The sequence below is a fragment of the Urtica dioica genome, chromosome 10 (genome assembly GCF_054948205.1).
Source record: "Urtica dioica subsp. dioica isolate 48M chromosome 10, U.dioica_male_clone48M_v1_H2, whole genome shotgun sequence".
Lineage (NCBI taxonomy): Eukaryota > Viridiplantae > Streptophyta > Magnoliopsida > Rosales > Urticaceae > Urtica > Urtica dioica.
In genome coordinates, this window is record NC_142765.1 from 5137714 (window position 1) to 5209802 (window position 72089).

General features: G+C 36.4%; 3 protein-coding genes across 4 annotated transcripts; all 3 read right to left on the reverse strand.

Moving 5' to 3' along the window:
• Window positions 1–18056: 18056 nt before the first annotated feature.
• Window positions 18057–23441, reverse strand: LOC149383218 (11-beta-hydroxysteroid dehydrogenase 1A-like). Its single transcript, XM_089629145.1, has 6 exons — window positions 23216–23441; window positions 20108–20300; window positions 19539–19624; window positions 19334–19465; window positions 19057–19221; window positions 18057–18477 (listed from the first exon to the last, which is right to left on the reverse strand). The coding sequence occupies exons 1-6, from the start codon at window positions 23402–23404 to the stop codon at window positions 18262–18264; spliced, it is 981 nt and encodes a 326-aa protein (XP_089485271.1). The 5' UTR covers window positions 23405–23441; the 3' UTR covers window positions 18057–18261.
• Window positions 23442–25585: 2144 nt separating this feature from the next.
• Window positions 25586–26405, reverse strand: LOC149383219 (uncharacterized). The gene has a single exon (XM_089629095.1). It carries the CDS (start codon window positions 26292–26294, stop codon window positions 25647–25649), a length of 648 nt encoding a protein of 215 aa, XP_089485221.1. The 5' UTR covers window positions 26295–26405; the 3' UTR covers window positions 25586–25646.
• Window positions 26406–56464: 30059 nt separating this feature from the next.
• Window positions 56465–57655, reverse strand: LOC149383220 (protein HVA22-like). 2 transcript variants are annotated; one of them, XM_089628943.1, is made up of 5 exons: window positions 57517–57655; window positions 57391–57417; window positions 57131–57253; window positions 56834–57030; window positions 56465–56726 (listed from the first exon to the last, which is right to left on the reverse strand). In XM_089628943.1, the coding sequence occupies exons 1-4, from the start codon at window positions 57561–57563 to the stop codon at window positions 56868–56870; spliced, it is 360 nt and encodes a 119-aa protein (XP_089485069.1). In that variant the 5' UTR covers window positions 57564–57655; the 3' UTR covers window positions 56465–56726; window positions 56834–56867. The 2 variants fall into 2 exon arrangements, with proteins under 2 accessions (XP_089485069.1, XP_089485070.1); XM_089628944.1 differs by having other exon boundaries at window positions 56465–56747.
• Between the last annotated feature and the right edge of the window lie 14434 nt (window positions 57656–72089).

The window sequence follows — 72089 nt, forward strand, 5'->3', positions numbered from 1 at the left end:
ACATGGTGTCCGGGTTCGAGGATTGCGACCCAGTAAGCGTGCCGATGGTCAGGCCGGAGGTGCAATTGCTGGGTCATCTGTTCCTCCTGAAAACCCCTCACTCTCCGCTATCAGAAAAGCCATGATCAAGAAATCCTCATTTACCATCACCGACATTACCGGAGAAGTCAGTTCCAGTAGCGTTTCTGAAGATAAAGGGGAGACTGATGTCACTCCCGAGGTAGAAACCCTTACCAGCGGGTCTCCTCTTGAAAAACCCCACAAAATGGTACAAGGTAATCCTGAAACTTTCATTCCCTCTGAAGAGAATCCTAGGGACATTGATGTTTTGGAATCCCTTCTTGGTGAGCAAGAACCCCCTTCTGTGGATGCGATTGGTGGAATTCTGGTGTTGAGTAAAGATGTGTTGAAGGATGTTCCAACATCCTCACCTCTGATGCATGAGGACGAGACTGATAGAGGTCAGGATGCTGGAAAAGATGTTCTTGCCTCGTTAATGGAAAAGGTCCAACAAGATGACGACATGTGCATTGCTACTCTGCTGTCCGAGAAAAGAAAGAGGAAGAGGAAGATGATGGAAGAAAGTATGACTACTGCTCCTGAACCGGAGAAAAAGAAGAAGAAAAATAATTTGGTAAAGATGGGATTGAACAAGAAGAAGTTGAAGGCAAAATCTTCTGAGAAGAATGTTCTTGATTTTGGAAGAATCTACTCTGCTGGAGATTGTGTCCCTTGCCTCCAGGAAATCTGTTGGAGGCCAAAAGTTTCCTAAGGGTGTTCTTCCTGCCCATCTGGACAAGTTCTCCTTCCACGAAGAAGATCGTATGAGGAAGTGGAGGTATGTGTTTCATATGACTGTGTTTCCTAAGAAAGAGCTTTCTAAAGAGGCTCTGAAGACTTATGTGACTATTGAGCTTCTGAACGGTGCACAGTTGCACAAGACTGTCATAGAAATTGGTTCTTACTATCCTAAGTTGGTGAAGGAGTTTGTTATGAACCTGTATGCTTCTATTGATCAACCGCATTATCCAGAGTTCAGAAAGGTTTATCTGCATGGGCACTGCTTTGATGTCTCTCTTTCTGTGTTCAATGACTTCTTGAGTCATGGGAATATTATTAATGCTGATCGTCTACCTTCCATGGATGTCGTTGGAAAGGCTCCGAGTAATCTATCTTTCCGTCACAAGATGGGTGAATGGAAACATGCTCGTGATATTGTCAGGCCTTTTGTCGCGACTTTTATCTCCACCGGTGAATCTTTGAAGGTTGATGTTCTTTCCGAGATTGTGCAGAGTGATATCCTCAAGGCTCTTATTCAGGAAGTCTCTGCTCTCAAAGAGATCCTTAAGACTTCTACTCGTTAGGAAGCTACTTGTGAGGGTCCTATTAAGGTGATGACCTCTCTTTCTTGTACTAATGGTGCTTCCACCTCACATCCGGCACAGACTGCTCAGCCTGCTCTAGAAGATGACGAGAATTATGTTGAAGATGAGGATGAGGAAGAAGATGTGGTCGATAGTGGTGAAGAGGAAGATAAAGATGACGATAATGAAGGTTCTGGCGGGACTTCTAATTTCTAGATTCTCTCTTTATTTGGTCTGAACTATCTGAATATTTGGTCACCTTTAGTTATTGATGCTCAGGTTGATACACTCCTTGGCTTCTCTTGGTGATCAGCCTCTGCTCTCCTCTTCGGTATGTTTTTTCAGACTATGTTGATTGTGGTTATTATCTGCTGTTTGCTTTAGTTCTCATCTCCTTATTCAGGCTGTTATTTTTCCTCCCTCTGTTTTGGTCGATCCTTGCCTTTGGTATTATTTTGAGGCAATCAGGGGGAGAGACGTCATGAGGTCATTTATTTTGACTATTTTCATCTAGTCATGACGCTTGTATGAGAACTGTTCATGGAAGTGCTTGCCTAAAAAATAGCCAAAGGGGGAGATTGTTGTTACGTTATATGTTGGCTTTATTTTTTAGTTCAAGTTGTTTGGAAAGATGTCGGTCTTCATGCTCCAGCTTCTGGTACGACATCATTCCTCCTGTGTGCAGACGGTATTTCGGGCAAGTTTCCAGTTTTGCGAGATTGCCTCGCTGTGTCTTTACTGCGTGATATTCTTGCGAGAATGGGTAAGGAAACCCTAGATACACTTCCAGGTATTGTATAGCTGCTATAAAAGCCCTGCGCTCCCCCCTTAGCAGCCTTGACGCTTTATCAAAACACTTAGAGCTTCTAGACGTGCAAGACCGGCGGATTGAGAGGCTTTGTGTATTGATAAGAGCGGTGTAATTCCTCAAACACTATTCCAGAAGATTGAGTGTTTGTGTGATTTGGGTTATGTGTTTACGTGATTGAAGACTCACGTGCGTTTGAAAACTGAAGTCATCCGAGCATAAGCATTTGCTCGAAGAGTGGAATTGACGAGGATCTCAAATTCAGGGGGAGTCCCTGGTCTAGGTATTCACTCGTGGTAATAGTCTCTAGGGCGTTGATTTTGTGTTGTAATCATATAAGACATTGCTTGTACTATTGACTACTATATAGTGAAATCTTTTCCACTGGCAGAGTGCCCCCAGACGTAGGTGATGTTGCACCGAACTGGGTAACCATATTGTGTGTCGTTTATTTGTCGCATGTTTTGTTGATTATCCATTATCTGTGTTCAAGCAAGTTGTCGGACACATTGTCAACACATTGTGTGCGACATCTTGCCTTTGTGACTAATCAGAATTTCAGATCTATAGTGTTTTCTTTAAATCCAAATTTGGTTATGACCTCATCAAACTTGAGATACCATTTTCGTGAAGCTTGCTTCAACCCATATATTGAACGTTTTAACCAACAAGCCATATGTTCCTTGCCTTTTACCACAAACCCTTCGGGTTGTTTCATAAAAATTTCTTCATGCAAGTTACCATTAAGAAATGATGTTTTCACGTTCATTTGGTGTAGCTCCAAATCATAATGAGCCACAAGAGCTAAAATAATTCTTAATGAATCTTTCTTTGAGACCGAAAAGAATGTATTATCAAAATGTACACCTTCTTGTTGTGTAAGCCCTTTAGCGACTAATCTTGCTTTAAATCTGTCTATGTTACCTTTAGAATCAGTTTTTGTTTTATAAACCCATTTACATCATACAGGTTTAACACCGATAGGTAACTTAGAAAGATCCCAAACTTCATTAACTTGCATAGATTTTATTTCGTCATTCATGGCTTCTAACCATTGAGATGATTTATCGCTCATAATCGCTTGTTTAAATGAGTTAGGATCTTCTCCATGACCTATATCGCATCCCTCCTCGGTAAGATAAATGATATAATCGTTAGGTATGGCTGATCTTCTCTCTCTTGGCGATCTACGTAAGGGTTCTTCTTGCAGAATATGAGCTTCATCAACATTCGGGATATCCGGAATATTGACTTCACCATTATTTTCTGGTTCATGAGGTACGTAATTTGTCAATTCTCGAATTATCGGAATTGGAACATAAATCCGATTTTCCTCGAGGTCCACAATTCTTTTTACATTACTCTCACTGACATTGCCGTTTTCAAAAAATACAGCATGTCTTGTCTCAAAAATTCTTGTGGTATGTAATGGCCAATAAAATCTAAAACATTTGGATCTCTCTAGATAACCAAGGAAATAACAACTAACAGTTCTGGAATCAAGTTTCTTTAGTTGAGGATTTTAGACTTTTGCTTCTGCTTGACAACCCCACGCACGCAAATATCCTAATAGCGCTTTTCTTCCAGTCCATAGTTCGTAAGGTGTTTTTGGAACAGATTTACTAGGGACCCGATTTAGAATATGTGTGGCTGTTTTTAAAAGCTTCACTCCATAAAAAATCTGGTAATGTGGTATTACATATCATACTCCGTACCATGTCCATTAATATACGGTTACGTCTTTCAGCGACTCCATTTTGCCGAGGATCCCTGGGCATAGAGTACTGATGAACAACACAATGTTCTTGTAGAAATAAAGCAAACGAACCTGGACTCTGACCGAGGTCAGTGTGTCTACCATAATACTCGCCGCCTCTATCAGATCGCACTACTTTAATTTTTAAGTTATACTGATTTTCAACTTCAGCTTTAAAAATTTTGAATTTATCTAGTGCTTCAGATGTTTCATTTATAAGATATACATAACCATAACGAGAATAATTGTCAATGAAAGTGATAAACGATTTATGCCCATTAATACCCGCAGTAGGAAACGGTCCACATATATCAGTATGAATAATTTCTAATAGTCCCCCACTTCTAGTGGCTCCTTTCTTATTTCCCTTAATAAATTTTCCTTTGACACATTCTACACAGTTATTAAAATCAGAAAAATCTAATGTCGGGACCATTTCATTTTTTATGAGACGTTGCATTCTATCTCTAAAAATATGACCCAATCGGTGATGCCATAAAATAGAAGAATTTCCAACATCACGATTTCTCTTTACCCCTCGTTTAGGATTAACACCAGTAACATTCATTGAGAATAGAGAATCACAACAGGAAGAATTCAAACACAATTTATATAGATTGTTACATAATAATCCAGAACCAATAAACTTAGAGTTTTGATATATTGTTTCCAAACTGAAATACAAAACCACACGCATCAAATCTAGAAACAGAAATTAAATTCCTTATTACACTAGGAATATAAACTACATCACACAAATCAAGAATAAAGCCACTCTTCAAAACTAAGCGAAGAGATCCAACAGCCTCGACTTCAGCCTCTAATCCATTAGCAACTTTAAGTTTCCTTTCTCCCTTTTGAAGCATCCTCACGGAATGGAATCCCTGCAATGAGTTCGTAATATGCACAGAAGCACCAGTGTCAACCCACCATGTGTTTAAAGGAACATCAACCAAAAAGGTTTCACAAATCATAAAACTTGAATCATTACCCTTTTTAGCGAGCCAATCTTTAAATTTCACGCAATATCCTTCCTCATGTGTCCACGCTTCTTACAATGGTGACACTTTGGAGCATGTACGGGTTTTGTACCAGATATTCCAGCCTTGTTAATATCAACAGTCGTGTCCGCTTTATTTTTACATTTACCTTTATCCTTATTTTTCCTCCATTTTGGACTTTGAATGGCAATATGTGCAAAGTCAGGATTCTCAGCTTTAATCATTTCTTCTTCTTCAACACACATGGCAATTAACTCACTCATTTTCCACTTTTCTTTCTGCCTATTATAGTTGATCTTAAAAAGACCAAACTGTGCAGGAAGAGAAGTCATAATAAAATGCACTAAAAAACCTTCAGAAATTGCCATGTCCATGCCATTTAACTTTGAAGCCATATCATTCATCATCATGATATGTTCACGTACACCGCCTGTCCCGTTATACTTGGAAGTGAGCATCTTCATTATGAGAGCACTTGCATTAGCCTTTGAAGTACTTTTACACTGTTCTTCAACTGATGCTAAATATTGCTTAGCCATGAAGGCATTATTTTCATCATCCTTCTCCGGAATGCCTCCTCTTATAGCAGTTGTAATAGTACTTTTCATAATCATGAAAGACATACGGTTTGATCGTTCCCATTTATCAAAAACATTTTTTTTCATCAGTAGTACTTGTAGCTATAATAGTAGGTTTGTCCATTCGTAATGCCTGGTCCATTTCCAGAACACCAAGACAAATCTCGATTTTCTCTTTCCAGGAGGAAAAGTTAGTTCCTTTTAATGGTATTATTCCATAGATTTGAGAGTGAATATTATTCAATGCTGCATTAGAATCAGAATAAAAGAAATTCTTACTATTATCAACTATAAATCCACATAAAATATAACATTAAATCAACTGTATAGATCTAGGGACTGCAAAAAAAAAAAAAAAAAAATTGAACTGAGATAAATAATAAAACGCCAAACAAATACTCCAGTTCTAATATATAACAGTTGTTCCATAAGAATTCAATTCATATCACCATTGGGCAGAAAACAATTGAATCAATGAAAGCATGAAATCATTTAATAAATTGTACTGACAATTAAAGTTGGTAAAATTGACAATAAATAATTTATTAAACGAAAAGTTAAATCCTTTTAAGTGCCGATTACATTTAAAACTACATGACAGTTATAATTTCAAAGTTGATAAAAAATTGTAACTGTTAATATAACCGTCACCTTTAAATTTTTTTTACAGGGTTTACGTAATTTACATAAGTATATATTCGATAACTTCCGTTGGGTTAGTTATTATTGTTGATTTTAATTGTAACTCCGACTCCGACGTAGCTTAGTGCTTAATCAATCGATGAACAATAACAATGGCAGAATAAAACGAAGAACAACAACAACACGTTGTTACCCTGGTTCGGTGTTAAAACCTACATCCAGCAATATCCACTAATCACCACAATCAAATCGACAACAATCGAGTTTTACAAACAAAGAACAAATCTGAGAATAAAACGAACTCTCTCAAGATAATCAACTCAATACAAGTTTGATTATCTTCCTCACAAGACTCTCATGTTTCCCAATTCTCTCTTGCTCTCTTCTGTTTCCCAAAACCCAACTGAAAATTAGATTCTCTCAGATTGTTCAGGTTTAGATCATATACAGCAATTAGACACATTACACGTGTACAGTTAGTTACATCAGCTCAAGAATTACAATAACACCACTTGGAAGCTTCCTGGCCTTGATTCTTGCCACTTGACCTCCAAGCCTTGATCTGGTGTGATTCCCTGCTCGTTAGCTTAATGTGCACGCCTCAAAACCTTTGACTTCATGCGCACGCAACTGATGATCTTCATGCCTTGACCTTCACTGACCTGAGTTAGCTGTAAACATTTACAATTATATATACACTTATAAAAACCTTATAAACATATATAGTCCATGATTTAATAAAAGCAACTAAATATTTTTAATGCAATATATAGGAAATTTGTTCTACAGGCTATGCACTTCAACTATTATTTTTCCTAGAAAATGAGCAACCGGTTTTGACAACAGAGCATCAATAATTACAGGTTCACAAGATCGGTCAAAAGGTTACAGATTTTTCAAAGAAAAGAATCCATATATATCAGTGAGAAAAAAAAAAGTTAAGTAAAGCATCTTATTTGAATTTATGATTGCTCTGACACTAAAATGTTAGATATCATGAAGACGTTAAGTGTTTTATAAACATAACAGAAGAAACACAGACCATGTCCAGAATCAATAAATTCAAAATAAAATAGGAAACCATTTAATGTAAAAGAACTTACGGTTTTGGAGTGACGACATTTTGAGCGGAAGCGTAAATATTGATCTTCAATCGATTTTCCTTAGACAAAATGATGGAGACCTTGGCGTTTTCCTTATACTTCAGTTATGGTTTTGTGGACAGTTTTATTTTCGTATAAAAAGGAAAGGTAGTAACTGTCCTAACATGAGAAAATGTCTATTTATAATAATTCTAAGATAACTGTTGGGACCAATATATTTAACAAATGGCAATCTGAATTTTTCCATCAAAAATTACTTGTGCCTTTTCATTAGTCATACCTCATCCTGTGCTTTCGGACGGGAGAAATACGGAAGGAAGGAATTCCGTGCCTCCATTGCGCCTCGTGGGAGTACCGCTTTCGTGAGCTGGCAGACGGAAGTGTTCCTTCCGAACAGGTGACGGATCTTGGCAGAGAACAGACAGAAGTATGGTGCCGATAAAGGTTTGGGTTTTTTTTTTTAATCTGGACCGTTGGATGTAAATCCAACGGCCCATATCTCCTCTGCCATGAACGATCCTGGTTCAGAGGTTGGAAGCTCGTCCTTCCGATAAGCTAAACCTCGGCTGACGAAAATCCGAGTTCCGTGAGCACGGAAGTACCGTCTTGAAGGCTCGGAAATTTTCCGGCCGTTTTGAGACGGAAAGGGTTGTCGTCAGACACGGGTCTTCCGATACCGTCCGATGCGCGGGTTGGGTCATACCTTTTCATTAGTGTTCTTTAATGACAATAACATAGGCCACATAATAAATAAAAATAACACGCCGTTCATTGCGTTGCCTCATCTTTGTCTCCTTTCATTACTTTGCCAAACAACGCTTCTCTCCTATCCGTCTCCGTTCATTGGTTTTCCAAACAGCGCCGCCGCTCCTCTTCATCTTTGGTCGTGGTCGCGCGATCTTCCCCTCTCGACCAAGGTTAGGGTGTTTTTTCAAAAAAAAAATTTAGAGTGGTGATAAACGTTGTCATAGTCCGCAGTCACCGTCGACTCCGCGCCTCGTCTTTCAACTATTCTCTGCCTCCTTGTCTTTCAGCTATGTTTTTTTTCAATTTTATATTCGGTCTGTAGTGGTGTTAAATGTTCAAGATTGTGTGTATTCTGATATGTGAATCACTCTCTGTGTAGAATTGGTTTGTACTGGTGAAATTTGTCCACATCAATGGATGATATCATCACAACAATAAGCTTTCTTTCTTTTTCATTGCATTGTAGAATTGGATTTCTAGAAGCCTATCAAACGCTTGATGTAATGCCCAAGAGAAACTGAACTGCAGAATAAGAAGAAAAAAAGCCTCAAAGCTTATATTGTTGACACGTAGGGGATAAAGCATATACTATGAGATTAGAGCTAATGTACCTGAAGAAGAATATTTGACCATCAACCATTTACAGCCTCAAAGCCAAATTACATACAAATAAAGACAAATTGAGTTATCATGTGTCAATTTCTCTTATCCTTATTTAAACCCCACAACCTCTGTAAAAATACAAGATCGACAACAAAGTTCAAGGGTAACAAATTCTTAAACTTTAACTCTACCATTTTTTTTTTTTTTTTTTGCCACTTAGAGGCAAAGAAGATCACGAATCCTAAGATTGTACTTTAGGCCATTCAAATCTACAACTTGCTATAGCTTTACATGTTTTCTTTTGCTGATTTATGCTATATCATACGTAACTTATAGAAGCACATCACGTTATGTAAAATATTAACATAAATAGTAATTAAATCATAATGATTGTCAAATAGTAATTAAATCATAATGATTGTTTACATATATGTCAACAAATTGTGCCTTCAACAAATTATGTCAATTGTTAACACTTATGTCAACAAATCTACCAACTTTCCAGTGTTGTCATTTGTTGATATATATATATCAAATCGTCAAACAAACTCATATTTCTTGTAAAAAAAAAAAAAAAAACTCAAATTTCTTGACACAAATACGACTAAAAGAAAAAAAAAAGAGGGTAAAAATGGATAAAAAAAATATTATTTCTCTTCGTTTTACTAGTATTTTTATCCAAATTATAGTTGTGGTGAAAAATGAACAAAAAAATGTTATGAGATGATAGTAATTATGGCGATTTCTCTAGTAAATACTTAAAACCAAATTAAATCTAGCAAATAATAAAGATAAGTGAGTCTTAACTTTTCTCTAGCAAATACTTAAAAGCCAATTAAACAACTTGATTAGTGGAGCAGAGGGCCGACCCAACACATATATACGGCTTAGGCAAAAAGATTAAATACGGAAACCATATTATAACTTAAGGTGTTGTAGATTTGTAGCCAAAACTAAATTATAAAATTGAGATGTAGTCAACGTTTGCAAACGTTAAGGAAAATAGACAATGACAATTATATTTGACTTAAATATCTTTATATTAAACATGTTATAATTAAGCAAAAAAATGTATAATTTAAAAATTTGAGGGAATTCTACAGTAGTAGATATGATTTTTTATCCAACACAATGAATCTATTTTTGAAGCTCTCCTCGCCACGAATCTGTAAGATTTTGAGTCACTCAATTTTCGAGTTCATATGAGAAAGATATGAACTTTTGAAGGTTTGACAAAAAAAACTGTATGAGAGAGAAAGAGTGCTGAATCACTGTAGGAAAAAAAATCTTGCTGGAATGACAAAAATAAAAAATTTAAATGGTTCATTCAAGTGCCTATTCAAGTGCCTCCTCTCTGTTTAGTTATTTTTTAATAAGTTTACAATCTCAAACATAATGTTTGGAATGGCCTAGTAAGCTACAAATTTCTATAACTTATCATACTAATTTTTTAAATACTCGAAATTATAAAATAAGGACATTGTTTATAAAAATCATAATAATTTTTAATTTTGTTTTGTTACGATATTTACTTTGTTTGTTTCTCAGGGGGAAAATATCGCTTGAATGTAAAGTGAATAAGAAAAAAAAAAACACCAAACTCAAGAAAATTCAATTAAATGTGGGATATTTTGGATATTGTAAGAAAAGATTTCGAAAATATGATTCCTTTCTTAACAAAAACTATCAAAAGTTGGTAACTACTAAATTTATAAAATAAAAACATAAAATTAATTAGCTAGAAAAGCAATTATTTTAATTACCCAATAAATACTTGTACATATAATTAAAAATTCGTCAGCAGGGTAAAACTAAATTACGTGAAAGGTATTCGTGTCTAGTTATATTTTTTTTTTTTTTAAAAACGTGGTCGGTACCACGGGGGGATTTCATTAAAGTTCTCACTTAAGTTTCGGAGGAATACCGTGGTTACATCAACATACAAGTTCTTTACTAACATATCGCATGGCGCATGGACCGCCACGTTACAAGAGCGGGGGATGAAAGAAACATCAAAGTTTGAAAACGCTAACCTTCTAACCTTAATATCTTCCAAAATCGTGCCGAGCTCCGTGGCCGGGGAGGACTTACTATTAATCGCCTGGACCACCGCGAGGCAATCGGAATGCACGGTGAGGCTGGAAACACCGAGCTCCACCGCCAAACGCAACCCTCCCACTAGTACAAAAAAACATCATTGAGTGCGACTTTTTTCGCACCTAAAAGTCGCACCCAAAAGTCTACCGCACCGGAAAACTATGTTTGTAGTAGTGTCCAAGCACCACGTATGCCTCCGCAAGAGAAGGGGAAAAGCCGGAATTACGCACCAATATCTCCGAGGCGATGACCTACCCCCTATGATCGCGAAGGACACATCTCATGCCGAATTTTCCCCTAGCCGAATCAAGAGCCGCATCCACACAAATATTCGCCGTACCAAGACTTGGGGGCTGCCACCGATCGACAGGCTGCGAGCAAGGCGGGGGACGAGGCGGGGGGATCTCGTTGGCAGCCCGGAAGTCCGTGAGAAACTTTCCCGCCCATTCCACCATTTCCTCCGCGTTCCACTCGGCATGGCCGGCCACGGTGTTGTTTCTAAGATTCCACATTTCCCAAACTAAAACCACAAAGAATTCCAAAAAACTAACCTCATAGTTCTCCATGATTTTGATGAAAATAGACGTGGCATCTTCTCCCCGGATATCTTTGACATAGTCGAGGAAATTAGTAAACTCCCAAACTTTACGAGCTTTCCGGTAGCCCCACAAACCATGCGTGATCGTTTCCGGGCCTCTGAAGCACCTCGGGAAGCGGTCTTTGTCGGTGATCTTCCGCCGATTAAGGTTCGCTAACACGGGAATCCACCCTTTGCACACCCGCCAAGTGAAAAGCTTGATTTTAGGTGGGAGGGAGAGCTTCCAAAGGGTTTTTCACCACTTAGCGGTAAACCCCGGGCCGGACGGGGAGACACGAGCTATGGATGTCATGGCCACACGATAGCCACTCTTGACCGAATATTCACCGTCGATGGAGTAGTGCCACCGTAGCTTGTCGGGGATCCCGTCGTCGCTCACCGGGATGGCAAAGATATCTCTCGCGTCCTCGTCATCAAACAAGGCTCGGACCAAGGCTTCATTCCACTCGCCACCGTTATGCTTCAACTCCGCCACTCTCATATTCTCCGGGATGAGATATTTATCGGAGAGCGCGGAGTTACGGGTCCGGGGAATCCAACGATCCCTCACCACAAATACCGATTCCCCGTCCCCGATTCTCCATCTCGAACCCCTCACAATAAGGTCTTTACCCCACATCAAGCTCCGCCAAATAGAAGATCCATTGGACTTGCAAGCGGCATCAAGATTGTTTCTGTCAAGGTAGTAACTCGCTCGAAAGACCCTCTCCTCGAGGCTGCCCTTATTTCGTTCAAGCCTCCACATGTGTTTAGCCACTAGAGCTTGGTTGAACCGCTCCAAATCCCGGAATCTCAACCCGCCATCCTCTTTGTGGACCGTCAACTCTTCCCACTTACACCAATGGATCTTCTTCTCATTCTCTTTGCTCCCCCACCAAAATTTGGCGATGATCTTGTGGATGTCTTTGATAAGCGTCTTAGGGAGCCGAAAGCAACTAGCCACGTACCCGGGGATAGTTTGAAGAACCGCTTTGACTAGTACCTCGCGTCCGGAATGAGAAAACCAAATCCCCCTCCAAGATCGGAGTTTCTCCCAAATAGATTTTATCCCCGCTTTTCATCCAAGCCATCCTATTTCTTTGCCGCAAATAGATTTTGTCCTTCTCAACGAGGCCATCGAGGATACGTTGCTCATGCCCAAGGTCCCTCCGACTACCTTCCTCACGTCTATCTCCGGCACGCTTCACGATGATCTTTTGTCTCTCAATCTTCATATTTAGCTCCGACTTCTTCCCCCGATTCCAACGATCAAGGCCTCTCTTACATCTCTTAAGGGACTCAAGAAGAGTAAGATGTTGGAATTGATCTAGGGTTTAAGAAAAAGTTTAACGCTTTGGTAAGCGGCAGAATTTTAAAAATTTTCTTTTTCAAGTAAAACGTTTTTACTAACCTAGACAAAGAGCAAGTACATATAAATAAAACTATTATGAGCATAGAAGTTTACTAACCTTTTTAGATGCTTGAACGTTGAGAAGCTTTTGGAAAAAGATTGCAACGTTCGTCTCCCCTCGCAGCACGTCTCTCTTCCTTCCTCGGCAACTCGAGCAACCACGAAAGTTTCTATCACTAAATCACTCGAGAGAAAAGGAATTAGTGTGTGGGCACTTTTAAACACTACGACTTAAGAACGAGTCTTGAAGTCGCAGAGCTAAAAACTAGGTCAAATGAGGACCTAGGTGCCAAAAAAAAAACCGAAAATTAACTAGAGAGAGAGAGGATCGGCCAAGTTCTAGAGAGAGAGTCTCTTAAATCTCTTAACCTTGGATGAATGAAATGTGAAGAATGCGGCTCCCATTTATAGGAGAGGTCTCACATTCAATAAGGTAGTTTTCTCTTCTATAGAATATCACATATTCATGAGCAAATATTGCCCATTTCCCCTTTGATTCACTCGGCCAAGGCTACCTTCTAGAAGGCTTGGATTTGTTTCCATTTTGTTCATTGCCTTGCCTTGACTCTACTTGGCCGATTACCCTCTTTCCTCTTTGAGGAAATTTGTTTCCTCTTTTTCTTTTGACAAGTATCTTGATGCATTTATGCACAAAATATTCTCTCTTTCTTTGGGTATGTTGGGCGCCTATGGCCTTCTAGAAAGAGCTTCTAGAAGCTTTTCCATTTGTTCATGATAACATGAAAAAGGCCAATTAAGAATTTTCAATAAAATTCTTATGAAATGAAATTAATCCACAAGGCCCAATGATCAAGTCATGGCCGAGTGTTATTGAGTCATCAAATGACCTTGTCAAAAAATTTATTGACATTCATTTCATCCTATGTCTCAAAAGACAAAAATACCCTTTTGACAATTCTCGTTCTTGTTTTGACTTAGCTTCCAGTTTAACTATTCCTACTCGATGTGATTCGTGACAATGACCTCATGGATCCAAATGAACAAAGCTTGAGCTAAACACTTGGACTCAAAAGTTCACAAAACCTTTTCCAAGTTTAGCTTAATGTCAACTGACTCCACTAAAGAGTTGACACTGAAAATCTCTCGGTTCAAATGAATTTATTTTCTACTCAAGAATTCAACCTAATTGTAATGAGTGGATCCACAGAATATTATCAGTGTTTACCCTTCATGAATATCATCAGCTAGTCGGGATTTACAAAATTACCATTTTACCCTTCTAGCTGTTATTTCCTCAACTCCTTTGTCGCTTGTGAATAAGTTTAGAAACAATGTATTGACGAGGAGCTAACAAGTCACATTGTTTCATCCAAAAGAGTCAAGACTCAATTTGGACACTGGCCAGTTCATTTATTCACACTCCAAGGAATAAAGCATGATGTGATATACATTGCATTTCAGCAATCTTGTACATGAATTCCATATCTATGAGATCTTCACAAAGTTACTCATGACATTCTCACAACTTAGTACTTCACCAATAGGCCTTGTTCGGAATCACATAGTGAGTCCGAACTCTGACTTTCTCAAATGAGAATACGTAAGGTGTGAAATGGCATGTCTCATTTCAGGATTAAGGTAAGCACGATGCAATTCATACGTAGTGACTTCGAGACATAAGAGGTTGAATGGTTTCTTCTTATCTTGTCTCTACAAGTGCACTGGTCAATTAGATACCTTCGGAAGATACGTAGAAGAACTATAGAGTCTCCAACTCTCAATGCCTCATAACCAGACATCATAGATTCTTCTAACAATCATACAGAGGTCAATAGTTCTTTGACCCTTAGATTGCGAATATATCATTTTAAGAAAACTACGAAGAGTTTGTTCATGCAAATCTACATTTGTCTCTTCGCAAGTTGTTAAGTTTGTTTATGGACTAAAAACTAATGTTTTATCATAAAGCTTCAAACAGACAAGGAAGAATGAATGAACGTTTCAACTTTTTATTAATGAATAAGCAATTACAAGCAAGAGTCTTCATGAGACTTTATTACATCAAATGTACAATATAAGGATTACAACTCTTCTTGTGGGCACTATTGACAACATAAGAGAGGTACTCGAGTCGTTACTACCCTCCCAAGCATCCCGGATTATGGCGCCGCACTCCTCCTCATCACACCAAGCTACTTCGAAAAAGAATCTCCTCGGTTTACGCACAAAAGCCCTCTTTTTCGCACCATCGGACGCAAGGAGGAGGGGCCGATGGTCCAAACTCCAATATTCAAGGTGGAAAACCTTCGCCAACGGAAAGGTAGTCGACCACTCCGAGTTTGCCAAGCATCTATCGATCCTCTCTTCAATGCTATCCGGGGAAGAGCTCTTACGCCACGTGAAATCAACCCCCTCAAATCCCAAATCTTCAAGCTCACAATCTTCCATGAGGTGACAGAAGGAATCAAGAAGATGAGGATCCCGAGTCCTTCCGTCACTAAGCTCATTGTTCTCAAGCACCTCGTTCATGTCTCCCCCAATAATCCAAGGCCTGATATGAGTTGCCAAAACCTTTCGGATAAGTTCCCATGTCCACTTCCGATTCCAAGCCACCGGATCACCGTAAATACCCAAGAACCTCCACCCATGATTCTCCTCATCTCGGACTCATCCCTCTATGTGAAATCTAGAGTAGGATCCAAGCGTCAAACGAATAGTATCTCTCCACAATAGCATGAGTCCACCGCTACGACCCACATGATCAACCACGAAGCAATTCTCAAAACTCAACAAAATACGAACTCGTTCTGCCGAACTACTCTTAAGTTTAGTTTCCGATAAGAAGATCATATCGGGCTTATACTTTTGAGAGTGCAACTGAAGAGTCCGCTTCGTCCCAGGGTTTCCCAACTCCCGGACGTTCCAGCATAGGGCGATCATTGCTCTCGACGGCCCTCGTGCACGCGGGGCGCCGCTTCAATCATCGATGAGTTCGTAGCCGAATCCGAGGACACAGAAACGACTGGGAATAGGGAGGTGTTCGAGGCTTCATGCGTAAGCTCCTGTTGCAGCCTCGGGCAGAGAACAAGAGCCCAACTCGTGCCGTATCCGGAAGCGTCGGCGTGCGAACCCGCCTCGATAGCCAGAACCAGATCGTCCCATCTCCTGGCTATCTTAGCTGTGTTGCCTTCGTCCCCGGACCCCGTGTTGTTGCCCTTGCCGGTAGCCGGACTGGTCATCTCTTCCGAGCCCGACCTAGAAGTAACATATATGGCTCTTTTCTTCCAGGAACCACGTACCTCAGATTTGTCGCATACCTTTGGCAGTTCCTCTTGTCTGCCTTTGTGGTAAGTTTGTGGTGGTTTGTTGAGCAGCGGCCCCGGAGAGGCGGAAGATATGGCAATCTCGGTCATCTCCTCCCCATTGGGTTTCTTTCCCAACGCGACTCTGCTTTGGACCGTCGCTCTGGCCACCGGCTCCAAGAACCATGTACCTCAGATTTGTCGCAGACCTTTGGCAATTCCTCCTGTCTGCCTTCGTGGTAAGTTTGTGGTGGTTTGTTGAGCAGCGGCCCCAGAGAGGCGGAAGATATGGCAATATCAGTCATCTCCTCCCTATTGGGTTTCTTTCCCAACGCGACTCTGCTCCGGACCGTCGCTCTGGCCACCGGCTCTTCTTCCTCGCGCGCCTCCACACTTTTCTCCAAGACCTCCTCCTTCACCAAATGCCGATCCACCCCAGTCGCAGTCCTCCTCGCGACAGAGTCCACAATCGGAGCAGGAGCTTGTTTGGTCTTCAAAATTGTCGCGGCTTTGACCTCGTCCGGGTGAGGGCACCAATCAGGGGACTTGGAATTAAGACCCGGCCTGGGAAAGGAGCCCAGTCGGCCCAACTGTTTTATTGGGTCCACTTCGCCAGTGGTAGGCTTTGGCCCATCAAAAAAATCCAGTTTCTCTCTAAACGACATACCCGTTTGTCGTTTCCCCAAGGTGCGTTTTTTCCTCGCGTGTTTGGCGCTCTCCTTCCCGAGGTGAAGTATGGCCGCTGGTTGGTTCTTGGGAGTCGCCAAAAACTCAGAGAAAGATGCCCCGCTGGACGAGGGAGGGTAATTGATGATGGGTGAATCATTGGCCAATGACGCCGCCTCGAAACCCAGCGGCTTCTTAGCGCGTGGATTTGTCGCGCGTGGAAGCCCAGACGCGTCTTGGAGGTCCATTGGCGTGGTGCTCTGCGTCGGACCTGTCGGGGGGTTAGGCGTCGGAGCAGGCTCAGGTGGATCGGCCTTAATCGTTTCAGCAGGTTTCTCCAAGTCTGGAGCCCCAGACCCCGGGGGAGGGTTCGCTTCCGGCCCGCCACCTGTATTCGCCACTCCCTGGCCATGGCCGTGGAAGTTCTATTTTGGCCGAGCGTCACCAGGTTCCTTCGTCAGCCCCCTCCATGTCTCTGTTTGTCGGCTGTAGTAGCAGGTATGTGAAAAACCGACACCGCCATGCGATTAGGAGGGATCCCAATCATGAAGCCGCCATATCCAAAGCCATTAGGGGGTTTTACCACCGGAGTGTTACCGACCTTGCAGTTGTCCCATTGGTGCCCAACAACACCACAATGGAAGCACAGCAGGGGAAGCCGTTCGTATTTCAGCTCGCAACAGAGTTTCTCCTTCGCAGCTCCGAGGTGAACCGAAATACCACGTCAGAGAGGTCTTGAAATATCGATCTGAATTCTGGCCCGAATGAAACTGTCCCGGATTCTACCCCTCCAATCCGTGTCAATCTTTATCACTTTCCCGATCTTGCCGCCAAGGATTTCTCCCATTTTCGCGGAGGTGGCAAGAAGAGGAATCCCATGAATTTGGGTCCAAAAAACCGCAGATGTGAACCGCTCGGACTTAGCCGTGTCCAACGCTGTCGGATCGGAGAGGCTCAGAAGGGCCTTGTCAAAGAGCCACGGTCCATTCTCAAGCACTTTCTTCTTCTCTGCTAAGCACCCAAAGCTGAATTTGAAGACCGAATCCTGTTGCTCAATAACTTCAAGCCCTTTCTTAATATTCCAAAGATTTCCCATAACGTTCTTCAATGCCCTCTTGTTGAAGGCTTTGTCGGTGAGAAGTTTTCCCAAGAGGATATAATCAGCAGTAGAACGCCCAACTTCGATGATATCTTCGTCAATGGAAACGGCCTCGTCCTCGTCCTCAGTAACGTTGAGGTTTTGCCATTCCTTACACAACTCTTCCATCCTTACAAAGAAAGGAAACCACAAGGGAAGCTCTAAAGTTTGGGAGGAACTTAGAGAGAAATTTTTTTTTCCAGAATTCCTGTGACGTTGAAGAGAAAAATTCTCTTAATTGAATTAGTTAAAAGGGTGGATTCTCTTAATTAAATTTTTTTTTTATTATTTATTTTGCTGCATATATTTATATGAAAACCCAACCTTATTATAATTTCTACACATACACACATTCATTCACCACATTCTACACTACACGTGGACACATTAACCTGTCTATATTATATTTATAGAAAAGATTAAGATCAATTAGTCGGTCTTGATCTGGTGATCGTGGATGGTAGATGGGTAGAGAAGGGTCTTAGCTCCGGGAACGACGTCGAAGATCTATTTGCTGAGCGCCTCCGTGGCCGGAGCTCCGGGGCGGCTCATGTAGAAGAGCCTGTAGCCCCACTCTAGAATCTCCGGGAACGCCATTTTCCATGCATACGTGGACTTGAACCAAGCCGGGTCCGTCACGTGCCTCTGTCCCCGAGCCACGCCGTTCACTATCGCCTTCGCACACGCTCGGACCGACCGTACCGGTACGGTGCTTATTTGGACCTGCATATATATATATATATATATATATATATATATATATATATATATATATATATATATATGCTAAATGTTATATATGTATTTTCGGTTGAGAATAATATTAAAACAAATTTTATTAAGGTCATGAAAAGAAATTTAGACAAAAATTAAATTATATTAGAAAGTGAATGAAAATTTTAGGACGTATATCCTTTGCCCTCGTGTCGTGTGCCATTCAACTTGTTTTTAGGACATAAAATTAAAAAAAAAAATTCCAAAAAAAAAAACTTCAATAGGTTTTTAGTATTTGTCTGTAGTTTTATACGTAAATGTCAAGAACTAAATAATAATTTAACTTAATTTGTTCACAAAAATAAAAATATTTAGTTAATTAATTTATTACAAAATATTAAGAGCTGTGAATTGCAAATTAAAAAAAAAAAAAAAAAAAACTATAAACTAATGATAGTAATATTAAGAACTCTATTGATTAATAAAATAGGGTAATATGAATATAAATTATAGTTTTTATTACATTAAAAAATTTAAGTTAGCAATGTGTATTATAATTTAGCACGGTTTATTATATAGATATCTTACATCTCTCAGATCGAGGTCGACTATGATATTGCCGTCACTATCGAGGAATTTTCCCTGAGTGACCTCTGATTCTATAAACCCAGGCGTCACAGTCGTGATATTTATCTCCGGTCCCAATTCCACTCTCAGTGTCTCGAACATCATCAACAACGCTGCTTTTGACGCCTGCAATAACATATCTCCATGCAAAATCAACACCTCATCACGTCAATAAAACTATATAACAAATATACATATATATATATATATATATATATATATAAATTAATAAACGTACGTTGTAGATGCTCATTCTTGGCGTTGGCAACCAGGAAGCAGACGAAGAAAGCACGACTATCTTCCCTCTGCTGTTTCGCAAGTGAGGAACTGCGAAATGTGTCGTATAAACCGAACCCCAGAAGTTTGTGTCCTATAAAGGAAAAACGACAACAAATGCCGTTTATCAGAATGTCGTTTTTTTCTATAATAATTTAGATACATACCATAATCGCTTTGAAAGCCGTGATGTTGGTTATGTCTTCGAACATAGAAACTGAAGTCATCCCGGCATTGTTCACAACATGGTCCACTGCCACGTTGACCCACATTCATTGATAAATCACGCTTATTTTAAATCGATCCCGACTATATTTGGAGCTTTTTTGAAATTTTGGGATGAAAAATGAAGATTGAAAATAAAATTTGAAGATACATAAAAAAAAAATTATAATGTTTGAAAGTGCACAAGAGAAAAAAAAAATGAGAAGAAAAACAACTAGGATGGGTTTTACATGTACAAAGTTGAATATATTTTCATTTTCTATTCGATCTAAAAAAACGATATCTTAATAGATTTTACTCCTATTTTTTCTTTCAAATTTTCAATTAAAAAAATACACGAAATATAATAGAGATCCTAGTTTTTTTTTTCCTATCTAAATTTTCAAACATATATAAAGGCCTAATAAGCCTCGGAAAATTAAGATTTATCGCACCCCGGACTTTTCAAATCCCACCAAAACTATTCCGTTCACCAAAATATTAACACAAATTTAATTAATTAATTACTTACACCTTCCAAAGTGATCGATGGTGTGGTCAACGATTCTCTTACAGTCGTCAACCTTTGAGACATCGGCGACAATCATAACCACGTCCGGTGAACCAAGAAAAGCGGCGTTCTCCGCCACTTCTCTCAACATTTCCTCTCTCCTCGCCACAATAGCCAAACACGAGCCTCTACTCGCGTATTCATAAGCCAAATTCTGCATTAAATTTTTTAATCTTCTAGATAAATAATCCATCCGTTGAAACTAATACAATTACATTTTCAAAAAAAAAAAAAAAAAAAACTAATACAATTTTAGCAAGTAGGCAAAATTTATCTCAAATAGTAATAAAAAAAAATGTGCAACTGTTGTGTTAAAATAAATAATAATAATAGTGGCAGAGCTCATACTTGAACTCAGGGACGTGTTTGATTAAAATATAAAAATTCAGGGTGTGTGTAAGAAATTTGTTTTTGAGGGGGCAATTATGGAAAAGTTTATAATTTTGGGCTGAAAATTTAAACAAGAATAATGATAAAAAGGAATAAAATATAAACAAAAAAATTAAGTAATTATCTCACTAAAACGTTTGAAATTGGTATATAACTAATATTTCGTAAATTTTAGATAAATAGTTGATGCAGCGAATTTTGTGCATGAGATAAATAGACTACGATTGTTGATTCGACGCACGAATACCCAATCAAAGAACCTTCATCCACCTATTGATTCGCTCACGAATACTAGGTCTTGGACATCAAATCGGGTCCTCACAAGAACACACGAATTTGGGGATAAAAACACAAAGGTTTTAATTTTTTTTTTCATTCATAATCTCTATCACTAAGGTCTGAAAATGGTGTGATTAAATACAAGTGTCACGGAAATCTCAAAGGACAAGTAACACAACGGACAAGAAAATCAACGGACAAAATAAACCCAAAAGACAAGAAAATCAAAGGACAAACAAACCCAAAAGTCACACAATTAAATTGCTAAAACATTAAATGAGCCGAGATATTTTGAAGCAGAATAAATTGGGTCTAGGATTCGATTTTTAACAAACCGTCTGCGGTTTATTTATGATCTCGTCTTTCTCCTCGATTTGATATGTTGTACGCGTAAATCCGATAACCGAGTCAAAAGATACGGCCCTCTGAAGTTGGACCGACATATTGGGACGCAGAATTCGACCCGCATCATTCTCTCCGAGTTTGAAAGAATTCGTCCTTGAATTCGATGCATCTTCAAGTGTTGTGGAAGGATAAGGATATTCTTGATGAACTCCAGAGATTGAAGCTCCACCTCAAATAAACTGGACATATTAACAAAGTCTTCGTGAACTCCATGAGCTTGATTGATCGTTGAGATGAATGTTATCTTAACTTCTTCTTCTTTCTCTATTTCATTAAAAATTTGGCTGCTCAAATGCTCACCAATTATTTCTTCTTCATCATCGCTTTCATCATAGATCGGATCACCGATTGCCTCGAAGAAATATTCTTCATCTTCTTCGTCGTCAATCTTGAACACGCGTGACATGAAGTCATCATCAATAAATCCAGCAAAAAGTTGCATGATTCACGATTGTCTTCGGCTCTGATACCAAACTGATGCAGCAGAATTTTGTGCATGAGATATATAGACTACGATTGTTGATTCGACGCACGAATACCCAATCAAAGAACCTTCATCCACCTATTGATTCGCTCACGAATACTAGGTCTTGGGCATCAAATCGGGTCCTCACAAGAACACACGAATTTGGGGATAAAAACACAAAGGTTTTAATTTCTTTTTTTCATTCATAATCTCTATCACTAAGGTCTGAAAATGGTGATTAAATACAAGTCACGGAAATCTCAAAGGACAAGAAACACAAAGGACAAAAAAAATCAACGGACAAAATAAACCCAAAAGACAAGAAAATCAAAGGACAAACAAACCCAAAAGTCACACAATTAAATTGCTAAAACATTAAATGAGCCGAGATATTTCGAAGCAGGATAAACTGGGTCTGGGATTCGATTTTTAACAAACTTTCTGCGATTTATTAAAGATCTCGTCTTTCTCTTCGATTTGATATGTTGTACGCGTAAATCCAATAACCGAGTCAAAAGATACGGCCCTCTGAAGTTGGACCAACAGATTGGGACGCAGAATTCGACCCGCATCAATAACCATCTTTGACTTGACAATATTTTTAGTTTACCATTTCATTTAAATAAAAAGAAATGATAATTACGTTAATTTATGTGTATAAATACGTAAGCGTTATTTATTTAAAATTTACAAAAAGTTGATTATATACCAATGTAAAAATTATAAATATGGCTATATAGTTAATGAACTCAAATGCAAATATTGCCAAAATTTAGTAATTTCGTTAAAGGACCGAAAACTTTAGCTAATGACAAAATAAAGCAAGATTCATAGGCGTTCTTATACTACTTACAACCTTTGTGACATTATTAGACGTTCATAAACTACTTGTGACCTTAAAAAAAAAGTTCAATTTCAATATTGCTATAAATTGACTGATGGTGTTATTAATGTGCCAAACGATTAATCGCTATATATTAGGGCAGCGTAAAAAAAACCGTAAAAATCGTAAATCGGATCGGACCGGTGATTTTTAGACCGCCGATCCGATTTAAAACGGTTTTATGTTTTCCCGGTCCGGTCCGGTTTACTCAATGCAACCGGTCCGGTCCATTTTTTTTTAAAAAAACCGTTAAACCGGACCGGACCGGTTTGATAAAAAAAATAAATTAATGTCCAATTAGCCAAATTAGACATTTGTGCATGTATTTACTCCCATATATGTCTACATGTTTGTGTTTTGGTGGAAAATTAATGATTTTTATTTATTTTTAATTATGTAAAACGATTCAAAACGGTCCAACGGTCCGGTCCGGTCCGGTTTAAACGGTTCAAAACGGTCCAGTCTGGTCTAGATGATTTAAAACGGTCCGGTTTTTACAATTTTTTGGTCCGGTCCGGTTTGGATTTTTTTGAACCGTTTTGAACGGTCCGGTCCGTTTTTTTGACCAGTTTTGGATCGGACCGGAACGTGCACAGGCCTACTATATATAAATACACAAATCAAAGTTCTAGACTTTTATGATTACCTCGCCTATTCCTGAGGAAGCCCCGGTGATAAGAACAACTTTGCCGGCGAGATTTTCACTGAAAACAGTGTTCCAAATTGACTGAAGAAACTTGAAAAACAAAAAGGGCGGGTAAAAGAAGAGGAGTGAGAAGAAGGTGAAAATCGGAGCTGCAAAGTTCAGCAGCTTGTTGATTACTTCAATCATCATGACCGTAATTATTTCTCAAAGACACACGATCATACCTCGCGCGTGTGTATACATAGATATATGCATGGTAAATATATTTATGTGTGCTTTAGGCTTAGGGTGAAGGGATTTGGTGGCAATTTTGCATGGCAATGAAACGACACGTTGAAGTAAAAGGATACCAGTTGTCTTGTCACGTTTCTTTCTCACCGCTTCCAGTATAAAATTACTTTCTACGTTTAACATGTTGATCTTATCTCGGAGTCCAGTCCGGATTTACATTGATTATACATCGGTATGAACTGATGAATGTTTAAAATACTTTTGGGTTTGCTCATCAACATTCATGTAAAGAGTTTTTTTTTAAAGACATGTTAACACAATTTCATTAGTCTGTCAATTAAAAGTTTTTAGATGAAATCACATGTTGAAATTCGATATTAATTTTTTTTTTTCCGTGTTTATAAGACTTTTTTTTTATCTTTGGGAAATAGTTGAGACTGATTTTTTTTCCGCTTAAAAATATAACTAAAATAAAGTGTTGATATATAACAAAAGAAAATTAAGATTTAAAATACAATTACCGAAGAAATTGGCTAATTGAACAAATTTCTCATGTTTTATCCCACTTCTACGACCTTAACTATTAAATCAGTTTTTTTTATGACATAATTGTCACTAAATATCAATAAATGTAGTTTTTTCATTTCTAAAATAAATATATTGTATTTAATTATAGAAAAACACTATCAAATAATTATAAATTTGAAATCATCTTGATTTAAGAATTACTGAAATAAAATAAATAAACGCTTATTATAATTCTCAAGTAAGGAAATACCACAACTAATATTGTTTGATTTGAATAAAAGGGATGGGCAGTTGGTATGTGAAAATGGAATCCACGCACAAAAGCTGGTCTCTAATCTGCCAATAGAAGTGGCAGCTATAGATCTTGAGTGAGGATAAATAAACCATATAATAACTTACAAAAAGTTGTTAGAGCAACTTTTTTTTCTTTTGAACACTGATTAAAAAAGAGGTAAAAAAAAAAGGAGTCAAAATAAAATAGTGCTTGTCCAACTACAAGGTTCTCCTAATAAAATGGGCACATTAAACTCAAAGCAAAAGCAGATCCATCAAATTCTTTCTGAGTCTCTTCATATGGTATTGTTGTATATATGTACTAAATTTATTCAGCCACATATATTTCACTCAATTTCTTTTGGCACAACTGTTGCGGGGCTCACCTTTGTTTTGAGGAGAAGAAAGAAAAGGAGCCTAAAGTTCAGTACAAGATGGTTTTTTCTACTGAATTAATATAAAACTATTTATTGGTCATGAAACCACCTATTTCTTAACTACTAAGAAACTTTTTGGAACAACTAGCAAGCAAAAACCAAATATAAAAATAAGGGCATGCCTCGTGCTTTAAAAATAAATATTTGTTATCTAAATTGAATCTTCTACTCGTCTTAAATAAAACATTTTAAATATGTTTCACGCACAACATTTTATTATTGAAAAAATGTTTATAAGAGAAAATTATATATATAATATATCTTTATAAAATATGTAATATATATATATATATATATATATATATATTTCTATTTATTTAGTATATTTTAAAAACCGATGTAACTATTAAATAAATAAAAAAATTGTTGTAACTAGTCATTCCATCGATTTGTTTTAGATTATAGACTAATTTTCATTTTATTAAAAAAAATATTCTATCGATCCACAGAAAATTAAATTAACTTTTTAATTAATTAAATTTATTGCGGGTTGATAAGCAATTATTTTTTTAAAATGAAATTTAGGCTATAATAAAAAAAAATGATGAATTATTAGGTTACAGGCCTAATTTCTCATAAAAATAAAAATAAAACGATCTTTACTTTCTGTTTAAACATAAATTTATAGGTCAGACAATGATTTCTGAAAAGAAAGGGAAAAAATGATAAAACGTGTTTTTTGTTACAACCTATATGTGATTTTATTTGTGTATAAAAGGATAATATATGCATACACATATACATTATTATCTAATAATTACACTATTAATATTTCTTAAACATGACCGGAAAAAAAGCATATTACTTAATACACACAACCAGTCTCTGAAGAGATCAACAAGGACAAACATAAAAAAAAAAAAAAAAAAAAAAAAAAACAAGACAAAAAAAAGATCATATCTTTCAGGTGCAAATAGTTGTTGAAGCAACATGAGCCTACAACACTTCAGCACTCGATATATCTAAAAATCACAGAGTAATTCCTTAGCTTCAAAAACCCTCCTTTTGTTGACCCTTGCAATGAAATCATCAGCCCTTTTCTTGAGTTCCTCAGTCGGCAAAACAGTCTCTTTCAAAACCTCAACTTTCTTCATCATCTCATGATCACTAAGCCTAGATTTCCCATCACTGTGATGATGATAATCCAGTTTATGTACACGATCATCGAAAATCCTGGCTGTCTTTGTCTCTACATTAATTATACTACTACTATACATGTTAATAGTACTATTATTATCAGGAGCTGAATATCTATGAAGGCTTTGTCTGCTGTTTATATACTCTTCATAGTAACCTGGCTGATTTTCATTACGGCTGGTTGAGCCAGAAATGGCTGAAGAGAAGAGTTTTGACTCTCCTACGATTAGGGCAACAACGATTATGTTTCCGACAATGAAGACGAACTTGATGCTGAAAAGGACTGAGCTCAGTTTGGGAACATGGACGAGGAAAAGAGCTTGAATAGAAGAAGTTATGTTGGGAAGCCAAAAACCGCTTGAATAGAACAAGCAAGCGAGTGTAGTGAAGGAATAGAAGAAGAGGCTCTTCAGGAATTGGTTCCTTTTGTACTTCCTGATTGCATCGATTTTCTGGCTCCTAATGGAATCCATTTTTTTGAAGAGGAAGAAATTTGGAGGTCAGAGATTTGGTTAAGAGAAGAGTAGTTCAAAGGCCAAGTGAGAGACCCAAAAACATTTAGGAGGGAGAATTTTCATCTGCCTGACCGTAGAGGATTCTAAAGAGTGTTTATATATATAGTAATATGGAAAAATCAGGGTTACTTTGGTAATTGTAATACGCCACATGTTGTGATGTATATAGCTATGCCTTCAAGAGAAAATATTACCTTTAGAAAAGTCATTATTCTATGCTTTTGTGGTCCATGCTTACCAGCTGCTTGCTCACTCCACGTTATTTTTAAAACACTATTATTTATGTTGATTTTTTATTCATTTATACCCATGAAGATCGGAGAAATATCAAAAGTATCCATCGTGTTTAATCGAAATGCGAGATTTATCTCTTCGATTTTTAGAAATATCAAACATATCCTTTCAGTTTAGTATAAATGATGTATAGCTCTCCTAAAAAAAATATTATAATACAAATATCACCATTTTCGTTTATTTTTTACAAAAAAAAAAAGAAAAAAAAAGAATTGAACTTCCCAAAATACCTTTAATGAAATAATTTTTTTATTTTTTATTCTATATACAAAAAAATTAAATTAAAAAATTTCTTAATAAAAAGTTTAAAAAAAATTATAAAGAGAGATTTTCATTTTTTTTATACAATAGTAGATAAATATTTATTCTATTAAGGGTATTTTGGGGAGTTCAAATTATTTATTTTGTAATAAATAAACGAAAAGGGAGATATTTATAATATAACATTTTTTGAGCGATTAGTTAATTTTCATATAACGAAGCTTCTCCATCAGTTACATTTTTTTCAGATATTCTGAAGTGTTGCTCGTTTGAAATTCCGGGGAAACCGGACGGAAACTAGTCCGAAAACCGTTTTTTCAAAATCTCGGTACCGATTTGTACAAAACTGTTCACTTTCCGTTATGAGGAAACTGTTCCAGTTTCCGGTGTTTTCTGGGGAATCCGTCCACTTTCCGGTTGTCTTTAGGAAAATTTTCACGCGTTTCGACGGAAACTTACCGGTAAGTGGTCAAATACCGACAATTCTTAAAATCTAATGATATTTAGTGTTCTTCACAAAATTTTTCGTTAGTTTTTTATGATTTAGTTCAAATTCTTAGTTTCTAACTTCATTATTGTGTTTAATTGGAGTTTGTATCCAATTTTTTTCAATTTTTTGTTACATTAGAAAATAGGATTTAGATTTGAATGTGTTTTTAACTTTTTTTGTTAAATTAGTTGTAGACTATGAAATTTTATGTATAATTAGTTGATTTTTAACATGAATATCTTCATTATTTTGATTTTGCACTTTGTATGGAACTATGTCATTAAGTTTGTGTTGGATTTTTGTGACCTATATTGTAGATTTTTTTCCATTTTTATCCTATGTTATATATGAATTTTTTTTAAAATACGTATTCACTACATTCTTCTCGGTAAGTACGGTATTTGACGATATTACTCGATGGTAACGGTATTCTCAACGGTACGGTTTTTCTTTTCCTTTTATGTTTTCCACGGTATTCCTTTCGGATACAGTGGTTACCAGTAAATTCTGAACTTCGGAACGGTAACGGTATTTCGATCCTTGCTCTTAGGTCAAGTAATTGATCGTCATAACTACCTAGCTAATTTCAAACTTGATTTTAATGAATTAATCAACGTTTTATTTATTTATTTTATAAATGAGTCGATTATCAAAATTAATGTCTGAAAATACTAGAAATAATGTAAAATGCTATTTAATTAATGAAGTCACATCATCACATGTGACTAAATTTTAAGAACGCTTTAAATGTTAATTATATTATAGATTTAACATTTCAAGTGACCTATAATACTTTGAAAGTTTTCTAAACGAAATCAATTTTATGACCTGGAAAATGAGAACCAAAACTAAACAAAAAAATATAGTGTTTTGAGAATATTAACAGCCATGTAGGGTAGGCCTGTGCACGGTCTGGTCCGGTCCAAAACCGACCACAAAATCGGACTGGACCGTTCAAAACGGTTCAAAAAAACCCAAACCGGACCGGACCAAAAAACTGTAAAAACCGGACCGGACCGGACCGTTTTGAACCGTTTGGACCGGACCGGACCGTTTTGGACCGTTGGACCATTTTGAACCGTTTTACATAATTTAAAAAAAAAAAAAAAAAACCATTAATTTTCCACCAAAACACAAACATATAGTCATATATGGGAGTTAAATACATGCACAAATGTCTAATTTGGCTAATTGGACATTAATTTATTTTTTTTTATAAATAAACCGGTCCGGTCCGGTTTAACGGTTTTTTTTTTTTTTTTAAAAACCGGACCGGACCGTTTGCATTGAGTAAACCGGACCGGACCGGGAAAACAAAAAACCGTTTTAAACCGGACCGGCGGTCTAAAAATCACCGGTCCGGTCCGGTTTACGGTTTCTACGGTTTTTTTGCGCCGCCCTACTGTAGGGCGATAAGATTGGGCTATTTTTTTTTGGGAATTTGGCATTTATTACATATATTTTGTGACTTAATAAGTTTTCATTAAGTTTTAGCTTAGGTTGGCTATTTACTAATACTATGTTTTAAATGAGGTAATTAACTAGAGAACCCTACATAATATTTACATTGTATATATGTGTGTGTGTGTGGAGAGAGAGAGAGAGAGAGCCGGATTTCGCTTTAAAGTTTATTATAAATCGGAACGTACCGTTCCGGTCACAATGCAATTGAAATTCTGAACAAATTAAAATGAGATACTAAATTCTGATTTGTTTCGATACTATTCACGTAATTAAAAAAAAAATCAAAACTTAAATGTAGCCTAATATGCGATAAAAAAAAAAATTAAAAAAATTACATAAACAAAACCGGAACATAATTAAAATGTTCCAGTGTATGAAGCCGTTGTATTCCTCTTCTTGCTTGCCGTTTCCTATCTATGAAATACTCCCCATCTCTAGATGAGCCCTTCCTTTAAGTGGAATTAACATTTTTCCAATGGAACCTTTTCAACGATACCAAATCTCGGTCAACGATTTGGCGGCCACGATCTTGATATCTCCTCTCTGGCTGAGCCTCCGCTTTTTCTGACCGCGTCTCCACGTCCTCCGGTAACACCTCCAGACTCCGCTCTTCCGGAATCTCTGGCGTCGCCCACCACGACTCCTCCATTTTCACTTGTCCCGACGCCAATCCAGTTTTCTCCGGCATTGCAAATTTGAATCGGTTTTGTAGCTCCGGATTTTCCTCTGCGGGTTGTTTCACACTTTGTGCGGGCCTCGATCTTCCTCAATCTGCAGCGCCATTTCCGGAAGATTTTGACGCGCATATCTCGACTATAAATTTGGCACAGGAAAGGGGATTGATAATACTAGAGGCAATCAGAATGGCTTTAGGGGATTTAATTTCTTTGCTTGGGACTCTTTCTAAAACGCCCACTTCTCTAAGTGATGATATACTTTTGTTTTTAAATACGTGTGGGTTTGGTCAAATTTTTAACCTTCCCTCTGAAGTTATGATATTTAATTCACAAGGAATTACTGCAATTACTACGGACCCTCTTGTCTGTCCCCAAAATAAATAGTTTTCTTCTCTGGAAAGCGAGGAAACAATCCCGTCAGATACATTTCGGTATCTTTGTTACTGTTTACCTCTAAGGAGTGTAGATCTCTTTATTTATTACTTTGTGCTCTTTCTTTGAACAGTTTCAGCAATTATGTAAGAGTTTATCTCCGCTGCGAATTATGTATTCACTCCTCATCAATACCATCAATAGTACAGTTTTCGTTCTAAAAAAAAAAAAAAAAAACAGGAACAGAATTCCGATAATAGTACTGGAGTTCTGCCCCACTGAGAGTATATGTATATAGCGGGATTTGCTTGCCTAATTAAACTGAAAAATATGTATAGGAATGAATAAATATTTGTCTTCCATTTGACGAGATGCTATTTTTTACCCATCTATATTGCAAAGCAGAATTTCCACATAGAAAGCACTCAATTATTTTCCTTTCTATGATTAAAGTCGTTATATTAGAGCTTTTCCTTTAATAATTTTGCTAGTAAAGGGCACGTATACTGGAGTGCAATACAAAAGAGAAAGATTCAGAAGAGACATAAGAAGTTGGTGTCTAAAGTCCATTGTCAGATCAGTGTCATATATCTTATTAAAAAATGCATATATAATCACTAGTCGAGGTTTGATAGTATAATAAGCTTGGTTAGGATTCTCATATATCCAAATCCAAAGCCTTTTGAGAGAGTATACAATAATGCTAATCTTGCCAAATTGGATAAACTACATATAAATCGCTAAATGTAGTGCTCGTGATCACAATTAATTGGCTAAACATGGATTCGTATCTTTAACTAATTCTTCTCTTTTAAGTACAAGTGGCCGATCCTAGTTAATTAGATTACATGAATACAAATATATTCCTTTACATTATTTGCCTCAAGGGACACTGCTCCACATCAGCAGCCTCATTAGACTAATCACAGTTAGTTTAAACCCTAGGCCCTAGTTAATAATCTGTTAGCCTTAGTTAATTGTTAGTTACTCCATCGTTTCAATATAACTACTCTGTTCTTGTACTCTAGATGGTTAATGAAGATTACTCTTTCAAATCCTTCACTCTCAGTTCATCGTTCTCCTAAGAACTCTTTCACATAGTTTATTATAATTGATTTCCCTATAACGAGAACATTATAAAAAATAAAAACACCATAAGGTTTAAAATTATGGAAAAATGATATGAAATAGCCAATTCAAACTATGATTTTTGCAAAATAGTCATAGTTTCATTAGGTATTGCAAAATAGTCAATTGAGAGTACTACGACTTTTAATCATGCCTCGATTAATTTTAATCCAGCTTACATTCTGTCTTTATAGTTCGTTGGGATTAAATTTAATCCAGCCTAGATTAATCTTACTTGGGCTAGTTTGCTTATAGTTGGCAAACTATGGCTATTTTGCAAAAGTTTAAGTTCTATTTGGCTATATAGCCGCTTAACCCTAAAATTATTAAGACTGAAAAAAAATTGAAAGTTTTAAGTTGGATTCGACCACTGATTTTTTAAACTAGCCATTCGATTAAAAATTATTTTTTATCGAGTATGCTCTGTTCCGACATTTTTAAACTGCTCTTAATGAATCGTACCGGATCGATTCCTGATTATTAATTTTTTCTATTTATATATCTAATACATTTAATTTGGGGTGAATATGTTAATTGATGGAATTTTGATAATAATATGTGATACATATTAAATTTACCTAATAAATAACAAAAATAAATTAAAAATAAAAATGGTTTGGTCCGATTTAATGTTTTTTTTTAAAGTCCGGTCATATCTTATTTTCTTCAAACTGTTTAAAACGATCTAATTTCTAAGTCGATTTGAGATCAGACTAGACTTTGCACACCTTACTTAAAATAAACGTCAAATTTTTTTTTTATGAGAATGGTTTGTTCTGATGAACCATTCTAGTGCCTAATTTCAGAAAACCTAGTTTAATCTTCAGCGGAAATTTCTTGAGGTACTTCGTTTTGAAAACTTTTTCCAATAATATATCAATTTATTACCAGATGATCTTGATTTTACAATCTTTTTGTTGTTTTTTTATAAATATAAATATTTTATAAATATAAATATTTATTATAAATAAAGTTCAATTGAAATGTTAGACTACCACAAGAAAATATCGGCGATATCAAGCTATATATCGTTGAGATTTCGTTTTCTCCAAGGTCTCCGTAAGACATCGTACATAATCGTTATTGTTTATAATTTATCGTTTTAAGATCGCTATATATCGCTTATAATTGAAAATATGGCGTTGTTTTGCGTAGTTATAAAGAACTATATATCGCCCAAAAAATAAAAAAAAATATCGCCCGAACCTTACCAGAAGAAATCGACAGTGGACGACGATAACAACCGATATATCGACATTGAACGCATGGTGAGATCCGAAAATAGGGTTTTGATGTTTTTAATTTGTTTTTCCTTTTTACATTGATTTAAGTTGAGGTTTGTTGATTTTTTTTTACATATTTGAGAGAAGTACTTGATTATCTTTCAAATCCCTATTTTGCATATTTTTGGCCGAGATGATGGTGATGCTGATACAAATGACAGGTTAGATCAACTATCCACATTGATTTATTTTTTGGCGCTCCCCCGATATATGCAGCTCCCATGTATGGTGCTTCGAATACTGATATTGATCAAATTTCTTTCCAATTTGATTCAACACCGGTCTCGGGATTTGAGGCTAATATCTCAAATTCCAAAATTCACTCTCACTACGAACAGTTTCTTATCCTCAACCTATTCATCGAACTGGATCAATACAACTACGAAATGCACATCAAGACCTGCATTGAATACTATTCATCATATATGTCGTGGCCCATATACTGTCAATGTCAACTGGTGCAACCTCATACGTTTCAATCTCCTCGACACTCAACCTACAACTGATTCGGAGTTTCAAAGCTTGTAGGATCTTCTTTAATTTGTAGAATTTGAAAACTATTTTATGTTTTGTACTTTTTACTTATAAATTTATTTCTTGTCATGAACTTTGTAGTATTTGATTTTGTATTTTCATAATTTGGATTTGACGACATAAATATATTTTTGGGTGTTAAAAAATATCTATTTGTTATACGATTTTTGTCGATATATCATCGATATAATCGGTAGTCGGTATTGAAATTATTATAGAATATACGTCAATATATTTGCCGATACTCGATATATCTATAAAATCAGAATCTCGATATGAGTATCGGTATCGATATTTGAAATCTTGGACTCTAGTAATGATAGACACACAATATAATAAAAAAAAAAAATAGATCTGCTTTCTATACTTTGATTGGCTCTTGCAGTGTAATTATTTGCAATTGAAATTACTAAAATTTGCCCAAATGTCCCAAGAATCGTAAAAAAGAAACAATTTATACGACATTTGCATAAAATATTAAGACAATTATAGTCATAATTTACAATGAACAAAGTTATAGTCAATATACCAGATAAAAATGTTTCTGGTCGTGCATTACTGCTCTTTTTTAGCTGCGATCTTGTATTAATATATAAGTGCAGTAAAATAGACAAGTGGGCAAAAGAGTTAGCATAAATCTAGAAGTTAATTAAAGCGACTCTGATTGGGCTAATCATAAAAGCAACACAATACCACGATGTGTGAATTTACTCTTCTTCTTCCTTTTCTTCTTTCTCTAAATAGAGATTAAACTTCATTGCAGCAACCAAATTAGAGAAGTAAACAAACGACATAATATTATAAGCGTTTATTAAGTTAATCGATCAAAATCACTCTCAACTTTTTCTCAGCACTAAGAAATCTTTGGCTTTTGAGACTTTGCTGGCTCCCGTGGCCCATATTATATAACGAATTTAATAATTAAGTATCGAATTAACTCTTTTCATGTTTAAAGTGCACCAAAAATTCTCTTTTTTTTCTTTTTCTTTTTGCCTTTTCCTAATTATGTTTAGTGTTCATGCATGTTTAAAAGAAGGCTATTAATTATTGCATGTACCTCTCCTCCTTCCTTGCATGTACCTATTATATAACTAACTTATGGGTACTTAGACTAAAATGCAAATAATATTTAATATTAGGATCTAAAGCAAGTATGTGTCACAATCATCATCACTATTTCTAATCTTTCAAACTAAGCATGAAATCCCGATGAGGACGACGTCGACAATGATGGTGATGATGAGGACCGGCCCATGTAAGTCAAATAAGCCAAGGCTTAAGGCCCAAAAAAATTAAGAAAAAATAAGACCCCCAAATTTTGTATATAATAGGTATACTTTTGATTTGATAAGCCCCATGTGATTGAATATTCAACAAGTACATAGAATTGTCATTTGGACCTTTTTAAAATAAAGGAATAAAAGCCAATTAAATAACTTAAATGCTGAAACAAATCAAAGTTATGTACTTGACGCTTGATCACTGTCTTTTCCTCTTTTTTGTGCTGTTACACACGCACAGACAATCAAAGTTAACTTCTTTTTTTTTTCCCTTGCTGACACCTTCTCATTCACATGAGCTTCATCAAAGACTTAAACTTTAAGGTAAATTTTGATTCATAGAGTTTTATTTATTTATATTTTATTTTCATAATCACCAATTAATTTTCTCTCAAAATTAGTGATCATTGGAGAAGTTTAGAGACAAGTACATTGAATCCAAGATGGGGAAAGAAAAAAAAAAGAGAAAAACAATCATCCACTGACTTCAAGCAAATGCTTTGTCTCTCTAACTCGATTATTTTAAGTGTTGATGATTTAGGTCAGTGCATTTTGTTAGTTGTTTTTTTTAGTTATGTGATTTAGAACATATAAAATCATGTCTTGTCGAAAATATATTTCCGGTTTTGAAAACTTAAAAAAAGAAGAAGAGATGAAGAATTGGTTAACTCTCATAAAGGAGCTCTTGAAATTTTTTTAAAGAAAAAGATCTAGTAATAGATGAAGAAGTGCATGAAAATGAAAAATGGTGAAACAGTGGTAGAAAAATCTACAGATAAAATGAGTAATGAAGAAAACATCGGTGATTATAATGAGATTGAAATTGAAGAAGAAGTTAACAATCATATGAATGACAAGTACATAATTATTTATGATTCGGGACGATGGAATAATGTAGATAATTATTTTAGAGACATGCTTGTGGAAAAACGTTATGATAACGGATCTAATATGAAAGGAAAACATCAATGTGTTCAAAAAAAATTATTATATATAAATCCTAGAGCATTTCATAACCTTGTGGTTGTTATAATCTTAATTTAATACTTTCCGATGTTGCAAGTAAAAGTTTACAAAATGAGAGTATGCATATTGATATTGCTATAAATCAATTGAGAGGTCTTATCGCATATTTTCAAAATTATAGAGGACATGAGTTTACAATGTCATTATTTCGGCAAAAGAGATTGAAAATGAGATGGAAATCGAACCCATATTTTCGAGAAAATGTGTGATTCATAAGAAAAACAATTTGGGAAAGTGTTGATTGTGGTGAAAAACTAACTCTCGGAGAGTCATTTCAAATTGAATATTTTCTCTTCATCGCTGATCAAGGTATATCTTCACTTACCATTAGATTTGAGCAATTTGAAACAGATGAAATATTTTTGGATTTCTTTTCAATTTCAAAAAGCTAAAATCATTGGATGAATGTACTTTGAAAAAAAAAAACTTTATTGAATCCTGAAGATGTGTTAAAATGTAATAGAGTTTCTGACACAAATTGATGGGTTAAATTTTTTTTGTGAATTAAAAGTGATAAGAGAAATTTTGGTGAGTGAAAATAGTAGTCCAATTGAAACACTTGATTATATTAAAAATGTGGATTGTTTTCCTAATGTATGCATAGCTTATAGGATATTACTAACTATTCTTGTAACCGTGACTTCCGCCGAAAGGAGTTTTTAAAAGTTGAAATTAATAAAATCTTATTTGAGATCAACTATGTTACAAGAGCGGTTAAACGATGTAGCTTTGTTGTCAATTGAAAAAAATATGTTATCCGAGTTTGAATTCAAAGATCGAATTAGTATGTTTGCATCACAAAAGGTTAGAAAAGTTCAAATTTTATAAAGACGCTTTTAAAGTCTTAGTTTTAGTGCTACTGCCTCATTTGACAAAGTGGTTCATTTTCTATGTGTCACTATGAGGAAAAAAGACAAAATTATGTACAATTTTCAAAACCAAATTTACATTAGTTAATAGTAAAGTGTTACACATCCTTACATAGATAAAATATCGGTACAGATTTTTAAGCAAATACATTATAAAAACTAGACTCTAAATAGGGATGCAGGTAGCTTGGGCCCAACAGAGGCTCAAGCCCCCCTAAAAAAATGTTTTGGGATTATTCGTATTCTATGACTTGTACAATTATTTTGGACCAAAATCAATAAGTCCATTTTAATCCTAAAATATGACTACACGAAGTGAGTTATTACGTTTATATCCTTTCAATTTAGTTTTTTTTATTAGATAATTATGAAGAAAATTAAAACCATTTTATTTTTATTTTATTTGGAATGTAAATTTGAAACCGCCAACATCATTTCTTCTCTTCTTCTTCGTCCAAAATCACACTCTTTCTACAGTGAGTCCAAACCCACCCCCGTGCCACTCTTCATCTTCTTCACCTCTCCATTTCGTTGTCTATCTCCATTGCGCTCTCTCACCGAAACCCTAAAACAAACCCATCGCACCTCTCTCTCTCTCTCTCTCTCTCTCTCTCTCTCTCTCTTTCTCTCTCTCTCTCTCTCTCTCTCTCTCCAATTCTTCTTCTACATTTCTTCGGCCGAAACCCACCGCGCCTCTCACCCAGACCTCACTGAAACCCCCCGCACCTCTCTCTCTCTCTCTCTCTCTCTCTCTCTCTCTCTCTCTCTCTCTCTCTCTCTCTCTCTCTCTCTCCAGTTCTTTTCCATTTCTTCTGCAAAAAACCACCCAAAATGACAAACACCCAGACCTCTATCGACGAACACCCAGACCAAAACCCTAAAACGAGACCCATTTTGACCGAAACTCAAACCCAAATATCGGACCCAAACTCAAACACTAAGAAGAAATCCCCCGCCAAGAAACCTAAACCGTCGCCTGAGAAATCGCCCCCGGTGGTGCATAGAAGTCATTGGGTGTCCCATCCCAGCGCCGATGGGTCAAATCCGAGCGTGGCGAAGAAGAATCCGAGCGCTGCGAAGAAGAATCCGCCTGTTGCAAAGAAGAAGACGAAGATCACCATCTCAAAGTCACCGAAGTCTCCGGCCAAGCGACCAAAGATAGATACCAATGTGGTATCCGAAGCCGAAGATGACGATTTCGTCATAAAAAAAACCATCGGCGAAGCCCAAAATCTCAAACTACCTGGTTTATTGACATTGATGTCAATAAACCAATAACCGTCAATAAACTGTCTAGTTTATTGACATCTATGTCAATAAACTGTCTGGTTTGTTGACATTGATGTCAATAAACAGACAGTTTATTGACATTCATGTCAATAAACCGACCGGTTTGACATTGTTGCTTCAAAGTTATCATGTTCTAAGTTATTTTTTGTCATTTAGGGATGGAGCAGAGTCTTGGACGATGACCAAATTGCCGGGGTTACGTTCAACTTTTTGGGCGGTATTCAGAAGTTCAATGAAGTCATCAAGAAATCAATGTCCGAGGAAGAGGACCACATATTCAGGAAGTCTTGTTTTGGGCATTTCCTTGACGTCCCCGAGATAGCCAATTCTTCAGCGATAGTCAACCATATTATCTCGCATGCTGGACAATACAAGGAATCATCTTCTGACGCTTTGTTTTTTGGAATTGACGGTGGACCTCGGTCATTCAGTAAGGAGAATTTTGCGGAGATCACCGGCTTGCGGTTTGTTGACGACTACACCAAATGTTCTTATTCAGAAGTTGTTAAGGATGGCCTCTACGAAACTGCCTTCCACAAGGGTGCCTTAAATAAGAGGGACGTCGTGCAGTCCTTGGTCTCCGAGAGCGATGAATGGCAGACAGAGAATAAGGCGAAATTTAAAATATTGTATTTTTTGTTGAAGGTGCTCATCCCTGACAACTCGAATTGTCTGGTATGACAATAATTATGAGTATTGCATTTCGATAAACCTTTTTGAATGTCTAACTTGATTGTGTTTTGTTTAGGTACCGAACATGAACTATGTCAAGTTGGTGGATAACTTGGACGAGTTCAACCGACACCCTTGGGGAAATGTGGCTTGGAATTTCCTCCATGAAAAGATTACAACCTTCATTGAGAAGTCAAGGTCAAGGGACACGAATAAGGTGAGACTGCCAGGTTTCTTTTTGCCTCTTCAAATTTGGGCATTCGAGTCTTTTCCCATCCTCTTGGAGTAAAAAATCTGCCACAAAGTCTCCGACACCATCATTCCTCTCATGCTCCGATGGAAATCTACGTTTAAAGTTTCTGGGCTAAAGATGCGAAAAATCGATTTCTCACAGTGTTTATTGATATCAAAGTCAATAAATCACAGAATTTAATGTCAATAAATACTGTGCATTAAGGTTCGTGAATATAACTAAATAATGATGTAAAAAAGAGAAAGGTAGGGAGAAACACATACCTCCTGATCTGAAAAACCTCGGTCTCCCTTAATCTAACCGCACGAATTGCCCACGCACAATTGTCACCCGGCCAAACGACGTGGAGATACTTCTTACAAGAACTCTTTGTCGTGAATGCAAAGTGTTTACTTATCGCATACATGTTCAAATGCTTCTTCAAGGCCTATTTGGTAGCGTATAGAGCTCCTAGCTCGACTCTGATAGGCGAGTTCAAATCCATCACTTCATTCTCCCTAATGTGCTCACGACCAATCCTGGACGGTTTGGTAGGGGGCTGTGGAGGTCGTTGTGTCGAGGGAGTGGGTTGATAGGGTCCTTGTGTAGAGGAATGAGGTTGTGGAGATGGTTTATTTGTCGGTGGAGTTGGCTGTGACGGTCTCTATGGTGGGGAAGGGGGCTGTGATGCCAACGCACGCGGCAGTTCAAATGTGTATTCTTCCAATCCAAGTGTGGACGGAGATGCAAACTCTTCAAATCTAGACTCCCTCTTCATTGGACTTGATTCTAGACGAGACGACGGCTGATTTGCTGCCTCATCGGGCGTTAGCTTAACTATCTCAATAACAAGATGATAATTTGACATGGAAAGGTCTCGGCTCTTCAAATACAAGTAACTTTTGACGTGCCTATCATTTGTAATCTTTATTGGCAATGCCGAAAATGGTGTCTCATATTTGACCACAATGGAATGAGTTGACGGTAAGAGCCTCATCTCAGCGTACAAGGCATCCATGAGATGGTTGTTGGAATTGATCTAGGGTTTAAGAAAAAGTTTAACGCTTCGTTAAGCGGCGGAATTTTAAAACTTTTCTTTTCAAGTAAAAACAGTTTTTACTAACCTAGACAAAGAGCAAGTACATATAAATAAAAACTATAATGAGCATAGAAGTTTACTAACCTTTCTTGAAGCTTGAACTTTGAGAAGCTTTTGGAAAGTTTGCAACGTCTCTCTTTATTTCATCGGCAACTCGAGCAACCACGATAGTTTCTATCACTAAATCACTCGAAATAAAAGGAATCAGTGAGTGGGCACTTTTAAACACTACGACTTAAGAACGAGTCTTGAAGTCGCAGAGCTAAACTCTAGGTCAAATGAGGACCTAGGTGCCAAAACAATAAAACGAAATTGACTAGAGAGAGAGAGGAGAGGGGCGGCCAAGGTTCTAGAGAGAGAGTCTCTCAAATCTCTAATAAAACTTTGGAATGAGAAAAATGAGAAGAATGAGGCTCCTATTTATAGGAGAGGTCTCACCTTCAATAAGGTAGTTTCCTCTTCTATAGAATATCACATATTCATGAGCCAATTTCCCTTTTCCTTCATAGAGGTGCACGGCCAAGACAAAACAAGTAAGTCCTTGGATTTGTTTCCTCTTTTGTTTGCTTCTCTCTTGACCTTATTTGGGCGCCCACATGTTTCATCTTAAGGGAAATTTGTTTCCTCTTTTTCTTTTGGCAAGTATCTTGATACATTTATGCACAAAATAATCTCTCTTTCTCTTGGGTATTTGGGCGCCTATTACACTCTAGAAAGGCCTTCTAGAAGTTTTTCCATTTGTTCATGACAACATGGAAAAGATCCATTAAGAATATTCAATAAAATTCTTATGAAATGAAATTAATCCACAAGGCCCAATAAATCTAATTTTGGCCGAGTGAAACTTGTCATCAAATGACCATGTCAAAAAAATTTATTGACATTCATTTCATCCTTTGTCTCAAAAGACAAAAATACCCTTTTGACTATTTTCGTTCTTGTTTTGACTTAGCTTCCAGTTTAACTATTCCTAATCGATGCGATTCGTGATAGTGACCTCATGGATCCAAATGAACAAAGCTTTAGCTAAACACTTGGACTCAAAAGTTCACAAACATTTTCCAAGTTTAGCTTAATGTCAACTGACTCCACTAAAGAGTTGACACTGAAAATCTCTCGGTTCAAATGAATTTATTTTCTACTCAAGAATTCAACCTAATTGCAATGAGCGGATCCACAGAATATTATCAGTGTTTACCCTTCATGAATATCATCAGCTAGTCGGGATTTACAAAATTACCATTTTACCCTTCTAGCTGTTATTTCCTCAACCCCTTTGTTGCTTGTGAATAAGTTAGAAACAATGTATTGATGAGGAGCTAACAAGTCACATTGTTTCATCCAAAAGAGTCAAGACTCAATTTGGACACTGGCCAGTTCATTTATTCACACTCCAAGGAACAAAGCATGAGGTGATATACATTGCATTTCAGCAATCTTGTACATGAATTCCATATCTATGAGAACTTCACAAAGTTACTCATGACATTCTCACAACTTAGTACTTCACCAATAGGCCTTGTTCGGAATCACATAGTGAGTCCGAACTCTGACTTTCTCAAATGAGAATACTAAGGTGTGAAATGGCATGTCTCATTTCAGGATTAAGGTAAGCACGATGCAATTCATACGTAGTGACTTCGAGACATAAGAGGTTAAATGATTTGTTCTTATCTTGTCTCTAGAAGTGCACTGGTCAATTCAGTACCTTCGGAAGATACCTAGAAGAACTATAGGGTCTCCAACTCTCAATGCCTCATAACCAGACATCATAGATTCTTCTAACAATCATACTGATGTCAATAGTCCTTTGACCCTAAGATTGTGAATATATCGTTTTAAGCAAACTACGAAGAGTTTGTTCATGCAAATCTACATTTGTCTCTTCGTAAGTTGTTTAGTTTGTTTATGGACTAAAGACTAATGGTTTATCATAAAGCTTCAAACAGACAAGGAAGAATGAATGAACGTTTCAACTTTTTATTAATGAATAAGCAATTACAAGCAAGAGTCTTCATGAGACTTTATTACATCAAATGTACGATATAAAGATTACATTTCTTCTTGTGGGCACCATTGACAACAATGGTTGTACTCAAAACCATCCGAAAGCACAAGTACAAACGATGCACCCTCCTTGTATATACATGGTTTAACCCATGTACCACTATGTTTGACATACACTAAAATATCACCCATTACTGCATAAAAAGAGTGTAATCGGGATGTTAATTTCATATTTTAAACGTTTAAAATTCCTTTATAAATATTTAAAATCATAACAAAAAAAATTAAAAAACTGTGAAGATTTATTGACATTGATGTCAATAAAATTGCATTTTTATTGACATTGATGTCAATAAATCTTCAAAGAATTTTCCCAGAACCGTTGAAGATTTATTGACATTAATGTCAATAAAAATGCAACAATGTCAATAAATCTTCAACGATTCCCAGAAATTTCAGAATTTTTTCCAGATTTTCCATGCTTCCGAGAATCATTCTTTCATTGTTTTTTAACTTCAAAGACCACAGGAATTCGACGAGAAACTTTTTTCATGAAAATCTCTAAACCCTAAAGTGAAAATGAAAAACTATAACATACTAAAAGTGAACGAAAATGAAGAAAAAAAAACAGAGCAAACCTTCTTTCCTTGAGTTGAAACCACTGAAAAACGAGTTGAAGACTAGATAGATAGAGAGAGAGAGAGAGAGAGAGAGAGAGAGAGAGAGAGAGAGAGAGAGAGAGAGAGAGAGGAGTTGAAGCTTGAAGACGAGTTGAAGCTTGAAGACGAGAGGAGAGAGAGAGAGAGAGAGAGAGAGAGAGAGAGAGAGAGTTGAAGCTTGAAGACGAGAGAGAGAGAGACAGAGTAGTAGAGAGAGATAGAGGGAACGTAGGACATAGGGCTGAGAGAGGGAAATGTTAATAAAACATAATACAATAATAAACTAATCCCAAGTAAAAAAAAAAATTATTGAATATAAGTAAAATTCAAATACTGAAATATAAAAAGAAACGAAATATGTTAATAAAATTGAGGGTATTTTTGTACTTAAAGAAAATAGATAGTCATAGTTTAGGATTAAATTGAACTTATCTGATTTTGGTCCAAAATCATTGTACAAGTCATAGAATAGGAATAATCCCAAATATTTTTATATATTTTACACATTTTTTTAAAATATTTTTATCCCCTAAAATTTATAGATCAACCCACTAAAAAAATTGTTTTAGCCCCCTAAATTAAGAATCTTGCTCCGTTCATGCTCCTAAACATTTCAATACGAAGAGATGGTCGATAAATTTTTTTAAAAAACTTTTGTCGTCAGAGCACTAACTACTGCATAATGATCTAATTCAGAGAGAAAGTTTTCATTACCCTCATTGTTTTGTAATCCAAATGAGCAAATAATTATTAGAGTTTGTATAACATACATAAATAAATAAAAGTTATATTTCTAAATAAAAAAAATATATATTATCTGAATTGATAATAATAAATTCTAAACACTCAAGGAAGACATGAGCTTGAGTTTCCCCTATCCCACTAAGTAGGTCCAAGTCCTCTGTCGACTTGGATTTGTTAAAGCCCATAATATATGACAGACTTAACTCATGCCTGGAAGGTGGTGTATTTGTGAAATTACATGTGATAGTGCTTTCTAGAAATTAATTCAAGAAAAAGCGAGTCTAAAGTTTGTCACACACTGTTTTCTAAGTTTTAGTTTACAGATTTTTTTTAAGAGCACCATTTGACTTAATTATTTCAAAATAGAATTTCTGACTGTTCATATTTTTTTTTTTAAAAATACTATATTAAAAAAAAATTAAAACAGCCACTATTTTAGATATATTAAATTTTAAAAACAATATTCTTATAATTTTACAGATCCTTTCCTGTGAAATAAATCTTAATATTCTATAAATATTTCCTATTTTTTAATTTTTTCCTATAATTTTACCATTATTTTAATAGATTTGTTAATAACTAGCCTCTTTGTAGAGGAGAGATTAAAATAATAGTCAAACTATAAGTTTATTTAAGGTAATGGCCAAACAATAATTAGAGTTCCGAAATTTCCCTTTCTGTAGATTCAAACTCATCTCCCACTTATTTCTTCTCTCTCATCTCACCCTCACACCACAGCCATGGCCGAGGCTTCGATAGTCCTTTAAACCTCTTTGATCCCACACTTTCGTCCGCACCACCGCGAAAGCCACCACGTCTCTCATCGCCATCTCCACCGTGTGGGCCCCACCACCGGCCGGAGATCCCTCCGGTGCTCTATCTCAATTGAAAAATCAGCCTCGAAGTCGTCGTCGAGGTCGATGATCTCCAATCGGAGAGGCTTCGAGAAACGTTGTCCAGAGCCGGATTTCTTGATATCCGGCCACAAATAATACCTCGTGAGATGCTGCGACTGAGGCGTTGATTCCAGTGGAGATTGTTCCTGTCAAGCGGTCGGATTTGAGGAATGACGGTCTGTACTAGCGCGAGAGATGATAGTTGGAGAGCACAGAGTTTTCATTATCTCGATTACTGACTCCGAAGCTCACCAATTACCAAAGATGGGTTATGTTTGTCGATTGCGATAATATCTACCTCGCTGATATCAAGGAGTTTCGAGATTTGATCGACGATCGGTATGTTGTGATGTGATTTCAAAATTCTAGAATTTTTGGTTTCGACAGTTAATCCCGATTAATTGTCATAGTTAATATGATTAACTGTGACGAACCTAATCCGAAAACGATTTCGAACATCGGCAAGTCTCACAGTTGTGCCGATTCGACCGTTCGAAGGTCTCAAGTCAAGTTCTGCATATTAAATGTGATAGTTAATCGGATTAACTATTTAATCCTCCTCCGAAAACGATCTCGAACATCAGCGAGTCCCGCAGCTGCACCAATCCGACCATTTGAAGGTCGCAAGTCCAGTCTTGAAGCTCATTGTTTAGGGGTATTATTAAAATATTGGAATGTTATTATAACAAATTGGCTATTTTTCTAAATATTTAAATAGTAGGGCCTTAATTTTAAAATAAGAGGTTGTTTGAGCTAGATTCCTAACCCGCCATTATTTTAAATAAAACTCTATAAACCACATATAATTTTTTTTATATAAAACAGTAATTTTTTTTTTATATAAAACAGTAAAAAAATAAAATAAAAATCAAATAAAACTGAAAAAATAATAAGGAATTTTTTTTTAAATGAGGTATAATATTCTCGAAGTAAAAATAGAAATAAAATATTAGCTAAAACGAGTTTATAACAAGGTAGCTTGGATAATTTTAAACTCGTTTCGTTATTGTTAGATTCGGAATAATTTGGTGCTTTGAAGGACAATTTTTTTTTTTTTCAAGTTTTATTAAAAAAATAAAAAAAATGATAAGTTGTCTAAAAGAACACCAATTAATCTTCATGCTGATCGCTGAAATCACACTTGTGTTTTTTATATATACTAGAATTCTATTGGTTACCGGAACATAAATTTTTATTCAGGAGATAGAAATTTTGGCAAAAATTGGATCCGTTATTGTATAATAAATTAAAAACTAAAAAATTCGTCTATTTTTTAGAAGAAGAAAAATACCGAACAATACGGACATAACAAAACTTTCGTTCAATTGACTATCCATGAAGCATAAATATTCCGATTTAAATTGAAACTGAAACCCGAATTACCATATTATACCATATGTATACGTATGTACGTCAAATTATTATTCCAAGTCGGGATTTAATTAATTTTAGTTGGGAAAAATAATTACGAAATATTATTAGCCAATTGAAAGCGTTATTCCACTAGCCACATCAAGATATCAATGTTGCACTTTTTTTTCTTCATTATATTTGGTGAATGTGACACATTATATTTGGTGAATGTGTCGGTATTTATGCATGCACCTTTCTATTGACACATTTCAGAGGCACATTTTTGTCCGAAAAATATCCAAAAGTCCAATTTTGGATATTATTAACAAAAAATTGGCTACGTAAGCCACCTAAACTATATGAATTGTAAATTAGCCAACCTTTAGTAAATACTTTGTAAATAGCCAACTTGCATACGTGGCAGCCTATTAACTACCTAAAATATATGTTTGACTGTGTTAAATAAGTCTTTTACTAATCTGTTAATAAGTCTACTTGGCTATTTACAAGAAATTAACCAAAGGTGTGCTATATCTCAATTCACTATATCCGTGTGGCTATATAACTTAATAACCCTATTATTAAACTAATGAGTCTAGTCTTAATATTTTGATAACTTTTAAGTCTACAAAATGAAATTTATCTTTCTATTTTTTCCTATTACTTTATGTTAGCGTCTTTCTCTTTTTTTTTTATCATTTTTAAATATTCATTCAAATTCCTCTCTCTCTCTCTCTCTCTCTCTCTCTCTCTCTCTCTCTCTCTCTCTCTCTCTCTCTCTCTCTCTCTCTCTCTGCCCTTCCAACTTCTTCTTAATTTTTTCCAAAAAAAAATAATTCATCAACAAAAAGCCTCATCATCTTCCCACTTTACCAAAGTTCATATATCACCTTTCTTTTTTATTTATTTTTCTTAAAAAAAATTACAAATACATCTCTCTCGTTCCAGTGTTCCACCGTGCGAAGACGTGACCCGCGAGAAGCTCTGCTCTGCTTTGATCACACTCTCTCTCGTGCTTGACCTTCCCACTTGACCAGATTGTATTCTCCATCGCATTTTATCAACATTTTGCCACAACTCCCAGCTCATCTCTTTTCTGATTCAATCTCTTTCAAGTCTTCGACGGCGATTCCATTTGATCACGGGATTAATGTGAGTTTTTCTTCCATTTTATCCATTTTTTACTCCGTTACTTTGTTACAAACATACTTAGAAATCTAATCCATCAAGTTTTTTTTTTATTTATTAAACCGAAAAGAATAGAGGCGACATCATCAAGAAGATTCTCAGGAGAGACAATACCCAAGAATATCTTCCTATGGGCCAAATGGCTAAGAGAGTCACTGATTCAAGCAGAAGCTAAAGGCGAGGTGATAATTTCGATTGTTGATTCGTCGAACGAATGCCAAAACTCAGGCAACAAAATTCGAATTCAAAGAAAACGAAAATTGGATTTTTTTTGTGAAATATTTCTTTCATTCATAAACCCTGTTCACTAAGGTCTGAAAATGGTGATTAAATACAAGTCACGGAAATCTCAAAGGACAAGAAACACAAAGGACAAGAAAATCAACGGACAAAGTAAACCCAAAAGACAAGAAAATCAAAGGACAAACAAACCCAAAAGTCACACAATTAAATTGCTAAAATATTAAATGGGCCGAGATATTTCGAAGCAGAATAAACTAGGTCTGGGATTCGATTTTTAACAAAAATGTCTACGTTGCATTAAAGATCTCATCTTTCTCTTCGATTTGATACGTTGTACGCGTAAATCCGACAACCGAGTCAAAAGATATGGCCCTCTGAAATTAGACCAACGGATTGGGACGCAGAATTCGACCCGCATCAATCAGCCAAGGCATTACAAGAACATGGAACCCTTACTGAGAGCTACGTCACTCCACAAGATAACTATTGAATAAATTCCAAAAGGTATATTACCAAAATTTAGATTATTTATTCCAGTCTTGTTCATAATAAATAATAATTCCTTTAATAATGAGTATTGTTGTTTGTCCAAATCTATATATTTTACACACGTGACCTTAATTATCAAAGTTTTGATGGGAAAATTTCTGAGCATAATGAGCTTCATTTTTACTACTAATACAAGTAGAGCACTAAATTTTCTGATATGTTTTTATTTTTATAATGTTTGGCGAATCTGAGTATTCGATTAAGGGCTTTCATCGAACATTTTTTCGGCAAGAAGCTATAGATGAGTTTAAACATTCTGCATTGAAAATGAAACTAACTTCACTTGTTTGTTCGGTGGGGGAATTATCACAGACATCATTTTTGTGTTTCGTAAATTTTATTTTAGTAAAATGGCTTTTCTAAAGGGTGTACAAATCATGGATATAGTCGGTTAAGTGTGACAAAATCACAAGAATAATGCATTGAAAATGTGTTTGAGATAATTGGGCATTGGTCTTCTTCTTCTTCTTTAATTATTGATCTTTTTTTATAAGATTCCTATATATTTTCATTTGGGTCTGATTAAAAAGCCACAAAATCATAGATTGTGTATGATGTTATTGCTAAGGAGAGCTTCTAAAGTGTGAATCAGTGGTTGAAGGAGATCAAATGGTACACAAACGTTTGATATTGTTAAATAGTTAATTTTTAACCAACTTAAACGTTTGATATTGCTCATTGTTTTTGTTGGTATTCGGCCAATTCTATTATTCATGGTTTTTGTTGTATTTATTCAAGGGTCCATTAGTAAAATAGCCAATTTAAACGTTTGATATTGCTAAATAGTCAATGTTTGATAAATTTTAGGTAAATAGTCACCTCCATATATTAGGCCACATCATTATTTACTGCTATTTACTTAAGATTTATCAAACGTTGGTTATTTAGCAATGTCAAACGTTTAATTAAGTTGACTATTTTCCTAATTTTTTTGTTTATTTAATGTATTAGAGTTTGACTTAGTTATATTTTACCTACTTTTTATTATGGGTTATATTTTACTTATAGAAATATAACTTACATAAAAGATAAGAGAAAAAGAAAGAAACTACAACTGTGATTTCTGTAAGTATATAAAAAGCATGCATGTAGAATGAATTTAAGAACCGTGTGTGCAGAACCAAGGAGATGGCAATTTTTCACTATTAGAGTATATATCAGAGTGAGTCTGAACCATTAGATTAGAGTAAGGCAGTTGTAAAATCAATGGTTCAGACTCAATCTTACTCTTGTATTTAAATACAAACTCAACCAATCAGTTGAGTCAATTGAATGAGAAAGTAACAAATTCAACCAATCTCTCGTCAACTCTCTCTCTCTCTCTCTCTCTCTCTCTCATCTTCTAGATCTGAGATCTCTGTCCTAAGCTCTCTGAGCTTTTTCATGGTATCAGAGCTCGTCCAAATCAAGCTCTAAGTCCTCATCAATGGCGTATCCTCCGGCGTCTCAAGCTACCCAGTCAAGCTCGCCGGAAAACAGAGAACGAATGTACTAGAATTACGTTCCTCACGTAAATCCACTCAATCTGAAGCTGGATTGCAACAACTTCCAATTTTGGACCTCGCAAGTTCTCTCCACCACCAGAGCTCATCGCCTGGACGGTTTCTTGCTAGGTACAATCACTTTTCCTCCTCAATTTCTGGAATCTGTCGCCGCGAATGGTGAAATCACTCGAAGATCGAACTCAGAGCACGTCCTGGGGATGAGGCACGATCAATTCGTTCTGAGCTGGCTGTTCCAATCGATCTCCGAATCGATGCTAGGACATGTCAATCGGTGTGAAACATCGTCTGAAGTATGGTCAACACTTAAGCAAATCTTTGGAACTGCCTCAAAAGTGAGAACTCTGCAACTCAGATTCTCTCTCCAAACAATGAAGAAAGGAAATCAGAGCGTGGATGAATACATTCTCAAGATGAAGAATGTCACTGATTCACTCAGCTCCGCTGGATCCCCGGTGTCCGATGTCGATCTGGTGCTCTACGTTCTTGGAGGACTCGGTTCCGAGTACGAGTCCGTCGTTGTGAATCTGACAAGCAGACCTGAAAATCCGTCTCTACAAGAAGTCCAGTTTGCACTTCAGTCTCAAGAAATGAGAATTGAAAGCCAAAACTCGGTGAATCTCAATGACTCGTCCTCGTCTCCGATGGCTCACTTCTCTCAAAGAGGTGGTCGTGGAAATCAAAGCAATGGTGGAAGAAACGCTCAATCATGAGGACGCGGACGTGGAGTTCGAGGAGGAGGACGCAATAGCAACAATCGACCGACCTGCCAAATCTGCGGCCGTGTTGGACACCTTGCTATCAAGTGCTTCAATCGGTTTGATCCGTATTTTCAACCGAGCACGAACCAGGGAACCAACACCAGCAACAGCAGTCAAGGAAATGGAGGTGGAGCTCAAGTCTATGTCTCAGCCAATCAGAATCAGAGTCACGATTCAGACTGGTATCTTGACAGCGGAGCCACAAACCACGTCACGGCGGACCTGAACAATCTCAACATCCACCAGGAGTACAAAGGAAAAGACAAACTCACCGTCGGTAATGGTTCTAAACTTCCAATCTTACATATTGGTGACACGAATTTACATACAAACGATGGCTCTCTATTACTCAAAAACATCCTTCATGTCCCTTTCATAACCAAAAACCTTGTTAGCATTTCTCAATTTACCAAAGATAATAACATTCTAATTGAGTTTTATCATGACAAATGCTTAATCAAGGACAAGGCCACGATGAAAACTCTGCTGGTTGCAGCTCTTAAAGGAGGTCTTTATCAACTGGACTTCTCCAAGATTTCAAAGCATTTGAAGCCCAAACTGCAAGCTTTTGTCTCTTCTCTGCATAGTCCTATGTTTTCTTTTCAAAATCAAGATTGTATTGAGTCATGTCATGCTCATTTGTTGTTGTCAAAATGTGTATCTGATTCTAAAAAATTAGTGTCAAATAAAGAGTGCAAAGTGCTTAATTGTAACACAAGTTCAAACAATTCAGATACAAATGATGTGAATATATGGCATAAAAGACTTGGCCACCCCTCAAAACATGTTCTTGATTGTGTCCTAAAAACTCTGAGCACAAACTTTTCTACCAAAAATCTGCAATTTTGCAAGTCCTGTGCCATTGGAAAAATGCATCAATTCAATTTCACAAAAACTGAGACCAAAACCACTGAACCTTTTCAGCTTATTCACTTAGACATTTGGGGTCCATCACCAAACACTTCCATCTCTGGTTTCAAATATTACATTCACTTTGTTGATGATTTTACACGATACACATGGATTTTTCCTCTAAAAGCCAAATCTGAAACCAAAACCATTTTTCTGAAATTTATGGCTTACATTGAAAGACAGTTCAAGACAAAAATCAAATCTCTACAATCCGATTGGGGTGGGGAATTTCGACCTTTAACCAACATCATGTCTGAACTTGGCATTGTTTTTAGACACTCTTGTCCTCACACTCACCAGCAAAATGGAAAAGCCGAAAGAAAACACCGCCACATAACTGAACTTAGCCTCACTTTACTGTCCCAATCAAACCTACCTTACTCTTATTGGTGGGATGCCTTTGTCTCTGCCGTGTTCATCATCAATAGAATTCCTTCAGTTGTCTTAAAACTTCAAATCCCCTTTTGAGTTGCTCTTTCATTGTAAACCTGATTATAAATTTTTCAAGGTGTTTGGTTGTGCTTGTTATCCCTTTCTTAAGCCCTATAAACCACAAGTTTCAGTTCAAGTCCTCTCAGTGTGTGTTCATTGGTTACAGTCCTTCACACAAAGGCTACAGATGTTTAAACGATGTTGGGCGTGTTTATATTGCCAGGTATGTTCTTTTCGATGAAACCAATTTTCCTTACACATCCATGTTTTCAAAACCTCAAACACAACCACCCCAAATCACCACCATACACGTGTCACACCCTAGCCAGTCTATTCTTGGACCACCTCCACAGCCCCACAACCCGTCAGACCAAAGCCTAGACCTTCCATATACACAACTGTCAAACACAGGAAATCAAAATACCCACAGTAACCAACACTCTCACCATAGCCCTCAGTCTCAGTCCTTTGATTCCTCTGACTCGTCAAATGTCAGGTACATGTTACCAAACACTGACATGGCTCATACTTCCATCACCAGTCCCACTCAACACAACATTTTTCCTGAAATTCCTCCAGAAACAACCAACAGCCACCATATGATAACCAGAGCCAAAAATGGTATTAGTAAGCCACGTTTGTTAAATGTAATATCACCTCTATGTAATTTTGAAAGTGAACCTGACACGGTGAAAGAGGCTTTATCTAATCCTGGTTGGAAACAAGCCATGGACTCTGAATTTTCAGCTTTGCAGCGGAATGGCACTTGGAGCTTAGTTCCCTATGATACATCCATGAAAGTCACCCACAACAAATGGATCTTCAGAGTCAAACACAATGCAAATGGGTCCCTTGATAAGCTCAAAGCAAGACTGGTGGCAAAGGGATTTCAACAAACTGCAGGAGTGGATTATTTTGAAACTTTCAATCCTGTTATCAAGCCAATTACTCTCAAGGTCATCTTTACACTGGCAGTCACAAACAACTGGGATATACAACAGGTTGACGTAAATAATGCGTTTCTAAACGGTACATTGAAGGAAACAGTGTACATGTCCCAACCTGAAGGTTTTGTCAGCCAATCCGCACCAAATCATGTTTGTCATTTACACAAGACCCTCTATGGTCTCAAACAAGCACCGAGGGCGTGGTATGAACAACTAAGTCAGGCATTACTGGCATGGGGCTACAAAAACTCAACCTCAGATTCATCATTGTTCATCTACCGACGAGACGAGATATGCATTCTCCTGCTAGTCTATGTAGACGATATCTTAGTCACAGGTAATGACACCACTATGATTCACAAAGCCATAGCCGACCTCGACAAGTCCTTCACAGTAAGGTCTCTTGGCTCTATAAATTTCTTCTTGGGGTTTGAAGCCGCCAGAGATTCACATAGCTTGTGCCTCACACAACAGAAGTATGTGCGAGAAATTTTGTCAAAGACCAACATGACGGATTCAAAGCCTAGTCCGACACCTATGTGCCAGAATCGGAAGCTTCACAGAGGTGATAGTGAGCTCTATGACGACCCATCTCAGTACAGAAGTGTAGTTGGGTCACTCCAATACCTCACCATGACTCGCCCGGACATAGCTTTTGCCGTGAATAGACTTAGCCAATTTTTACAAGCACCAACAGTGAATCACTGGAATGCCTGCAAAAGATTACTCAGGTACTTAGTTGGCACACCATGTCAAGGTTTGAAGTTCACAACTGCTCCAAATTTGACACTGACAGCGTTCACTGACGCTGATTACGCTGGAAACCTTGATGATCGACGATCAACCACTGGACTGTGTGTTTTTCTTGTTGAAAATATCCTTACGTGGATGTCAAAGAAACAGGACGTGGTCACACGAAGCTCAACGGAGTCTGAATATCGAGCGCTTTCCATCGCTGCTGCAGAAATTATTTGGCTCAGATCGCTGTTCACAGAGTTAGGCACAGCTGTCAACTCTGATCCTGTAGTCATATGGTGCGACAACTTGGGTGCTGGTTCGCTAGCTAGCAACCCTGTTTTCCATGCCCGAACCAAACACATAAGGCACTCCCAATTTCCCAGTTTATTAAACTTTGTTCCAAGCTTATCTTGTTGCGCCCATTTAAGCGTGAGGGGGGTGTATTAGAGTATATATCAGAGTGAGTCTAAACCATTATATTAGAGTAAGGCAGTTGTAATATCAATGGTTCAGACTCAATCTTACTCTTGTATTTAAATACAAACTCAACCAATCAGTTGAGTCAGTTGAATGAGAAAGTAACAAATTCAACCAATCTCTCGTCAACTCTCTCTCTCTCTCTCTCTCTCATCTTCTAGATCTGAGATCTCTGTCCTAAGCTCTCTGAGCTTCTTCATTCACTAAGGTTTCGAGGCTAAATATGATATTTATATGATGATCGGCTAAATGCGATTTTCGTATAATGATCAGTGTATCAGCAAATTGAAACAGAGTTCTCTCTCCCTATATATATATATATATTAATTATATACATACAATATACAAGATTTTTTTTTTCTAATTACACATGCAGATATAATGTAGGTATAAAGACATAAGTCTTTAATTAAAAAAACACAAAGTTAATTCACTTTCAAATTATATATATATATATATATATATATATATATATATATATATATATATATATATATATAAAGTAGAAGAATGAGCTCTACTCACAAAAAACAGTTCAATGTACATTGTTTTGGTTTTTTTTTTTTTTTTAGAAAAAAAAAATTTTGGACTCTAAATACAAGCAGTGTTTATTCGTACCGATTTTTTTTTTATCAGAAAGATAAAAATGTCTCCAAAAAATTTTAAGTATATTTTTTTCAAACTTAAATATTTATGAACATGTCTCTACATATTTCTCTCTCCAGATTAAAATATATTAATCATTTCGTAACAATGCGCGGGTCATACTGCTTGTTTAAGATATACATAAAAATACAAATAAATAAATAACACAAATGATACCAAAACAAGAAATACATTTTTTTAATAAATAATGCTAAATAAATAAATAAAAACATGCCTTGCCACGGACGGCTTTCAAACTAGTAATAAAAAAAATTGGATATAATTAACTTGGATGCCTTCCACGTGGATGGTCTTGCTGCGGGTACGCGCTACACACGTATGATTTAATACGATAGAAATGTAATATAAAAATTTGGCACGAGTATTTAAAAATCATTGATAAAAGATAGTTTTATGATTAAGAAAATAAGTAGTTATATATAATTGATGAGGCATGATTCACATAGTTCGTTATCAATGAAAATTGAGAGACATATAGATCAGTAATAAGATTTCTTAAAAAATAACTTTCAAAACCATCAAAAATAGTCCACATTATATATCTAAATAATTAAAAGAGTTTAGGGCAAGTTATTGGAATCAAAGTTGTTTAATAGATTATGCATTGAAGCTTGTTTTTAAAAAACAGTAATGGCTAAATCCAATGTCTTAGCCTATATTTTATTTTCTTATGACAAACATCAAAAGCAAAATAAATATGGTAAAAATTTATTAATTACTTGGTTAAGAAATAAAAAAATATATATGGGCCTGTTAAGATCGTTGATTGGTATTTTGCAGGAATTTAATTCAAGAATAAGAGTGGCGCGTTGTCTTTCCAGCAATAATGATCTTTGATATCCAACCCAATTCATCATTTTGCACTTCTATTATCAATTAATATTTTTTTTTTGAGGCAGCTCCATAACTATCCAGATACAGCAGTGAAAGTCAATGAATGGTAGACAAACCTTCCCTTTTCAACAAAACATGTATTAGACAACAAATACACTAAAGGTTCAACGACAGTACTTTCATATTAACTGATTTTTAAAAATGTATCGGACAACAAATTTATCAAACCAAAAAGAAGATAAAAAATGAAAATAGAAAAATAGAAAGACTATTTTTGAGTGATGGTAACTCTCTCAAAATATTGTGATGAAAGAATGGAGGTAAGGCACCGACGAGTTATCAACCGTTTTTGGAACTCACCGAAGAACTTTCACACCAGCACTCTATTCGCTTCCTCCTCGTCGAGATATCGAAAACTTCTTTCATCACAATATTACAAACAAAATGACGAGGAAACCAAATCCAAAACCAAACAATCAAATAACAAGTGAAATAAGAAATTCACTACTCCTCACACATGAAGCTTGTCCTTCCCCTAAAATCAAAATGAAGAGAAGAGCTATAATTAAAGGGTCCATTAGAAAAATAGTCAAATTAAACGTTTGACATTGCTAAATAACAAACGTTTGGTAAATCTTAGAAAAATATCCATTTCCAGACGTAAATCTTAAGTAAATAATCACTTTCATATACTAAACGTTGGCTATTTACCAAAAAATTACGTTTAAAAGTGGTTGTTTACCTAAAATTTACCAAATGCCGACTATTTAATAATGTCAAATGTTTAAATTAGTTATTTTCCTGATTTTCCGATAATTAAATGGCTTTATGGTGATTCAATCAAGTTATATGCAAGCAGTTGATAGCAGCCCTCACACATTCAACCGTACAAGAGACCAAAATAACCCAAATAAAATGTTGATGGTTTTATGAACCATTACGATCTTAATTATGTTGATGGTTTTGAATGGTGTCTTGATAGCTATACACATGTTAACAACCGCCGGTGTTTTATGAAATAGCTTTCATGTTTGTTCTCATCTTATTTTTAATGGTGTTTTGTGAATGTGATAAATTAGTTGACCACGTATTGATATAAAACAATCAAATTTATGCTACTGGACTGGACTGGTTCTTTTTTGGTCTTGGAAAATTTATGCTAATGGTTATTACGTTACGTGGTTAGTAATTGACTACTTGTTTTCAAAAAAAAAAAAGTTAGTAATTGACTACTTGGTAAAGGTCTTGGGAAATATTTTGAGTGTTATATGATTCGAGTGTTTTGGTATTTTGGTTTTCAGATCTGCAAGTCATTATGGCTGAACAAAATCAGCCTGCGTCTAAAAGTACAAAATCAGCTAGAAAGTCAAGTCATTATGGTTTTCAGATATGGTTAGTAATTGACTACTTGGTAAAAATGCTACTGTAAACTTTATGTTGTCATCATTTTCTTATGTTTGTTTTGATGCTACTGTAAACTATGTTGTGATGATGAGTTTAAATTTAAAGAATGGTCGTTTCTCAAGTTTGTGTAAATCAGAATTTTCTTTTTTCCTTTCCGGAAAATTAATATTTTTTTAACTATTTAAAACGATCTTAAATGGTTTGAAATGGTCTCAACGGTCCGGTATAAACGGTCCAAAACGGTCTAAACGGTTTAAACGGACCGGACCGGACCGGTTTAAACGGACCGTTCCGATTTTCATAGTTTTTTTTTCCGATCCGGTTTAGATTTTTCTAGACCGTTTTGGGCGATCGAGTCTGGTTTTTTTGACCGATTTTAGACTAAATCATCAGACCGTGCACAACTTTGAGAAAAAAGAAAAAACAAACGTTCATCAAAGAAGAAACAAAGAATGACGCATTAATTATTTCAATTTACAAATGAAAAAGTTAAATAAAAGACACGCCACATGACAAGCCAGCACGTTAACGTTTCATAAAAATTATTCATGCTTTTAGTGTAAGTAAGTGGATGACAAACATAGTAAAATTACTTCATATTGATACTTTGTGAAAATTAAAAGTAATGTGATACTTAGCATAACTTAGTTGATAATTTCACGTCACTTTCAAAGTGGAGGTTGAATAACTGAAAATAAAATAAATATAAAATACCCTCTTAATTTTTAAGCTTCGCGTTTTAATTGGACATGTAAAATATGCGGATTAAGTTTCGGTTTCCACATTTCTACTTAATCAATTGGAGCTAAAATGGACATTTTACCCTCTTTGGAATCTATGTCTGCTTGAGTATGAAGAAAACAAATTTATAAAGCTCATAGTGACATGATGCAAGAATTTCAAGTTACAAACACACTATGGCCCCACTACAAGGACTTTCAATAGCTCATTACGAAGTAGAAGAAAAAAAAAACACCCACACACAAACGCTTAAATTACTAAATTGTTCATTGTTAAGAAGATTAACAACCGACAAAGAAAAAAAAAAAAAGTTACATTGGCTTGAACATGAAGGTCCTTTGGAATAGTCAAAAGCACCTCGTGATCCTGCAACCCATTAAAGAACAACTGTGTTTTAGACTAATATCATACAAAATCTAAATAACACTATTATTATACTTAAGAAGAAGAAGAAGAAGAAAAATAAGACTCACTTTCTTGGGAGAAATGAAGTCAACAAACTGGTTCTTAATTTCCTTTGGCATTGGAAGTATGATTAAGTGTTGGATGGCCTTTATACTTTCTGATTTGCTCTCTCACAAATCTCTCATACAAAAAAGCCGCTCCTTTAAATTGTGGAAGAACCAACCACGCCACAAACACCAACTTCACATCATACCATATTGGTAACCTAATCAAATAAAGTTTCTTTTGTTTAACATATTCAATTAACTTAATCTCAAAATTAGAATAATTAATATAGACACCATAATTTATATAATATTCTTTACCACTCTAGAGCTGGTTGAAGGACCATTTCCACAAGAGTTAGAAAGGAGTACAAAATCCAATATGCAAGCCATTGCTCGTCGTCAAGCTTTGATGTGCTTTCAATGGCAACAACCGAAGCATATCTATACATACATACATTCATACATACATACATACATACATTAATTTATAGAAGAAGAAAAAATATTAATACATATATATATATATATATATATATATATATATATATATATATGATTGATATTAGTCACATACTTACAGGGGATAGAGCAACGTCAAACTTGGCCTGCGAAAAGTTAAAAATTTAATAATTATTTTGAGAGATCATGCATATACATAAGTATCTAAATATATATAATAATCATTTATATTTTAATTTACGTACCCAGCAACTGTGTGAGCTTGAGTCAGAAAGGTCCAAAATTTTCCCATGGCAGAGAAGATTATCTAAGTAGAAGAAGCAACAAAGAAAAGAAACTCTTTAAAACAAATATCACTTTGAATCAAAACCAAAGTGATGAGAGAAATAAATATTACCAGAAAGAAAGAGGTCTTTGTTTTGATTTATTATTATGGAGAAATTTGTTGTCTAAGATAGATAGATAGTCATAGATAGTAGGAAATTAGAAAGATAGGATGACCTACCTATGAATACGCATTATATATATAGCAATTTCTATGACACGTGGCAACATGTGAACCGGTATCAGATTCTGCCTTTAACGTGTCGACCTAGATTTAGCACCGCCCATTTGCAATAACCGGTGATTTAGGCTAAAGCGGTATACTAAATAATATAAGAAAGCTTTAACATTTCTTGATATTTGGTTTTTTTTTTTTTTTTTAAATCAAATGATATATAGTTAATTAATGGGCTTTTTGGATCTTTGCACAGAACACAAGCCTCGTGGATCTCTGAGAAGTAAGTGACACGTGGCACTAGTAAAATGATCCAGATATTTTCGACCGGTTTTTTGTATTTATATAATCGCAACTTTACATTGACCCACCACTATGCGAGTAATGTGGGCCCAAATGGATTCATATTTCATAGTATAACATCAATCCTTTAGGAAAAAGACAAAAATAATGGTTTTAAAAATAAAAATTTTAGATATACCTAATGAAAATTTTAAATAAAAATAGCACTCTTTTAGCGTGTCTTTCATTGCTTAACAGAATTGGTATTTCTGTTAGGCAATTTCTTACTTTCCATTGCTTAGCGGAAGCGAAGTTTTCGTTAGACTTGATGAAAATTAACATTTCATTATGTAATAAAAAAATTAAAAATCAAATCTAAATAGTAAATGAAATTGACTCAAATGCAAAAATTTTAAAACAAAGTATTAATATGTAAATGAATTGCATCTTTATTAATAATTTTTTTTAAAAGGAGGATAAAAACATTACAAAAAAATTATGAGTAAAACATTACAATAAGTCTACACTTCATTAATAGTCATGTTTTGAAAGCTTATATCAAAATTATCAACAAGATCAATGTTCACAAATGTTTCTTGAGAACGTTGTTCGTGTTGACACCAATCTTTGTAAACGGTGAATACCTCAACCATTTCGGGTTTCAAACTATGCCTTTGATCAACAATGATGCGATCTGAGCTACTAAATGCCGACTCGAACGACACCGTTAAAATCAGGATCGAATATACATATCTTGGGTCATCTTGGACAATATCGAAAACATGTTTTTGTGTTTCCGCCATTTTGCCAGCGAGTTGAGGTCGTCTTGGTTCATGTAGGAAAAAATTTTAGAGCTGTATAGCGAGATCTCATCGTGTTCAGATGTCTCTTAAGAGGTTGGGGGATGTGGTGACGATCTTGGAGATGAAGCTCTGCCTCGAGTAAAACGAGCTATATCTCGGAACATTCATTTACTTGTTGATAAGTGTCGGGGTAGACTCGGCTCGGGGTAAGTTGGAATTTGTCGTTGGTAAAACCTAAAAAAGAAGTAAATCTCTTCAAAGACACTAGTATGATCACGTGCCACGTAATATTGTCTAGTCGTTTTAAATACTGTAAAAATATTAGGTAACCCCCAAATTTCATTCGAGGGTCTAGAATGCATGCAAAACCATATAAGTAAGGAATCTTTGAAGTTCCCCAATACTTAAAAAAAATACTCTCATAGATGTGACACATGGTTGAATTATTTCAAAATGGTTGCAATCGTGAAAAAGTTCGACAATTTTTGTAACACTGTGTATCGCTAAATAGGATGTGGGTGTGTAAACTGCGGATAATGCACATGTTTCATCGTAAAAAAAACGTGAAGAAAATGGGTAAAACACTTAGCCACTGCGATGTCTATTGCGGTTATATCATGGCCACCATTTATGTTCGCATATTCACATGTAAATTTTACATATCTATTGGCCAAGAATGAATTCAACATTAAAAATGTTGAGTTCCACCTAATCATGTTATCGGTGCGGAAGGTCATCTCGTCAAGACCGTTAAATAAAACGTCTCTTGAGTTTGTCTACTCTTTGGGTGGAACTATTTATCCAAGTTATGGCTTCTCTAATCATGGGTAATTATCCGAGATGAGGAAAATCCGGCCTTGATGTATATCTTATAGTGGTGTCGCAACGAGGAAGTCCCTTGAGTAGTATTGTCGGCTTTGACGGGCTTCCCACATTCGCTGCATAGACCTTTCTTTCTTTCGTCACCGTGCATCTCCTAGAACTTTCACATTTTGGAACGTAATTTTCTTTTCTTCTATGGCTTTTGAGCTTGTGGGTTTTCTTAGTCTTCGGATTTGGTGGATCTTTATGTGGAGGAGATTGAGGTGACTCGTGTTGAGGTGGCGGAGGAGGTGACTCGTGGTGAGGTGGTGGAGGAGGTGACTCATGTTGAGGTGGTGGAGGAGGTGACTGGTGTTGATATCTACGAAGTTGTTCTTGATATACTCGCTAAGAGTCTTCATGTGTATGTTGTGGGGAGCTAGAAGGTTGCTCATGACTTGGACGAGGAGGAGGATGTTGTGTATAATATTGTTCTTGGATTGGACGAGGAGGAGGAGTTGTGAAAAAAATTGTGGTAGATATTGTGGTTGGTAAAGGGAGACCGGAGCGAATCAGGCTAATTCTACGAAAATTTGGAGGATGCCATTATGGTTGTTGGTATTTGGTGTTTTTTAATTGGGAATTTGAGAACGGTTTAACCAGTTTTGTGAAAGTTGTTGTGGTGGAGAGGGTTTTTGAACTTCTTTGTATTGCTCATCTTGTTGTTGTGATTGCGACGGCGTGAGAGTGCGACTAGAATTTTGACGCGATTCACCTGAACTTCGACGATAACCTCGTTGAGATGATGACTCGCCAGACATTTTCAAAAACAAAATCAAAACTATATAATATAAATTTTATTAAAAATTCTAGTATATAATATCAATCAAAACTATAATGTTGTAAGGTGATCTAATCAATGAGTGACGGAGAAGCTAGTTGACACACTGTACCATAATCAACGACTTGTAGATCAAACAAGTTTCAGTTTATCTGCAACAGATTTCAACCGTTGGATCGTCATGATGTGCGCAACAAGCAATCTCAGGCTTTGTATTTAAATAGTGCTGGCTAAGTCTTTCTAGATCAATTCATTCTTTTGGTTCTTGTATACTTTGTAGCAGGAGAAAGTACTCGAGAGAAACTTGTTTAGAGAGATAAAACACAGTTGAAGAGACGTCTTGTAATCGGTAAAACTACAAAGAGAGTTTTGAATCTCATCGATAGTGAAAGAAACCCCAAGGCTAAAGTAGGTTATTTGTGTTGGAAATGATCTAGGGTTTAAGAAAATTATTAACGCTTCGCAGAGCGGCGGAATTTTAAAAATTTTCTTTTACAAGTAAAAACAGTTTTTTACTAACCTAGACAAAGAGCAAGTACATATAATTAAAACTAATATGAGCTAAGAAGTTTACTAACCTTTCTTGAAGCTTGAACTTTGAGAAGCTTTTGGAAAGTTGCAACGCTCATCTCCTCGCAGCACGTCTCTCTTTCTTTCCTCGGCACCTCGAGCAACCACGATAGTTTCTATCACTAAATCACTCGAAATAAAAGGAATCAGTGAGTGGACACTTTTAAACACTACGACTTAAGAACGAGTCTTGAAGTCGCAGAGCTAAACTCTAGGTCAAATGAGGACCTAGGTGCCAAAACAATAAAACGAAATTGACTAGAGAGAGAGAGGAGAGGGGCGGCCACAAGTTCTAGAGAGAGAGACTCTCAATCTCTAACTTATGTGGAATGAATGAAATGAGAAGAATAAGGCTCCTATTTATAGGAGAGGCTTTACCTTCAATAAGGTAGTTTCCTCTTCTTTAGAATATCACATATTCATGAGGAAATAATCCTTATTTCCTTTTCTCATTTTGGGCGTGTAAGCCTTGCCATCTAGAAGCAAATTTGTTTCCTATTTTGCTTGCCTTGGCCGCCCATGTCATACTCTCCTAGAGGAAATTTGTTTCCTCTTTTTCTTTTGGCAAGTATCTTCATACATTAATGCACCAAATAAACTCTCTTTCACACTAAGGGCTGCACGAAATTTGGTCTCCCATTCACTTGGGTTGGACGGCCAAAATCCTTCTAGAAAGGCTTTCTAGGTTTTCTTTTAATTGTTCATGACAACATAAGAAAAGCCCATTAAGAATTTTCTAGTAAAATTCTATGAAATGAAATTAATTCACAAGGCCCAATAAACATGTTATGGCCGTGTGATATAATATGTCATCATATGACATTGTCAAAAAAATTTATTGACATTCATTTCATGCCATGTCCAAAAAGACAAAATTACCCTTTCGAAAATTTTCGTTATTGTTTTGACTTAGCTTCCAATTTAACTATTCCTAATCGATGTGATTCGTGACAGTAACCTCATGGACCCAAATGAACAAAGCTTGAGCTAAACACTTTGACTCAAAAGTTCACAAACCTTTTCCAAGTTTAGCTTAATGCCAACTGACTCCACTAAAGAGTTGACACTGAAAATCTCTCGGTTCAAATGAATTTATTTTCTACTCAAGAATTCAACCTAATTATGATGAGCGGATCCACTGAATATTATCTGTGTTTACCCTTCATGAATATCATCAGCTAGTCGGGATTTACAAAATCACCATTTTACCCTTCTAGCTGTTATTTCCACAACTCCTTTGTCGCTTGTGAATAAGTTAGAAACAATGTATTGACAAGGAGCTAACAAGTTACATTGTTTCATCCAAAACAGTCAAGACTCAATTTGGACACTGGCCAGTTCATTTATTCACACTCCAAGGAACAAAGCATGAGGTGATATACATTGCATTTCAGCAATCTTGTACATGAATTCCATATCTATGAGAACTTCACAAAGTTACTCATGACATTCTCACAACTTAGTACTTCACCAATAGGCCCTGTTCGGAATCACATAGTGAGTCCGAACTCTGATTTTCTCAAATGAGAATACTAAGGTGTGAAATGACATGTCTCATTTCAGGATTAAGGTAAGCACGATGCAATTCATACATAGTGACTTCGAGACATAAGAGGTTAAATGGTTTGTTCTTATCTTGTCTCTAGAAGTGCACTGGTCAATTCAGTACCTTCGGAAGATACCTAGAAGAACTATAGAGTCTCCAACTCTCAATGCCTCATAACCAGACATCATAGATTCTCCTAACAATCGTACTGAGGTCAATAGTCCTTTGACCCTTAGATTGCGAATATATCGTTTTAAGCAAACTACGAAGAGTTTGTTCATGCAAATCTACATTTGTCTCTTCGTAAGTTGTTTAGTTTGTTTATGGACTAAAGACTAAGGTTTTATCATAAAGCTTCAAACAAGGAAGATTGAATGAACGTTTCAACTTTTTATTAATGAATAAGCAATTACAAGCAAGAGTCTTCATGAGACTTTATTACATCAAATGCATAATATAAAGATTACAACTCTTCTTGTGGGCTCGTCGACGTTTGGAACAACTTCCAAATACTTAAGGAATTTTCTAAGCCATACAGCCTCTTTGGATACTTCACAAGCAGCCACATATTCTGCTTCCATTGTGGAGTCAGCAATGCAAGATTGATTAATACTTCTCCACACAACAGCTCCACCATTAAGGATGAACACAGATCCTGAAGTGGATTTCCTGGAATCCTTATCCGCTTGAAAATCGGAGTCGGTATATCCCGTCATAGTCAGGTCAGTACCTGAGTATGTAAGCATCAAGTTCCTAGTTCTTCGAAGATACTTAAGAACATGCTTAACAGCAATCCAGTGCTCGGGTCCAGGGTTGGATTGGAAACGGCTAACTACGCCAACGGCGAAACAGATGTCAGGTCTAGTGCAAAGCATAGCATACATAAGGCTTCCTACAGCAGAGGCGTAAGGAATTTTCCTCATGTCTTCAATCTCTTGTGCAGTCTTGGGAGACTGGTCCTTAGAGAGTGAAACTCCATGCCTAAAGGGTGTTTGAAACTTCTTGGAGTCTTGCATCGAGAAGTGATCCATCACCTTATCAATATAAGATGTTTGAGAGAGCGACAGGGTCTGGTTTTTCCTATCTCGAAAGATTTGGATCCCCAGAATGTACGCGGCTTCTCCTAGATCCTTCATATCGAATTGCTTTGCTAGCCAGACCTTAACCTCAGATAACGTACCCACGTCATTACCAATGAGTAGTATATCATCGACATATAGCACCAGAAACACAACTTTACCTTCGTGTATTAACTTGTAAACACAAGGCTCATCTACAGTTTCATCGAATCTAATATTCCATGACCTAGATGCTTCTTTAATCCATAAATGGACTTAAGTAACTCACAAACCTTGGTCTCTTGACCTTCTTCCACGAAACCGTCTGGTTGAGCCATGTAAATGCGCTCGTCAAGATTGCCATTCAAAAAGGCTGTCTTGACATCCATTTTCCAGATCTCATAGTCGAGAGCTGCATCTATGGATAGGAGTATGCGGATGGATTTAAGCATCGCGACTGGCGAGAAGGTTTCTTCATAGTCAATCCCTTCTTGTTGGGTATAACCCTTCGCCACAAGTCATGCTTTGAACATCTTGACGTTCCCATCAGGACCCATTTTCTTCTTGTATATCCACTTACACCCTACGGGTTTAATCCCTTTAGGAAGGTCTACAAGTTTCCAGACTTTGTTGACATACATCGAGTGCATTTCAACTTTCATGGCGTCAAGCCAAAGGTTTGATTCAGAATAAGCCATCGCTTGGCTATAGGAAACAGGATTATCCATGTCGGAGACAGCTACGAGAGAGTCTCCATAAGACATGTACCTGTCAGGCTTTGAGTAGCCCTCCCACTACGTCAAAGTATTACTTGACGAGATTCTGATGAGTTAGGTTGTGTTTCAGTTGGGGTAAGAACAGTTCTTACAGATGAGGTAGAAGTTTCCTCACCCAACTTTTCTTCAAGCACAATTTTGCTTCTAGGTTTTGCATCTTTCATAAAGTCCTCCTCAAGGAAACGAGCATTCGTGCTAACGAAAGTCTTATCGTCCTCGGGACTATAGAAGATGAAACCCTTGGTTTCCTTTGGATATCCCACAAACAAGCACAATTCTGACCTACTAGCCAACTTGCTAGTCTTTTGCCTTAGCACGTGTGCAGGGCAACCCCAAATTCGGATGTGGCCCAAACTTACTTTACGGCCAGTCCATTGTTCATAGGGAGTACCAGGAACCGTCTTGGACGGAACTTGGTTCAGAATATAAGCGGCTGTTACGAGGGCATATCCCCAAAAGGAAGAAGGGAGTGATGAGTAACTCATCATTGATCTAACCATCTCCATAAGAGTTCGGTTCCTTCTCTCTGACACTCCGTTTTGTTGAGGTGTGCCAGGTGCGGTAAGCTGAGAAGCGATACCTTCTTCTTTAAGAAAGTCATCGAACTCTCCAGACATATACTCACCACCTCGATCAGATCGAAGGGTTTTGATCACTTTGCCAGTTTGCTTTTCCACTAAAGCCCTAAAGACCTTAAATACGTTAAAGGTCTCGGATTTGTGTTTGAGCAAATAGACAAAACCATATCGCGAGTAATCATCAGTGAATGTAACGAAGTATTCGTATCCACCACGTGCCTGTTGACTGAGCGGACCACATACATCAGAATGTACTAGTTCCATAATAGAGGAATTACTGATTTAATTTGTTTCCAGTATTATTAGGATTTAGATACTCGGAAATCATCATGTATATCTATTGTAATTAGGTAGAGATAAAATAGGAATTAGTTGTTTATTATGTTTTATCCCATCCTAGAATAGAGGATCTGATTGTATTTAATTTGTGTATAAATAGGCTAGTCAGCCGTACGGAATAATATACAAAAATTTCATCTTCCTAAAACTTACATGGAATCAGAGCCACGCTCTAAACCAACCCACCCGATGGAAGACACATCGACCAGCCAAAATTCCTCTTCTTCGATCACTCAAACAAACACCATGGAAACATCCCAGTCGGCCGTTCATTCTTCTATGCTCATCACAGGGCATAGATTGAATGGAAGGAATTTTCTGGAATGGTCTCAATCGGTGAAACTTGCGATTGATGGGAGGGGGAAAATTAGGATACCTAACTGGCGAAGTGAAGACCGTGAAGGAAGGAGAAAATGGCTACAACACCTGGAGATCCGAAAACTCGCTAGTAATGGCGTGGCTACTCAATGCGATGGATGCTGCCATTGCAAAGCCTCACCTATTCATAAAGACGGCGAATGAAATCTGGGTGTCAATCCGGGAGACATACTCGGATCTGGGCAATTCATCGCAGATCTTCGAATTGAAGACAAAGCTGTGGAAGTCCAGACAATGAGAAAGAGAAGTGACGGCCTACTACAACGAGATGGTGTCGTTGTGGCAGGAGTCAGATCAGTGCCATGATGATGATAAGTGGGAAAGCGCAGCTGACTATGCTCGACAACAAAAGCGCGAAGAGAATGATCGCGTATACATGTTTCTGGCTGGTGTAAACAAGGATCTTGACGAAGTGAAGGGAAGAATTCTCGGAAGACGTCCGCTACCGTCAATGAGAGAAGTCTTCTCCGAGATTCGACTCGAGGAAAACAGGAGGAAGGTCATGAGTAACACCAGTGAAGATTCTACGAGCAAGATTGAGTCATCAGCCCTATTCTCACGCGGGAATGGAAACGAGGGAGAGAAGAAGAAGCTGTGGCACACGAGGGAGACTTGCTGGAAACTTCATGGGAAACCGGCCGGAGACAAGAAGAAGAAGGAGAAGGCCTTCCAAACCAGTGCCGAGACTTCTCATGAAGAACAAGTCAACTCATAACAGCCTAATCTCACGAAGGATCAGATCGAGCAGCTCCTGAAACTACTAAACCTATCCAAAAAAATCTAGCCTCAATAGTCCCTCATGTTCTTTCACACAAAATGGGTAAACCAGTATCTTCTATTCCTTCTTCCTACTCATGTTCAAAAAACACAGACACTTGGATCGGTTATTCAGGTGCGAGTGATCATATGACAGGAAATCCAAATAGCTTTTCAACCTATAAACCGTGTGCTGGCAATAGGAAAGTTAGAATTGCTAATGGAACCCTTTCAGCCATAGCAGGTCTAGGGAATATCAATGTTTCAACCTCTCTACCATTATCTAAAGTGCTACATGTCCCAAATTTATCTTGTAATCTGTTCTCTATTAGCAAGATAACAAAAGCCCTAAATTGTCGTGCAATCTTTTACCCATCTTATTGCATATTTCAGGAACTGGACTCGGGGAAGACGATTGGCCATGCTAGAGAATGTGACGGACTCTATATCCTAGACCCAGAATCGGACTCAAATAAGGGAAGTCAAGAGAGTTCTTGCCTGAATATTGTCTCAAGTCCGAATAATAATGAGATTTATTTACTGCATTTTCGCTTAGGACATCCTAGCTTTTATTATCTTAAAAAATTGTTTCCTGAATTGTTTATTAATAAAGATCTTTCCAGCTTTCATTGTGAAATATGTGCATTAGCAAAGCATCATAAAAACACATATCCACCTAGGGAATATAAATCATCTAAACCATTTTCACTAATTCATAGTGATATATGGGGAGCTTCTAGAGTACCAACATGCAATGGAAAAAGATGGTTTATTACCCTAATTGACGATCATACACGAGTAACTTGGGTTTTCCTACTTAAAGAAAAATCAGAGGTAGAAAATGTTTTCAAAAATTTCTATAGTATGGTTCAAACTCAGTTTAATACTCGGATACAAATGGTTAGGAAAAATAATGGACGAGAATACTTTGCGAAAAATTTAAATCAATTCTTTGAAGAAAAAGGGATATAATTCACCAAAGTTCTTGTGTTGACACCCCACCACAAAATGGCATAGCGGAAAGAAAAAATAGACATATCTTAGAGGTCACTCGTGCATTAATGTTTTCAGAAAAAATCCCTAATTATCTTTGGGGAGACAGTGTTCTTCATGCTACATATTTAATTAATCGAATGCCTTCAAAAGTTTTGTCTTTTCAAACACCTATGAGTTTTTTCAAAGAGAATTTCCAAAATCAAGAGTTTTTAATTCTATGCCATTAAAGATTTTTGGGTGCACGGTGTTTATAAAAAATCCTGACCGAAATGCAAGTAAACTCGATCCTAGAGGAAAAAAAATGTGTTTTGTGGGGATAGCCCCGACTCAAAGAGGATATAAGTGTTTTGATCCGTCTACACGGAAAACCATAATCACAATGGATACAACCTTTTTTGAAAATACACCTTTTTTTACAACTCATCTTCAGGGGGAGTTTGAATGTGAAGATTCTGAAGACTACATGTTAGATAATTCTGGAATAAATATTCAGGAAATAGAAAACTCTGAAAGTATTGATGTTCAAAAAATAAGTGATATTGAGTCGATGAATTTTTTAAAAGAAAATGAACCAAGTATCACAGAATATAAATCTCAAGAGGACAGGTACAATAATCGGGCAAGCACTCTGTTTGAAAAAACATATGTGAGAAAGACTCTAGCTCAAGATATAGAAGCTGTCACATCTCCGGCAAGTCAAGAATCTGAACGGAGAAAGAACCTGAGGTAAGTGAGCCTATCCTTGATCTTGATTTACATATTGCTTTAAGAAAAGAGAGACGTGCCTGCACAAAAACCCCTTTGTATCCTACCTCTTCATATGTCTCATATTCTAACCTATCCTCTACCTTTTCTACCTTCACCACAAACATATCCGATATTGTCATTCCTAGTACTATTCAGGAAGCTTTGGCTCAACCGGAGTGGAAGAAGGCTGTTTTTGAGAAGATAGAAGCTCTTGAGAAGAAGGTCTGTGGAGAAACTACCGAGAGGCAAGCCTATAGTCGGCTGTAAATGGGTGTTCACGCCCAAGTTCAAAGCTGATGGAACTCTTGAACATCTCAAAGCGTGATTGGTGGCAAAAGGGTTTACTCAAACATACGGAATAGACTATACAGAAACGTTCTCACCAGTCGTGAAGCTAAATACGGTGAGAATTCTGTTATCTATTGCAGCAAACCGTGACTGGCCATTGAGACAGTTTGATGTGAAGAACGCATTCCTCAACGGGAAGCTTGAGGAAGAAGTCTACATGAGCCCACCACCCGGATTTGAAGACAGCTTCAACTCCAACGTTTGCAGATTGGAAAAGGCGATATACGGGCTCAAACAATCACCACGTGCGTGGTTCGACCGTGTTCACAAGATACTTGGAGGAAAAAAGGATTTCGGTGCTGATTGTATACGTGGACGACATAATTCTCACGGGAGATGACTACGGAGAATTGGAACGCTTGAAGGAAAAGCTTGCAAAGGAGTTTGAGGTAAAAGATTTGGGAGAAATGAAATACTTCCTAGGTATGGAAGTGGCAAGATCGAAGAAGGGCATCGTTGTCTCTCAAAGAAAATATATCCTAGACCTCTTGAAGGATACATGAATGAGTGGGTGTCAGCCGGCTGAAACCCCAATAGATCCGAACCAAAAGCTCGGAAGTATAGAAGATGGAGTTCTGGTGAATGTTCAACGATATCAAAGACTAGTGGGAAGGTTGATTTACTTGTCTCACACAAGGCCCGATATAGCCTTTGCTGTGAGTTTAGTAAGTCAATTCATGCATAGTCCTTATGAAGAGCATCTCGAAGCCACAAACCGGATTCTAAGGTATCTAAAGAGCTGTCCAGGAAAGGGGCTGCTGTTTAAGAAGAACGAAACAAGAGCTGTTGAGGCATTTACTGACGCGGATTGGGCTGGACCGGGAAATCGGAGGTCTACTTCAGGTTATTGTACCTACGTGTGGGGAAATCTAGTCACTTGGAGGAGTAAAAAACAGAACGTGGTGTCGAGAAGTAGTGCAGAGGCAGAATTTCGATCAATGGCGAATGGTATTTGCGAACTCATATGGATAAAGCGGGTTCTTGAAGATCTCCGAGAAACAGCTGAACTACCTCTACAACTATTCTGCGACAACAAGGCCGCCATAAGCATTGCGCAAAATCCAGTTCAACACTACCGCACGAAGCACATAGAGATCGACCGACACTTCATAAAGGAGAAGATGGATGACGGGATAATATGTACTCCGTACGTCAGCACAAAGGAGCAAACAGCAGACATCTTGACGAAAGGGTTATTTAGGCCAACATTCGATTTTTTTGTAAACAAGTTGGGCATGTTTGATATTTATGCACCAACTTGAGGGGGAGTGTAGAAATTACTGATTTAATTTGTTTCCAGTATTATTAGGATTTAGATACTCGGAAATCATCCTGTATATCTACTGTAATTAGGTAGAGATAAAATAGGAATTAGTTGTTTATTCTGTTTTATCCCATCCTAGAATAGAGGATCTGATTGTATTTAGTTTGTGTATAAATAGGCTATTCAGCCGTATGGAATAATATACAAAAATTTCATCTTTCTAAAACTTACATAATATAATATAAATTTTATAATATAAAGCTATAAATTAAAACTATAGAATGAATATTGAGAGAACTATGTAAATAAAACATTGATGGTTTGGTATTGAGAGAATTCGAGTGTTTGAGAGAGATGAATATTTGATTTGTGAATAAAATGATAAGAAATGAGATGTATTTATAAGAGAAATAAATAAAAAATTTAAAATTTAATTTGTTGTGTAAAATCAGAGGCCCAACCGCTAAATAACAGTCATTTATTTTCAGCTCTTGAATTTCAAACCGTTACTAATCTAACGGCTGATATTAAAATAAAAATAAAAGCCTCAAATTGCAGCTCTCCCAACGCTCTCCACTTCTCCTAATGGTATTAATTACGCCTATCACGTACTGCCTGCCTCTTTGCCATTTCCGACAACTCACGGAAGGATGCTTGTCATTTCCGCTAGCTAATGTACTAATAGCCGATATATCTGCTTAAAATTTTGACAATTTTTCTTGATTTTCAATCGACCTGCACATCATAAACAAACTCGGAATAAGTTCTTAAACATGTTTGCGCCAAAAATATATGAGGCGACGAAGAGATACAAACAAGATAATTTACGAAAACAGACGAAAGATGTAAATTTTAGGTTTGACGAAAGATGGTTTACTTTTTTTTTTTTTTTTTTTTTTTTTTCAACAAAACTGGTGGCGATGTTTTACTATATGTCCTTAATAGTCATTATTGTATGGGAGGCCAACACGTTTCTTCTATCTGTGATTCGTGTATCAACGTTGTTGGGAAGAATTGAAATAATAATAAAATAATTAGTAGTGCTTAATAACGTACGTAACCAATTTCCCTTCAATAAAAAGTTTAAAATTCATTTTTATGGATAAGTTCAATAAGTCCACTACAGTTCAGAAACTTCGATCCAAACTTTTGATTTTTTGTCTTTAAAAATATATAAACAAAAAGCTTAATGCTACGACTTATAATAAGTTAGATGAGTGATACACTATAATGGAATTGGAATGTATCATGGCATTCGGTAATCAATTTTTGTTGGTCCTTGGAAAGTAATTCACTGTCTAAATATCCCGGTTTCTTTATAATGAAAAAATAAAGTCCAAATATGGGCTACATAATACAATCCAAATGTATGCTCCAAAATTTGAAGGGGGAGAAATGGCTGGGTTTGATGGTAAATGTCGTGAGAATTATTCAAATATGTATGTCTCAAGTCTAAGCGATTCAAAATTTCAAAGGGGACTAATGGTCGTGTTCGAAAGCTGATTGCAATCATAAATGAAAATAGCATCGACTAATAACAATTTTGATAATTTAAATCAAGATAGTAATAACTATATTTTTGGACACCATTACTAATAATTGTAGACTTATATATCTACAATTGTTGTTAATTATAGACTTGTAAATCTATAGTTTGTGACAACTGTATATTTTTCATGTTTACAGTTATTAGTAAAAGTGTTCAAAAACATAATTGTTACTATTTTAGTCCAAAATATCAAAATTGATATTAATTGAGACCATTTTCCATCATAAATTCAGTTCCTTCTTTTAATTTATAAATCAGTGTTCGGGGATGTGAAATTTTCAGGGGATGTTCACATTTTCATAAACTCTTATGTGTTTTCAATATTTCATCTGATGTGATAATTTTGTTGAAAAAATTTAGGATATGTTCACATTTTCTTCTTTGCGACTGGGTTTCCATATATGTGTCCGATTAGTTAGAGAGATTTTAGGAGATTAATTTCGGGATTTGACAAATGCATGAGGATATTTAAGTAATTATATACCAGGAGGCTTAAACGATTTTTCTAAAAGCTAGGATTCCTAGCTTTTTACACTCACGTACGTTTTCAAAAAGCGTTTTTGAAATTTTATTCTACAAACGGTTTTACCAAAGACACGGATTGCAGTTTGGTTTTTACTAATAACAAAAACTGGCTTAAAAAAGTTGTGTCAAACACGCCCATTATCTTAACGATTCAACTGCTTT

Excerpts from the sequence above, each read along its gene's own strand:
- LOC149383218 (XM_089629145.1), bottom strand. The coding sequence starts at position 23,404 with ATGATGATTGAAGTAATCAACAAGCTGCTGAACTTTGCAGCTCCGATT. Across the intron at positions 19,625-20,107 it reads CATCGATCACTTTGGAAGGT|TGGACCATGTTGTGAACAAT; the intron begins GTAAGTAATTAA and ends TCAACGTGGCAG. Across the intron at positions 18,478-19,056 it reads TCGACCTCGATCTGAGAGAT|GTCCAAATAAGCACCGTACC; the intron begins GTAAGATATCTA and ends ATATATATGCAG.
- LOC149383219 (XM_089629095.1), bottom strand. The coding sequence starts at position 26,294 with ATGGATTCCATTAGGAGCCAGAAAATCGATGCAATCAGGAAGTACAAA.
- LOC149383220 (XM_089628943.1), bottom strand. The coding sequence starts at position 57,563 with ATGGGAAAATTTTGGACCTTTCTGACTCAAGCTCACACAGTTGCTGG. Across the intron at positions 57,254-57,390 it reads TTGACGTTGCTCTATCCCCT|ATATGCTTCGGTTGTTGCCA; the intron begins GTAAGTATGTGA and ends ATGTATGTATAG. Across the intron at positions 57,031-57,130 it reads CTTCAACCAGCTCTAGAGTG|GTTACCAATATGGTATGATG; the intron begins GTAAAGAATATT and ends TTATTTGATTAG.